This window comes from Hibiscus syriacus, unplaced genomic scaffold (assembly GCF_006381635.1).
Source record: "Hibiscus syriacus cultivar Baekdansim isolate YM2019G1 unplaced genomic scaffold, ASM638163v2 tig00003096_pilon, whole genome shotgun sequence".
Taxonomy (NCBI): Eukaryota; Viridiplantae; Streptophyta; class Magnoliopsida; order Malvales; family Malvaceae; genus Hibiscus; species Hibiscus syriacus.
In genome coordinates this window covers 484,898-556,986 of record NW_024061961.1, presented here as the reverse complement: position 1 = coordinate 556,986, position 72,089 = coordinate 484,898, and the positions used below count along the sequence as shown (strand labels likewise).

Genomic DNA, 72,089 nt, shown 5'->3' with positions numbered 1-72,089 from the left:
AACCATGCTTTGTGAAAACAATTTGCCAAAATATTTTTGGGCGAAAGCCACAAATACCGCTTGTTATATTGTAAATCGAGTAATGATTAGGCCAATCTTAAAGAAAACTCCATATGAAATTTTCAAAAATAAAAAGCCTAACATTAGCTATTTTCATCCTTTTGGATGTAAATGTTTTGTTTTAAATTTGGTAAAGAAAATCTGGGTTATTCCTTAAATTCTAAAGCTTATCGAGTATTTAATAAAAAAACTTTAGTTGTAGAAGAGTCTATACATGTTGTTTTCGATGATAATCCCCTTCCGAGAAAGGATTCTTGTTTGAATGATGATGTATGTACTATAAATATAAATGACGTTGAACATGATGTTGAAGAACCATCATCAAAGGAAGAAACGAAAGATGAGGAAAACTCAATATCCTCTCGAGAATCCAACCATTGAAGAAAGGGAAGTATCTTACCCAAGAGATTACAACTATGTCAAGGATGGTGAGATTATAGGTGATCCATCCAAAGGGGTAACAACTCGATCTTCTCTTAGAAATATTTGCAATTATGTTGTATTTATCTCATGCATAGAGCCTAAGAATATTAAAGAAGCATTAAAAGATGAACATTGGATTATGGCTATGCAAGAAGAGTTAAATCAATTTGAGAGAAGTAAAGTATGAACATTAGTTGAAAGGCCTAATAATAAATCTACTATAGGCACTAGATGGGTATTTAGGAATAAACTTGATGAGAGTGGTAATATAGTGAGAAACAAGGCTAGACTTGTTGCTCAAGGCTATATTCAAGAAGAAGGCATAGACTATGATGAAACATATGCTCCCGTAGCTAGGATGGAAGCAATTAGATTGTTATTAGCATTTGCATGTTTTCATGAATTTAAATTATATCAAATGGATGTTAAAAGTCCATTTTTAAATGGTTTTATAAAGGAAGAAGTGTATGTGGAACAACCTCCTGGTTTTGAAGATTTAAAATTTCCAAATCATGTTCTTAAGTTGACAAAAGCACTTATGGTTAAAAACAAGCTCCTAGAGCTTGGTATGAAAGATTGTCAAACTTTTTAATTGAGAAAGGTTTTTCGAAAGGGAAGGTTGACACTACATTGTTTTTAAAGCATAAAGGTAAAGATTTATTAGTAGTTAAAATTTATGTTGATGATATAAAATTTGGTTCTACTAATGATGTTCTTTGCCAAGAATTTTCTAAGCTAATGCAAAGTGAATTCGAGATGAGCATGATGGGAGAGCTCTCATTTTTCTTGGGACTCCAAATCAAGCAAAGAAAAGATGGCATCTTTATCAATCAAGCTAAGTACGCCAAAGATATGCTCAAGAAGTTTGGACTGGAAAATGGTAAGCCACATAACACTCCAATGAGCTCATCGACAAAGCTTGGCATAGATGAAGAGGTAAATGTGTGGATATTAAATTATATAGGTCAATGATTGGTTCTTTGCTTTACCTAACTGCAAGTAGACCGTACATTATGTTTAGTGTTTGCTTATGAGCTAGATTTCAATCATGTCCTAAGGAATCACATTTACTAGTTGTTAAGAGGATCTTTAGATACCTTAAGGACACTCCTAGTTTAGGACTTTGGTATCCTAGAGACTCTAGCTTTAGCTTGCATGCCTTTTCTGATGCGGATTATGGAGGATGCAAATTAGATAGGAAAAGCACCTCCGGTACTTGTCAATTCCTTGGAAATATACTGATTTCTTGGTTTTCAAAGAAACAAAATTATGTTGCATTATCTACCACGGAAGCGGAATACATTTCTGCCGGAGTTGTTGTGCACAAGTTTTATGGATGAAACAACAACTTTTTGATTATGGAATTGAAGTAGGTACCATTCCTATCAAGTGTGACAATACGAGTGCTATTTGTCTCACTAAAAATCCCATCCAACACTCTAGAACTAAGCATATTGAAATTAGACATCACTTCATTAGAGACCATGTCGCTAAGAAGATGTAGTTTAGAATTTGTTGATACTTTGCATCAATTAGCGGATATCTTTACAAAATCTTTAAACAAGGAAAAATTTGGACACTTAAGAGAGAATTAGGTTTAATTGACCTATCTTCACTTAGTGTTTAAAATAACTTTAGCACTTTTAAGAATAAATGAAAAATGCTTATAATAATAATTTTTGATTTCATTCTTTGCTATTAGTTAGGGGGAGTTTATGTTCTTTGGTGAAAATTAATTTTATGTTCAAATATAGTTTAAGGATTAATTTGATTGATTGAACATGATTAATTTTCAATACATGAGTTGCCAATACCACTAAAGCCAATTATTTTAGCATTTTGAGTATTTAAAACAGATTTTTGACATTTTTATGCTTAATGCATCGATACACCTAACAGTGCATCGATGCATCCTTGAATGTGCATCGATACACCATGAAGGTGCACCAATGGACGCCTTGAATGTGCATCGATGCACAAGGCCATGCATCGATGCATCCGTCGGGTTTTAGGTATTAAAACCCTATTTTCTTATTCTTTCAAATGTCTAAACCTCAAAACACCCCGCCGTTCATCCCTCTCTCACTCAAAAATCTCCTTTTGCTCAAAAACAACGAAATATTGTCGGAATCATCGAGCTTTTCAACTTCGTATCCTGCTCTTATCATCAATTCGTACAAAAACAACATCTCATTCTCATCAATCCAAAATTTTCAAGGTAATATTTCAAAACCCTCTATTTTATCATATTCTAATCTTTGGACTAGTTTTAATTAGTTCTAGGATGAACATTTTATCGGGCATTGATTGTTTGATGATTATAAACTAGATTTTACAACCAATTTCATCAAAAACACACAAATTTTCAAATAAATTTTTGAATTTTCGAAATAAAAAAAATCAAAATTTGAATTTAATTTTCAAATTTGATGTTTTTTGATTTAATTATGTTGTTTTCATAAAAACTATACATATTATGATTTTACAAAAATTGTTTTCAAATAGTTTTCAAAACTATGCCTATTAGGATTCAATTTAGAGAACCTTGAATTATTGTGGACTCAATTGAGTTTTGGGATTGATTAAATTGCATACATGTGTTTTAATTTGTAGGTTATATTCCTTTTTTCGACTCCTAAACCATGTATAATCCCAAACGCCCTAAAACTTTATCGAGTCGTTCTCGTTCAAACAACCTCCTAATCCCGTTCCTCCTCCACCTACATCTCTATTAGGATCTTGTTTTAACATGCTTGAGCATCGTAGAGACGAATTGTACTCTAGGTACAGAAATTATCTTCAATCTTATAGAATTCGAGAAGAGAGTATTCCTTCTCTTCAAGCTATGATAGATATTGAATTTGAATACCTTCCGATTCTTAAAGCTTGGAAGTTTGATAAAATGTTTCAGCTCAAACCTATCGTTTATCAACAGTTAGTCCGCATTTTCTATTCCAATGCGGTATGTATTTAAAACGAAACTCAATGTGGACTATAGCCATTAGATCCTATCTTTTAGGCCAATATATTAATATTGACCCCGAGACTATATCTTTCCATTTTGGGTTAGATGATGACGGGTTATTTAAGGAGAATGAAAATGTGGAATATCCCTATGTTCCAAATTCTAGTGTACTCTACGATCTCATCACAATCGTTTTCTTCATTTGATGATTTCTTGGTGGTTTAGACCATCCGAGGTAGGTACTTCACTCTACGTGCTAGGGATTTATGGTGGATGCAATGTATTAAGAATAAGATCAAAATAAATCTGCTCCACATTATATTTAGTCAACTAGTGGACATCATAAACATTGTTCCTTCAAAACATGTTGAAACATTGATTTATGGATGTCTTTGAGTAACCTCTTTATCAAACTCAGTCTATATGTCTCTCTCGACAATTTTATCCCACTCCAAAATCAAATCAACCTTACTTCCTTGAAGAAAGGTGATTGGAAACAAGACGAGGAAACCGGTCTTTGGGTCTTTCGACCCGGTAAGCAAACTCCGGAGCGAGTTCTTCACGAGCTGCTCCTAGATCTTCTCATGCTCCTCCTCCTCCTCCGGCACCGGCTGCTGACGATGATCCTGAGTTTCAACAACTTATGCAAGATATCGACGATCACGTTCCAGACGATGAGCCTGCACCAGAACCGGCACGGCAAGAAGATCAAATGCCACCATATTTTTATCCTTCATGGAGTCGTTTGATCTGTGGTTTGCCTCCATGGAGTCTCAGATTACTGAGTTTCTTTGGGAGATGCGTGAACGTATGGACGCACTCACTCTTGAAGTTGAGCTCATTATCCTCCTCCTCCCGATCCTCCGATGGAATAAATTTGTTTCCTTGTTATGATTTCTTGGATTTTCAAACTTGGATTGATTTTGATGTTTCTGGATGTTTAAACTTGATGGTTGTTTGATGTTTTGAACTTATTTGTTGTTTTTATGGATTTTTTAACTTAATATTTATATATATTTGGTTTGAATTTTCATTATGAGCTTAATTTTATTTTTGCATCATTTACATACTAGTACATTATGACCAATTATGCCATTTCACATTTGTTTATGAATATTGATTATGAAACTAATGGCTAATCTCTCTTTTGATTGTGATCTTAGCAGCTTAAGCTATATATATATTTATAATCAATTGGCTTTTTTTTTCAAAAACTTGTTTAAATCGGTTTTTGAGTCTTTTTGATTTAACAAAAAGGGGGAGAAATGTCAAAGTAATTAAGTTTTTTTTAAAGGGGGAAGCGTTAAAGTAAGGGGGAGTAATTTCAAACTTGGCTTTCAAAATTTATTTTCAAAGAAAATCTTAAAATTACTCAAGTGTTTTGTTATATCAAAAAGGGGGAGATTGTTGAAAACATTTTGATATTTCGATATAACAAACTAAGTTTAAATGAATTTTAAGATTTTACAAATGATTTTCTAAGTATATTCGATTCAATTAATCGAATATCAAATTATTACTCCAAGTCTTTTAAGATCAATTTTAAACCTTACTAAATGTGTAAAATTATGTTTTATACTTAAACTATTTTTTAAACAATTTTCACAAAGTATTTTGAACCGAAATCAAGCCTAAAATCAATTTTTAAAAGTGCTGCACCGATGCACCAATCCATGCATCGATGCACCAATTAATTTTTCAAACATCGAATGCATTTTATGCATCGATGCACATACCATGCATCGATGCACTCAGGCTTTTTCAAAACATCGAATGCTTTTTATGCATCGATGCACACTTGGTGCACCGATGCACTAAGTGTTCCAACGGTCAAAATATTTGAATTTTACACCGATGCACCGATGCACCATGGGTATGCATCAATGCACTGACGCTCCCAACTAAATTTAATTAATTGTTTTCACACTTAAATGGCTCTATTGACTCCACTAAGCATCCCCAATGTTCAAAATCATTTGAAGGTGTATTTAAACAAGCTTAGAAGCTATTGACCAATAACAAGAAACAACAATCAACAAAAATCAAGAGAGAATCAAAGAGAAAACATCAAACCTCAAGTTTGAGCATTTCAAGCCTATTTGTTTTATTCAATATTCATTTTGCTTTCAAGAACACTACTTGTACTAAATTGTATTCATTTTTTAGTGTTCTTTTCTTTGTTCTAGAATTGTGCAAACAATCTACCTTGTGAGGATTTCCTTGTAAGTTTGCAAATTTGTAATCTTCTCTTTGAGAAAGAAGTTCTCAAGAATTGGGGTATATTCTTGAGGGAGTTGTAAGGTTATCTCTTTGGCCTCAAAAGAAAAAAAATTAGTGAATTTGTTGGAAAATCCTTAGTGTGGATAGCTAAGGTAGTCGACGTAGACTTTGATTGAGAAAGTCGAACCACTCTAAATCGTTGTGCAATTACTTTCAATTTTCTGCAAAAGCTTCCACCAAAATTTTAATTGCCAATTCACCCCCTCTTAGCCGATTCCGTCGATTGATTAACTTAACAATATTGTTATCATAAAATATGACATAAATTAAGTGATCAATTATGTTATAAAGTCATATGGTATTAGAAGTGTCATGGAAATAAAAGTGTATATACTTTTAAAGTTGTATTTATAATTCGATGAGGGACAGAGTTATAAGTACATACAATAATTGATTTTTAATCATCTATATAAAGGGATTATGGTCCCCCAAGAAATAGACAATCTCGTATTTACTTTTATCTCCATCAGAGAGTTTATACTTAAGGGAACTCTATCTTCTTTGGAAGATCACAACCAAAGAAAGATTCAAGGATTCCAAGCTATCAATTAATTTAGGTATACTTCCATATTCTAGTATTTTATTATTGATGGTTTGACATTATTAGATCCTGATTGATTAACATATTTATTTATGTTTTGATTCTTACAAGTGGTATCATCTCCTGTCATGTTAAATTATTGAGAATTGAATTTTTCTTTTATTTTTTTGATTTGATTTATTCCTAAAGTTTGAAAGGTTGAATATTTGAATTAAGGTATATGATATTCAATTTATGGTTTAATAAAGGATTATTAATCATGGCTGTTACAATATTGATTTCTATCCATATTACAATTTATTTTTATTAATCGATTGCTTGCTCTAATAGTAAATCTCCAATTGCATTTTTTATTCCCTTTTTCCCTTGTTGTTCATGGATTGGAGTTAGCCTTTATATAAAATAATTCGCCGATTGCCCTCATATATATTTCACTTAGCAAATCTTCAATTACCTTTTGGTGTATATTAACCATGGTGTGCGTTAATTTTACTGCTAATTGTTGATGCGAACTTTTCATAATTTTAATCGATTGATTTTGAATTATGAATTTAGTTTGTTGTATGTTTGAGGATTATTGATTTATTCAAGGCAATAAAGTTTCTGATGTTTGATAGAACCCAAAATTAATGTACAATTGAACGTTCAAAGTTCAATAGTTTTCTATATATTCATGGATTTCAAATCGTGAGATTTTATATTGTCTTTTATGATATTTGTTTTGCAGTTGCATACGGTAATTCATATAATTTTTTATTGAGACTATTAGTTTGTATGTGGTTTCAAATTTGGTATTAAGGCTAATGATTAATGATTAAGAAATTCTTAAGAATAGTCAAATGTTTAGGTTTTCGGTTTCTAATAACGTCGTTTGGATAACTTTATTATGGGTTATTTCGAAAATCATGATGTGATTAGAAAGTTCAATTTTGATTTTTTACTATTATAGATCATAGAATATATATTTGGTATTGATATATTCGATTCAATTTGGTTAAAGATTTAATTCACTAGTATGTACTTTGACTTTGACTTTTGATTCAATATTGATTATTTTGAATTTGGTTTGTATATGGTAATTAATTTATTTATGAATTAAATTCATGTTTAAGGAATTCTTCAGAAACAATCAAAGACTTGAGTTTTAAATTTTTGAGAGCACCATTTATGTAACCTTATTTTGGGTTATTTCGGATACTGTAGTGCAATCAAAATTTTCAATTTTGAAATTTGATTGTTATAAAAATATTAAATTTAAATACTATTATTTTTAGACGACTTAATTAAAGCAATAAGTCGTTAAAGTGGTATCCATTAAGGAAAATATTTTTTAAAAAGGTTATGTACATGTACTTTAAGATATGTTAGTATTGACCGATCCAAATGAAGATTAATAGTTGACATAATTGTACATACAACTTTGGTAAAAAAGCATGTGATAATTATTCGGTTTGATGTGAGTAATAAATTTACCAAAAGGAAAATATTTGCTTGACATGTTCTTATTATCAATGTTTGGTTACTACATCAGATATCACTTAAGGTGAATATTTTTGTCTAAAGATCAAATATTAATGGGTATTTGATATCTTAAGATAAGTTTTAAGTGTATTCAAATTTATTAATATTTGGTCATCTTTTAATTTAATTAAAAGATAAATTAAGAGAAATTGATCGGTCGACAATATTTATATGATTTTATTTATATTGTTAATGCAATACATGTATATATTCAGATTAGTTTTTTCTTTCAGTTTTGATTGTTGGTTATTAGAATATATATATTTTGAAACAAACTAATTCAAATTATGGCTATGTGTGATATTTTGATAGATTAGTTGAAACATAATGTCGCCAAAGTGACCTCTTTTGTGTAGGATTATTTATTTAAAATATCAAGATGATTATGTGTTTCTTGTTATTCATGCATTATTAATGGACCCAAAGGAAAGTTAATATTTGCTCGAATTTAAAGGACACCTGTGGTAATAACATGTGACAATTATAAGGTATTTTTTTGTGTGAGCATTACATTAGTCCAAAGATTAATCTTTTGTTCGACATAACTTATTGTCATTGTTTGATTACTACAACAAGAGTATCGTTTACTATTAATATTATTGTCCAAAGACTTGATATTGATGTAGTTTTTGATATCTTGTGATGGGAATTAGCCATTTTTTTTGAATTTGTTTGTTTACTTAAGATGGGAGCTTCAATTTGGTTATGTTTTGTTTTGTATTCAATTAATTATTTATTTAGTACTATCACAATATTGTTATTCTAGATTTTCTGCTCATGCTGAAGAAATCGAATCTTAAGGAATGAGAAAATGTATTTACATAAGATTTTGGTTGTATGAACATAGACTTTTCACTAAGGAAATAACAATTTCCACCTCTCATGGGGATGTCATCCTTAATTGGTGTAAAGAATTTTGAGAGATGAAATTTGTTCAAATTGCATTAGACTAGTGATCATGAAACACAACATTTTAGAAGCCTTTTAGGGTACATAATCTGAAAAGATTACTAAGGGTAATGGTTTCTTTAATGAAATTGAGAAATGTTTTTCCCAAAAATAATAAGCTTTAAATGACATCACTTTTGTTTTCTTTTATGTCTATACATTATAAGGGTAAAGGAAATGTGAGGGAGTACATTATGGATATGTTTCATCTTGCTTCAAGAATTAAGGCACTTAAGATCGAGTTTTTCTAAAGAATTACTTGTTCTTGTAATTCCCCGTATCGCTTCCTATAGAGTTTAATCAACTCAAAGGCAGAATTGAACTCTAAATGAGCTCATTTTTATTGTGTGCAAGAGGAAGAAAGGTTGAAGCATATTAAGTTTGAAAGTACTCATTTAAAAAGTGCATATAAAGATAAGGGCAAAAATAAAACCAGATTGTAGTTGTTAAGGGTCCAACTCAAATAGATAATAATATATTATAAAGGGTTGTTCTCTTCTGTAATAAATTAGGACATATGAGGTGAAATTAAATTTTAAAACAGTAAGCAACTACTTTGGTTGTTATACATGATTTAGGGGTTTTAAATTTTATGATCTCATAATTAGTAATATTTTTAGGATGAGATCTATAATGTTATTTTTTAGGGGGAATTGAATTTAAACTCAATTCTTATTATCACTCAATTTTTGAGGATATTGAGTTTGGAATGAGAAATAAGGTTTTAGGAATTACTTTTGAGGGAGAATTGAATTATAAAACTTAATTCTTATTATCACTTTTGATGATTTTCATGTGTTCATACATGTCGATAATCAAGAAGTGAATCTAGAACCTTAACAAGATAATATGGAACAACTCCCCATTTAAGATGAGAAATTGTTACGGAAGAACAAACTTAACAACCTAAAGAATAAATGTCATTCAGAAGATCCACAAGTTAAGAGGAATATTATTTTGGATTATTATGTTTCTACAAGAAATAATGATGACATTAGAATGATGGAAGATGATCTGATCAATTGCCATGTCATAAAACTTTTGGCTCTCAAAAGTGGATTAATGCCATGTAAGAAGAGTATATGTTCTATACAATATAATAAAGTTCGAAGACTTATCTCATTACCTAATAGTACAAAGTTGATTGGTTATAAATGGATATTTATAATCAAGATGGATGCAAATGGTGATGTTGACAAGTATAAGTCATGTCTTGTATCTAAAGGATATACTCATAAAGAATGCATTGATTTTGTAGAGACTTTCTCTTTGCTTTCATTGAAAGACTCTTTCAGGATAATCAAGATATTATTGCTCATATTTAATCCTAAGTTGCATAAGTTTGATTTCAACATGGTAACATTGATGAGATGTTATATATAGTGCAATTAGAAAATTGTGTTTGATGATACAAAATTAATGATATGCAAATTAAGGAAATCCATTTATGAGTTTAAATATACTCCCGTTAATTGTATAACAAATTTCACCAAGTGATTATCTTATTTGGTATTGAGATAAATTTAGTTTATAATTTTATATACTATAAGTTCAGTTGGACTAAGCCAAATATTACCCCTTATCACTAAAGAAAATAAGTTTAGTCTTGATTAATGCCATAAGAATGATTTTTTGAAACTAAGGAAATATTAAAGGTTCCTTACCTTAAAAGTAAATGAGGAGTTTAATGAATACTCGTGTTTGTACGCATTCGGATATAGCGTATAATTTTAGAATATTAAGCATATATTTAAGCAATTTAAGTATGAATCATTGGATAGCAGCCAAATTGATTCATGAAATACATTTAAGAACAAAAATATTAGATGCTCATATATCATATAGTAAGTAAGAGATCATCAACTTTATGGATTTCAATTTATTGAAATATGGATACAAAATTTTGTCACATGAACTACAAATTATGGATTAATAAGAAAGACCACTTGAGTTATTTTGTGACAACTAAGTTACAGTCCTTTATTCAATATATAATATAAACACCTTTTGTCTAAGCATATAGACATTATGTTTCTGGTTGTTAAAGAAAATTCAAAATTGTTATGTGTTTATAGAGAATATTGGTACAACTCATAATTACCCGCTTACTAAGGAATTGTCACTCAAGGTCTTCCATGAGCACACTACTCATGTGGGTTTAATATCACTTAATGATATTCAATTTTAGTGGGAGTTTGTAACTTTAAAAATGCTTGTTTGTTTTAAACACGATTTCAATTATTTCAGTTTAAGGATATTTATTTTAAGGTTATTTTCTACAGAAATAAAGTTTATTTTGGTTTATCCACTCTGGTTTTGGTAAATTTTGATCTCACTAATGTTTGAAGAGGACTAGTTGGAAATAGACATGTGCAGTTCACCTTGCATGTAATTTCCATGCTATGCTCCATGATTGATATATGTCATTTGATTGTGTTTGTATACGTGGCTATTGTTGGGTCTAGTCATGATAAATATGGCAAAGGCCACTTTGATCCTATATGGATATATTTGATGGATGAGATTGTTATTGTATGATAACAAGTTTTGAGCTCATAAGATTATACATTTATCAGGAAATATATGTTGCCCAAGTGGGAGAGTGTTGGATTAAAATCCATAATTATGTGCATATATTTATAATGTATATTGTTATCATGAAATATGACATAAATTAAGTAACTAATTATGTTATAAAGTCCTAAGGTATTAGAAGTGTCATGGAAATAAAAGTGTATATACTATTAAAGTTGTATTTATAATTCGATGAGGACAGAATTATAAGTACAAACAATAATTGATTTTTAAGTCATCTACGTAAAGGGGTTATGGTCCCCAAGAAATAGATAATCTCGTATTTACTCTTATTTCCATCAGAGAGCTATACTTGAGGGAACTCTATCTTTTTAGAAGATCACAACCAAAGAAATATTCAATGATTTCAACATATCAATTAATTCAGGTACGCTTCCACATTCTAGTATTTTATTCTTAATAGTTTGACATTATTAGATCCTAATTGATTACATATTTATTTATGGTTTGATTCTTACACATTCATCATACATATTATATTATTATAATATATATATATATATATAAATATATATTATAATTATTTCAATTTTTTCTCAACTTTTGAAATGAATGCAATTGAATCTATTTTATAAATTTTCTTCACATTTTACAATTATTTTGATTTGATCTCTTTGTGTTGTTTAATTTATTTAAATTTTTAATTTCATATTTGTTAAATTTAGTCCTTAAAATTATATTTGTATATGAAATTGACTCATAGTTATTTATATTTTATAATTTACTTCATACCATATAAATCACATAATAAACTTCATTCCAAATTTTATAAATTATATTATAATCTTAAAACCCTATAAACTTTTGTTCACCAACTTTTTAAATGGATACAATTTAGTCCAATTTTATATTAATTTTAACTTCACATTTTAAAATTATTTCGGTTTGATCCCTCGTCAATGTGTGTTGTTTAATTTGTTTAAATTTTTGTTTGTAATTTCATATTTGTTCAATTTAGTCATTCAAATTATGTTTTTATCAAAATTGATCCATAATTATTTATATTTTTTGTAATTTACTATAAATGATATACAATTACAAATTGCAATTCAACGTTCATGAAAGGTGAAAAATAATTAATCGAAAAAACAAAAATGACCTGACCTGAAGTCAATCAGTATCTGGTAAGATCCGACCTGAATTTTGTATGTCAATGATGTAATCCGATCTGAACGAGATTTGACTGAAGTCCATCCGAACCTGAATTAACATGGTATTTAACTGCTTCGGGCCTGAACCTTTTTTACCTGAACTGACATCGATCCAAACTAAAATTAACTCGAACTGAATCTGATGTCAAATCAACCTGAAAATGACCTAAACTGATACCTATTGATTTGACATGGACCTGACTTGATCCGAGTTGAACCATCAAATTGAGTTGACATGATTTATATCTGATTTTACCTGACCTGACAGGATCCGATTGAAACCTGAACCATTACCTGATTTTACATACCAAGTACACATGAATCACTCATAACCTTTATTTATTGTTTTACGATATATCTTCTTTTTATGTAATAAGATTTTTAGTAAAATACGAGGGTAGCAAGTATGCATGCATAGGGGAGAAGCTTAAGAAATAACTTAAGATTCCATTTTCTATCTTAATTATTAAGGACCTTCTATTTTATCTCAATTTTATAAAAAATCACATTTTCTACCTTAATTATTAAGGAATCCTATTTTTTCAATTTTATAAAATTGTCGTCATTTTCTACCTTAACTATTTAGTGCTTCTATTTTTAATTTTAAAATAATCCTCACCTTTTACTTTTATAATGGAGGGTCCCTAATATTTTAATTTTATAAAATGACCCCATTTTCTACCTTTATAATTGAGGGCTCCTAAATTTTTTCAATTCTATAAAATACTAAATTTTTCATCCCTTTCTTTATCTCTCTTATTAATTCATTAAACTATGAATTAAATCCAAATCATATTTTTCTCTATTTTCCAAATCTCATTCATCAATTTATCAAATATCCTTTAGCTCTTAGTCTTCTTCAATCTTAATCTAATGATAAAATAGTATATTATTCTTCATTTTTTATTTATTGTTCAAAATCAAGCTTCATATCATACTCACATTCAATTTTTTATTCTCTCCTAATTGTATTTAAGGTGTTTTCTTAACAAAACAATGAAAATAATATGTTTGACAAAATTTAATCATTTTCTATGATTTATTATTATAATATTAAATTAATTATTAAAGTAATAGAATATATATTTATTTTATAGAGTTTAGTTTTGAATTTTCACTCAAGGCCCTAAAAATATACGAGACAATTATGTAGGTTTTTTGGCCCAATACGGCACTCGGCGTATTTATTTGGTCTAATAGGGCACCCTAGAAATTATTTTAGAATCTACGACATTTTCTATAGTCCAGGGCAAACTCATCACCTCGAGGTGACAAGTTTCATTAAAAATATTATTTTTCCAGGTTATTATGTGAATTTAATTTTTGGAAAAAAAATAAGCTGGAACTCGTTACCTCGAGGTAACGAGTTCCTTCGGTTTAAAATTTATAGTCGTTTAGATTTGAAAAATTACCGTTGGTAGTCGTTGGAACTCGTCACCTCGATGTGACAAGTTCCAACATTCATTTTCTCAAATTTTAACTATAAATAGAGTTGGGTTAGTTGATAGAGTAATAAGAGAACCAAAACATGCACTTGTGGGAAGAATATTTCAAGCAATTTTCGAAAGATCATCTTTGATCTAATTACTATGATATTGATGATTCAGATTCAAGCTCGTCTTCATATGAGGAGCTAGTGGGTGAAAGTATCAATAAAGTATATTCTTGATCAACATAAGGAGTTGAAAAGTAGGAGGAGAAGGAGGAGGAGAATAAGAAAAAGGATGAGAAGAAGAAGAATGAAGACTTAGCAAGCTGACGCAACAAACGACTAATTGAAAGGAATGAGAATAAGAAAAATAATATAAAAATAAAGAGGAAAAATGTTTATTTTATTGAAAACATATTTTAAATAAATGTATGAATTTGACTTTAGTTAAACGTTATAATTTGCAATTATATATGAAATAAAAAACTTAAAAATTATCATTGATATTTGTAAAATTGATACAATATGGGAATACAATTACAAAGGATTTATCAACCTACTCGATATCTTAGGAGATGAGGACAATGCTTCCTATTGTGGCCTTCACCTTTGCAGTGGCTACATAGCTTCAGCAAACCTTGCTCTATTTGAGGGTGATCCATATTAGTATGAATTCGATAGATTCAGGATGAACCTCAACTTTCTTCATAATTATTGATTGGACAACCATTCTTCAGAGACAGTAGGTGGTCAATATGCATCGTTCGGGATATACATAAACTCGTAATTGTATATGTTGTGCATAGTATGCAAGTTGTAACAATCATCAGTGTATACATTCACATGCATACATGCAACAAATGCATGAACGCATGGGCATCTAAAGACTTAAAATCGACCATAATCACCATCTTCTAATCAGATTACTAGTGTAGGTGGCAGAATTCCCACCCTCATGTGGTCGAATAAGTGCTTGGACAATATAATTAGATTACAGTCTAGCAAAATTATTGATGTTGCATGAGTTTGATTTTTTTCGTTGCTTTCTCCAGATCTGAACCTAATTTCTACCTTCATTGAGCATTGCCTCTACCTGGGCACCTTTGTCTACCTAAACTTTACCCAATCTGAAGTATGTCTCCCGAACTATACTTACCATGAGAAGATGTCTAATCCCTTTTAAAACTGAATTGATGCATTCGGCAAGATTGGTTGTCATATGACCATAATTCAAACTTGATCGTCATATGCATGTGTACATATTTCCCGAGGTATCTCAGATGTAAAGTTATACACTTCTTCTCCATATTTTCTCAAATTTTCCAATCTTGTACGGAAGGTCGATTTCAGTAATGTAAAGCCTGAAAAAACAGATAGAAGTAAGTATAATAATTATAAACGAAGACTAAAAAATGAAAGGTAAAACTGAATAAGGCACCCAGGTTGATAATCTATTTCTTTATATTCTTATTTTTGAACCTCGTCATAGCATTTAAAGCAATAAGATATGCAATATGTAGGAAATACATGCGGAGCTGACTATCTACTTCCTGGTCTATCAATCGTGGCCAACAACCCAGGTGAATGGTTGAGAATATACAAACCCCATTTTTAGTGACAACATGGTAACACAAGTTTAACATAAAGAAATTCCACCTTGGACTCATTTTTAACAGTGGAGAAGGCATTGGGGAAGATGTTTCTACAACCATCTTGTACAACAGCTACCATAAGGATATGTTTGTATACCATACAAAAAAGTGTCATCTATCTGAACCATTTGTTTACAGTAACGAAAGCCTTTGATTTTTGATTTGAAAGCCTAGAACAATCCTCCAAAAATATCTTTCCAGGGATAAAATCCATCAAATGTGGTTGCAGGATAAGTATTCGAGCGAACAATGGTTCCTGGGATGAAATATTTCATTGCGTGCAACAGATGTGGCAGCTCATTGTACGACTGATCCCAATCACCGTACAATAATGTCATAGCTTTCCGTTTGGCCATCCAGGACTTGTAATAAGACGGAATATAATCAAATGTATTACGTATAGATGCCACGATCATTGATACCATGATTCTTGGATTTTTCTCCACTAGTAACTTCATGTATGCACATATGACATCGGAGTCTAAGTGTTTGTGATCTTGTGACAAGGAGCTAAACGTGCAACTATGATGGTTGTGGAACCTTGTGACTTCCCACAACGTCTTTTGTTGTAGGTATAAGACACATATCCTCCACTTACAACCCACATTGTTGTTAATACATTTGACAAAACATGTCTTCTAGTTAGGCTCCACAATAGTAAATTCCATATAAGCTATGATACAAAACGTCTTCACAGCTAGTTGCGCATCCTTCTTACTCCCAAACTGTGATCCAACTCCAAACTCCATTGATCCTTCATCTGAGGTCCCCCAGTGGGTCGCGTATATATCCGACATATCAGGAATCTCAGGATTCCTTATGGCTTCATAGTTTATCTCATGCATTGAAATTGCATGATGATATTAAGGCAATTGGGGTTGCAAACTTTCTGGTTGCATGGATGTCGGTGGATGTGCCTAAATGTGCGTAGCATTCTACATTGTTTGGACACGAGAAATGACTAACTCTCAAACATCACCCTATATATGAAAAGCTTGTCCCTATGAAGTAGCCTCGGTGATATCAAATTCATCGATTATTGGTGTGGCATCCTCCATCATAAGTAGAACATAAGTTTCATCATCCTCGCTAAAGTCAGCAAGGCTTTCATCGAATTGCCCGACGAGGTTATTTATATCTTGTAATGGTCTTACTTCTGCGGGGGTGGGTGGCCACTGGTGCAACAATTGATGAAGTAGGAACATCTGGAGTTTCGTAATAATATTAATCATTTGATTATTGGAAGATTGATGAAGGCCAGTCATAACTTCTATATTATCACCATCATCGAATAAGATTGCACCATATTTGAGCGGAGCCTCTAAAATGATGTGTTGATATCTCAAACTTAAAACAAAGATCTAATTTTTTTCGATTTTCATCTTCATTTGCCCATGAGATACATCTACCGAGAACACCATGTTCACGGGCCTTTGTGACATGAACTGAACACCATCTTCAGTTTCAACAACTTCGTCATTTGGGTGGACGATTGTGAAAAACTTGTTTGCCATAGCTTCAGAGAGAGATTGGTTTCTTCTTGTTCGAAGCAATTGTAAAAATAACAAGTCTTGTGAAGATTCATCTGAAGTGAGCCAATTTAAAATAAATACGTCCCATCATTAATTGCCATTCAACAACTTTCTAGTGAAACATCATCTCAGTAGGCATTGTTTCAGTTACTTTCCAGTGCTCAATTAATTCATCGTTTCAACTACTTTTCAGAGGTTATTTTTTGTAGTGCAACAATCATCTTTTTTAGAGGTTATTTAATGCAGAATTCAAACAACTTTTCAGAAAATGGGTGAAATATTGATGCATTATCATCTTCTGCAAGTTTTCAATGATATATTTACTTAAATGAGAAAACGTGTTTCAGGTTCTCAGGCAAAATAATGCACCCTTCAAGCTATTTTTCAGTGAAATATAAACTAAAATTTGAAAAAATTTCAGTATTGAATTATCACTTCAAATAATAAAAAATGTATTTCCACTAGGCCAAATATTCACTGTTTCAGCTACTTTCCAGCACTCAATTAATTCAGAGCTTCAACTACTTTTCAGAGGTTTTTTTTGTAGCAATAATGCAATGATCGACTTTTCCAAAGGCCATTTAATGCAGAATTCAAGTAACTTTTCAAAAATATGAGTGAAATAGTGGTACATTATCATCTTCTGCAAGTTTTTGATGATATATCAACTTAAAGCCAAAAACGTGTTTCAGGCAAAATAATGCACCCTTCCAGCTATTTTTCAGTGAAATATGAACTGAAATTACAAAACTTTTCAGCGTTGAATTATCACTTCAAATCATAAAAAACGTGTATTTCAACCAGGCCAAATTATTCATTGTTTCAGATATTTTCCACTGCTCAATTAATGCACCATTTCAGCTACTTTCTAGAGGTTATTTATTGCAACAATAATGCAATGCTTGGCTTTTCCAGAGGTCATTTAATGCAGAATTCAAGAAATTTTTCAGAAAACATGTGAAATAGTGGTGCATTATCATCTTCTGTAAGTTTTCAGTGATATATCAACTCAAATCAGAAAACGAGTTTTAGCTACTCAGGCAAAATAATGCAACCTTCCAGTTATTTTCAGTGAAATATGAACTGAAATCGGAAAACTTTTCAGTATTGATTTATCACTTCAAATCATAAAAAACGTGTATTTTAACCAGGCCAAATTATTTACTAGCTACTTTCCAGTGCTCAATTAATGCGTCGTTTCAGCTACTTTTAAGATGTCATTTATTGCATCAATAATGCAACAGTTGGTTTTTTAGAGGTCATTTAATGTATAATTCAAGCTCATTTAATCACCTTCACCAACTATAAATATGTGTGAGTTGAAAGCCATCTAAGTATGATATTGAAGCAAAAAAAAAACTAAACAACTTCAATCTTTCACTTTCAAAGCTTGAGTTTTTTTTTCCGAACATGTCAACTATTTGTATAACTATTTTTTACGATTGCAAATCTACCACCATGTGCTTCGTAAGAAATATTCAATTTGACAAGTTGAAGTCCAATAAAGAAACAAGAGTTCTGCTCGGAAGCAATAGAAGAATATCTTCTTTATATTACAATTGCTAGTATCATGCACAAGGTTTCATCTAAGCGATGATGTAGACCTTGCTAGCATGATTAAGACATACTTCTATAATTCTTTGTCTAATGTCGATTTGTTTGTATAGTTCGATGATCTCGACTGGCTCGTACCATTAAGGATGTTGTTTACAGCTCGAATATCCCACCAACTCAGACAAATAACCAAGAAACAAACATAGATGATGGAGACTCAGAAGCATAGTTCGAATTCGTACGTGAACGACAATAACAAAAAGAATGGAGAATTGAAGAACTTAATATTACTTCTGACGAGTTTACTGATTACGAAGATTAAAACTTGTTAATCAATACTGCTAAGTTAATGATTTTATTTCATGTTTATGGTGTTCGTAATGTTAGTTCTACTTATGTCCTTATGTTAATGTATTAAGTTTGTAGTTTTTTTTCTTTTTAATGTGCATCTCTAATGGTCGAATCTAATGTTCATAGTTTGTTGTCCTTTTCAGCATAGTCTACCATATTTTTGGAGAGCATAATAATAATAATAATAATAATAATAATAATAATAATAAACTAAGTAACTTGTCATCGTGACGAGTTTCGAGCATTTTTTCCAAAATTAACAAGAAATATTAAATATTAGACATGAAATCTAAAAATAATATCTCATGATCTAAGTTTATCTTGGAGTGTAGAAAATGTCGTGGATCCCAAAATAATTTTTAAAATGCCTTATTGAGCCAAATAAATACCGCGGGTGTCGTATTGGAAAAAGAAACCAATTATGTATGTATGAGAAGGATTTACATTTTGGCAGTTGTTTGCTTTTCGATGTTATTTTTCTCCTCTTATTAACTTAATTTTCATTGTTTTTATTGCCTTTTCATCTTTCACTAGTTTTTCTTACATGCATTATATGTTGATTTATGTTTGGCCGCTAAAAATGGTAGGCATCCATGATTGGGATAAACCTACAAATAGGTAAAATTGGCCCCCAAAAAATTAACTCATTTAAGTCATTTCTAAAATTAATTTCAGATATGAGAAAAATATTACAGTAGAGTAAACTCGTCACGCCCACATAACAATTTTTCCAAATAATAATTTTTATTCAAACTCGTCATGTCGAGATGATGAGTTCTCATAAAATATAAAGTTTATTAGATTTTGTCGCGTCGGAGTGGCAGGTTCCAATAAAAAAAATATTTTATTAGAATTCGTCATCTCGACGTGACGAGTTTCAAATCAACTAATGGCATAATTTTCGAAATAAAATATTTGATGTCGTATTGGGCTAAATAATTAACCCACATACAATATTGGGCGAAAATTGCGGGTTGAGTATAATAGTTTGTTGGCTTAATTGATAAAATAACGACTTCAAGTTAAAAGAAAATTGCTATAGATGTAAACCGCATTTGTAAGTAAAATCTTGCGTGCACGAGAAAATTATTCCAGGAGAGGATTATCTTTTTAGTTTATAAATTTCTCAAAACTATCATATTATATTATAAATTAAGTACAAGTAATGTATTAGCAGGTCCTTGAGATGAAAATAGGGTATAATTTAGATGGAATATAAGTTTAGAGCAGTAAAAAATTAAAATATTTAACGTATTATTTATAAATTATTTATTTATTAAGTTAAAGAAATGATATAGATAAAGTTTATGTCTGTATAATTAAACGATCAAGTTTATGTGATTCTTTATTAATTCGTTTATAAGCTGATTTATTAATTGATTTATTAATGTTGATACCATTCCTATAAAATTATTGTTAATTTTTACTATCTAATACATAAAAAATATATTTATTTATTGTAAATTATTTAATATTCATGAATAAATGTTTAATTTTTAATAAAATTGTTTAGTTATATGTTTATAAATATATTCGTACATTTGACTTTGAAAATGGCTAGAACGGAAGTGTATACATTTGAAAATTATCTCACATGGAATTGGATGGTTTTCTTGGGGACTTTACATGCAGACTGTCTTTGTCATATAACAAGAGTTCTTTAAAATCCTTGGATTCAACATTCATCGTAAATGGCCACAAGAGAATAAATTGGAAAAGTATAAAGACGTACAGTCTAATTTAAGACTGAAAAACAACCGAACTAGACTAACAAAAGATCTGATAAAAAACATAACATTTAAGATTAGACGCAACCTAAAATATTAATTTTTCCTAATATTATCGGTTAAACTGAAAATGTTATTTCTTCGTAACATTTTTCGTAATATTTTCGGTAAAACCGAAAAATACTAAGAAAAAATTAACATTTTTAATTGTACCTAACCTAAAATGTTATGCTTTTAGCTCGAGTTACCATCTTTATAGTCCGTAGGTCCCAAATTTATTGTCCCAAATAATTTTAATGTACTTGATAACATTTTAAAATATTAATATATAAAACCGAATTGTCCTGATTTTTAACGTTAAAAAGGCAAACACAAAATATTGGGTTAGAATTGGTACGGTTTCTCTTTGTATTTTGTAATGACCTATGCCATAAAAAAAAGCTATAAAATTGTAGATTTCTAATACAATGTTATGCATGATAAAATCAAGATTTTTCCTTTAATATATTGTTATTGTTGTCGGAACCGTCTTTCGGTTGGGTCCCGGAATTGGCCTTCGACTTGAAATGAGTGGGTTGGAGTGGCCACCGACCACTTTAAAACGAATTTAGGTGGATCGGACACCATCTTACCTGATTTGCGTTTTACCATAAATGTGTCGGGTTCGGGAGTCGGCTACGGTCAAGGAAGGATTAGCACCCTTGGACCGCCCTTTCGGTACCAATTAATTTATCGGTTGTCTTATTTGCAAAAATTAAAATTTAAATCAAAATTTAAAATATTCGATTCAAATTACTCACATTTGATTAGTTAAAGTTGTCCCTAAAAAAGTCAAATAAATACTAAATGGTGTAATATGTAAATATAAAATAAAAAATAAAATAAAAATAAAAATAAATAAAATTAATAATATTAAAAAAAAACCTTAGGTTCCTAGGCACTCCTGTTGCCGCCTCTTGGATTTCACTTTTATATCAACTTGAATGTGATGTGCTCCCATGGAAATCAGGTCTTGAAAATCAACAATTCATGCATAGCTTTAGTGTGAACATGGCCCAGTGTGTATTCTATCGTTCTCTCCCTTTTAAAAAATCATTTCCTCCCCTATCTTATTCGTTTGTGTCCATCAAACACAGGATCCGAAGCTTAGCTCTTGGCCTTGCTTACAGAGGTGAAAAAATGATATAAAATCTCCTTTGTTCTTTAGTTTGCATGTACATGATGCTGATGGAACGAGAGAGGCTCGGTTGGCATTGAAGGAGCACGCTACTGATCTTGGGACCACTCGGAGTGTTGTGGTTGTTGATGTGGCGCATAGTTAGGGGACCACCGCTGGTTCGTGCGCTCACGTGGACCATTTGGTTGCTAGCGTAGAAGGTGAATGGCCATAGCTGGAGCGGCTGTCTTTCTATTTCTGTATTGAATGTGTAATAATAATTCGAGAGAGGGAGAGAGACAGTGTTCTTGAAACATTCTCAGGAGATGGGTGAAGGAATTGAAAGTGAAGGGTAAACAATATTTTTTTCTTTCTTTCAAGAGATTTGGGTCGGATTGTTAGCTGGTCCGTTTGTTTCCATCAGGACTTTAATGTTTCCACGAGCATCAAAGCCATCAAGCTGGTTCATCATCCCCCATAGTACCTGGAACCCCCCCATCCTTGAGAGAGAGCTTTTTAATCTAATTGAGAGCAGAGTGCAAGGAGAAATTATAGGGACGTGTGTTATGGGGATCCATCGTGGGGCCCTGGATATATGATTTTTTAATTCAACTTCTTCCTTTTTCTCCAAGTATTAGAGACCCATTAATCTGCGGCACTTCACCATTTATCGTGGGTCCCTCTAAGACCTACAAAATAATTATATATAAATTAATAATAATACTAATAATAATAAGTAATAAAAATAATAATAATATAATATATATTTTTTAAGTCCGATCAAAAACGGGTGTCTACAGCTGCCCCTCTTTGCACATTCTTGTGTTAGCAAGAATAAGGCAAAGACGAAAAAGACAACCAGTTTTTGTCCGGTGTTCTCAAATGTGATTGAGCTTCCTGGAATTGGGTCTTTTTCTTCTTCTCGGTTTAAAGATTTCGGCTTGAAAATTCTTCCAGAAAGCAATTCATCGCTGTCACCTTTGGTTGGCAGATAGCCCTTCTCAACTTAAGCTATGCTGCAAATGATGTGCCTCAGAGCTGAGCGTAGTCGAACTCGAAGGTTTGGTGTTTCAAGATAAACATTTTCAAAGGTTTTTTTTGTTTCAAGAGAAACCGTCTCAAGAGAGACAAAACTTAGTTCCAAAAGAAACTGTCTCAAGGGAGACGAAATTTGTTTCGAGGAAAATATATTCAAAGATTTTGTTTCAAGGGAAACTGTCTCAAGAGAGATGACCCCTTGTTTCGAGAGAAACAATCTCAAATGCGATCGATAATTTGCTTGTTCCTGAAGATGAATATTGCTGGTGAGCACGATTCCCTTCGTCATGAAATTAAAACCGTGGATGGCCCCTAAGTCGTGAAGCTGAGCCTGGGAATTGGATATCTTTCGTCGTGAAGTTGAAATCCAATGTAAGTTGCATTGTTTCAAGGCCAATATCCTTCGCTGTGAAGTTGAAATTGACTCCGAAATTGGAAAATTTATTTGGATATCCTTCGTCGTGAAGTTGAAATCCAATCTAGAGATGGATGTTGTTGTGTACGATTCCCTTCATCGTGAAGTTGAAAAATCGTGGATGGCCCCTCCGTCGTGGAGTTGAGCCTTGAATTGGATATCCTTCGTCGTGAAGTTAAAAACCAATGAAAGTTGTGTTGTCTCGAGTCCAATATCCTTCGCTGTAAAGTTAAAATTGGCTCCGAAATTGGGAAATTGTTTGTTGACAACCAGCCGTCCCTTCGTTGTGAAGTTGAACTTGTGTTGTCTCGAGTCCAATATTCTTCGTTGTGAAGTTGAAATTGGCTCTAAAATTGGGAAGTTGTTGTTGACAACCAGCGGTCCCTTCGTCGTGAAGTTGAACTTGAGTTGTCTGGAGTCCAATATCCTTCGCTGTGAAGTTGAAATTGGCTCTGAATTTGGGAAGTTGTTGTTGACAACCAGCGGTCCCTTCGTCGTGAAGTTGAACTTGCATTGTCTGGAGTCCAATATCCTTCGCTGTGAAGTTGAAATTGGCTCTGAAATTGAGAAGTTATTTGTTGACAACCAGCGGTCCCTTCGTCGTGAAGTTGAACATGCGTTGTCTGGAGTCCAATATCCTTCGCTGTGAAGTTGAAATTGGCTCTGAAATTGAGAAGTTATTTATTGACAACCAGCGTCCCTTCGTCGTGAAGTTGAACTTGCGTTGTCTGGAGTCCAATATCCTTCGTTGTGAAGTTGAAATTGGCTTTGAAATTGAGAAGTTTTTGTTGACAACCAGCGGTCCCTTCGTCGTGAAGTTGAACTTGCGTTGTCTAGAGTCCAATTTTCTTCGTTGCGAAGTTGAAATAGAATCTGAATGAAATTGGAAAGTTGTTTGTTGACAGACAACTTTTCTTGACTTAAGTTGTGCTGTAAATTTCCTTTAAATGAATGATGGCCCCTTTCGCCAAATTTTGTGAGCCGGATATCTTTCGTCGTGGAATTGAAATCTGGCTTGAAAGTGTTAACTGAAAACATGCTGCTCATGGTTGAGTTTGAGTTGAACTGGATTTGTTTTCAACTGGTTCTCGAACCTATCTGAAATTGGTTCTGAGATGTCAAGTCGGTTGAGGTATAGCTTCTTACTGCCGAGTTAAGCAACCACCATCCTTCTTTGAAGGCGTTTGAGAATCGAGTATCCTTCACCCTGAAGTCAAAACTTGACTCTAAAAGCTGTAAAAACGTGTATGCTAAAATGATGAATGTAATGCACCTAAGTATGTCTAAGATACATGCAATATGAATGAATTATGTGTTATCTCCTGGATGGAGTCTCGTGCTTTGTTTGTCAATCAGGTCCTTAGAATCGATCGTGCCCCACTATCTTCTCGAGCTTTAGCTTTATAGACCTTTCAAATCTGAGACTACTCGGTTTGAAAATGTTTTTCTCTTTTTCTTGTTTTAGGAGAAAAAATGTTGTAAAATATTGTTGGCAATTGACTCAAATTGTAAACGTGAGTTCAAAGAATATCAAAGGAATCAAGAGCTCTTTTAATGCTTTTAGAGTCACAGCTCTTTGATAAATGTTCAAATGGATGAGTTGGCCTTAGGTTGGCCTCCTTTCTAAGGTTTTGGTAACCCAAAATGTCATTTTTTTAAATATCGCAACATGCTTTGGTATTTCAATTGGGTGCGGACAAAATGACGCAACTAGCATGATCACTTACTAGACCTTTTACTTTGGTCCTCTGAAATCTTCCATTTGTTCAAGCTTTGTAGGCTCCTCTAACGAAGACAGTGTAAAAAATATCGGTCTAAAAATGAAATTCTTGAGTGCTCGTGTGAAATTGACTATAACAGGTGTTCCTTAACTCCCTTAGTCCATTTTACCAAAACTTCATGCTTAGATAAATTCGATTTAATTTGCCGTTATCTAGCTAGTTGAATCCATAAAGTCGGGGCGTTTAACCAATTGCTTTAAAGGGACAACTTATCATTATAATCATTTTTATCAAGTTAACTGAAGGGTTCATCTCATCACAAAGTCTTCGGCCTGACAAAAGCAGTGGAGCAAACACCGAATTGCCAAGTGTCCGAGCAATGTCATGGTTTAAATGACATCTATTCATAAAGCCAGGGCTTTCGAGTTTCCTCTATAACCAATTACCTTAGTGGAATAGCTCAGCTTTACGGATTTAATTTCTTAAGATTGTTAAGAAGAACTTGTTATAGTCTAGGTGTTATTGAAAGTCAAAAATTTCATCTTTAGAGTTCAATTTTCAAGCAACTGACCTAAACTAGATTCACTTACTCGACTATTCCGTCTGTGAAGATCATTATCATCACCGAACTGCTTAAATAAAAAACATAGTAATTGTCGTATGCAAATGATGCCCCATGTTGTCCGTACCTTATGAAAGGAAAAGGTTGTATTAGTTAATTGTAAGAGCAGGGTACGGTGTTTGAGGGTATATTCTGGGTAAGGTCAAGGTCCTTGTTTTAAAACATGTTAATTTGTCAGAGATCCGTAACTTTGAACCATTCACAGAGTTTCTTAATTCAAATGATATTCAATGCAAATGTGATCCATTGCTCGTCATCATTAAAATAACATAAATGTTCTTACAAAACTTGAAAAATTGAGAAAAAAACAAGTTCAAACAGAATGTCTCAAATGATGAAATGATCTTACTCACTTGGATGCCCCCAAGTTGTTGAAGTCGATCCAGTTCTGGTTACACATCTTCTGTACGACTCTCTTGAATGCGTAATAGTTCTCAATTGTGTGCCCTGGGACACCACTGTGATATTCACAATGTGCATTCTCATCATACCATTTGGGGTATGGGGGCTTCATGGGCTTCTCTGGATATGGTGACACCAAATGTGCGTCAAACAACTATTGGTAAAGCTCTTTATATGTCATAGGATCAAAATGTTCTCATTTTTGATGAGACATGTGAATGTAGTAAAAAAGAGAGGAAAATAATGAAAATATACATGAATGCATGATGCATGCAATGTTCGAGGCATTGATCCAAAAATGTGTCTGAAATTAGAAATAATCCTTATTGGGGACAAAAGCGTTTTATCTTTTAAGAGAAAAAAATATCATGACAACTTCTGACATGTTGACTAGTCTTCTACCTTCGTCTGTCACCGGTTGAATAACTTGTCAAACCGCTCTGGCTTCTCTGGATGAACCGTGCAAATATTGAGCTGCTTTTTGTACTGGCCCAAGAAGTCTCGAATGACTGCATCTCTGGCATTTATCTTTTGTTGAACCTATTCCCAACGAATACGTCATTGGAGCCCTCAGTTGAAAGGAACTATGTGAAGTTTATTTGTCTGTTTCTTGGATTCGTCAACAATGGTCTCCAATTTCAGCTATCGTTTTGCCATTGTTGTCTTTGAAGGGACTCCCAAGATCAGTAACCTTCATCTTGCCCCTGCAACCTCTGCCAGTCAGTTCTTCAAAGATGGACTTTCATTGTGCTTGATGTAGACCCGATTCATTCTGAGTCATTTGTAATGCAGCAGAGTGATATATTCTTCAATCATGGGCACCACGTCTTCTGGATTGAATATGACACATAGTCGCCTTGTAGATTGCCCTCTGTATTCTCATCTCTTATATTACAACCCCTTTGCCCATTATTGCAGATTATTCATGTTTAACAAATACATTTTTGGTGGATCAACACCTCGTTTTAAATGATGCGAATGATGAAAACAAAATAAAGGAAAAGAAAATAAAAAGAGTTAGTGAGGTAAATCAAAACAATAATAAAAATGAAAAATCCTACCCCACATGATATCTACCCGAACATGCTTAATATTCCTACCCAGACATGATTTCTATCCAGCATGCTAATTCCAAACAAATCCTAACCGCATATTTGTCTAGTTCGCATGCTTTGAACAGAAAATAAAGTCGGAAACAAAGTATCTTAGGGTTTGGAATGAGGTTTTGGGGTGGGCTCTAATTCTATGCACTCTCCCGGTTTAGGTTCTAAAAAAGGTACTCGAGTTCTCCTTGCCGGTGCCCCCTTGGGCTTACCAGACCCTTAGTCCAAAGCTCATTACAAGATTATGTGGACTAAGTTAAACTCGAGAGGAAATATTCCCTTATGCCCATACGGAGAATAAATTCACACGAAGACATAAGGTATATGAATCCCGAAGTTACTTGCTAGGCCCATACGGTGAATAAATTCACACGAAGGCGTCGCTTTCACCCCCACTTAAAAGGGTTCGGAGCTTGGGTATAAAGCCAGAGATGGAAACTGTTTCAAAAATCTGAAATCATTGAAAAACGTCAGTACAACTATTTACTTGAAAAAATAATCAAAGATAAATAATTGGAATCGAATAAATAAATTAAAATTTAAATTTGTAATTTTTCGCTAAAAGAAGACAACTGAAAATTAATTTCGGCCTGACTCACTTACCAGTCCCCAGCGGAGTCGCCAAGCTGTCAGAACCGTCTTTCGGTTGGGTCCTGGAATTGGGCTTCGACTTGAAATGAGTGGGTTGGAGTCGCCACCGACCACTTTAAAACAATTTAGGTGGATCAGACACCATCTTACCTGATTTGCGTTTTACATAAATGTGTCGGGTTCGGGAGTCGGTTACGGTCAAGGAAGGATTAGCACCCTTGGACCGCCCTTTCGGTACCAATTAATTTATCGGTTGTCTTATTTGAAAAATTAAAATTTAAATCAAAATTTAAAATATTCGATTCAAATTACTCACATTTGATTAGTTAAAGTTGTCCCTAAAAAAGTCAAGATAAATACTAAATGGTGTAATATGTAAATATAAAATAAAAAATAAAATAAAAAATAAAAATAAATAAAATTAAGAATATTAAAAAAAAACCTTAGGTTCCTAGGCACTCCTGTTGCCGCCTCTTGGATTTCACTTTTATATCAACTTGAATGTGATGTGCTCCCATGGAAATCAGATCTTGAAAATCAACAATTCATGCATAGCTTTAGTGTGAACATGGCCCAGTGTGTATTCTATCATTCTCTCCCTTTTAAAAAATCATTTCCTCCCCGATCTTATTCGTTTGTGTCCATCAAACGCAGGATCCGAAGCTTAGCTCTTGGCCTTGCTTGCAGAGGTGAAAAAAATGATATAAAATCTCCTTTGTTCTTTAGTTTGCATGTACATGATGTTGATGGAACGAGAGAGGCTCGGTTAGCATTGAAGGAGCACGCTACTGATCTTGGGACCACTCGGAGTGTTGTGGTTGTTGATGTGGCGCATAGTTAGGGGACCACCGCTGGTTCGTGCGCTCACGTGGACCATTTGGTTGCTAGCGTAGAAGGTGAATGGCCATAGCTGGAGCGGCTGTCTTTCTATTTCTGTATTGAATGTGTAATAATAATTCGAGAGAGGGAGAGAGACAGTGTTCTTGAAACATTCTCAGGAGATGGGTGAAGGAATTGAAAGCGAAGGGTAAACAATAATTTTTTTTCTTTCTTTCAAGAGATTTGGGTCGGATTGTTAGCTGGTCCGTTCCATCAGGACTTTAATGTTTCCACGAGCATCAAAGCCATCAAGCTGGTTCATCATCCCCCATAGTACCTGGAACCCCCCATCCTTGAGAGAGAGCTTTTTAATCTAATTGAGAGCAGAGTACAAGGAGAAATTATAGGGACGTGTGTTATGGGGATCCATCGTGGGGCCCTGGATATATGATTTTTTAATTCAACTTCTTCCTTTTTCTCCAAGTATTCAGAGACCCATTAATCTGCGGCACTTCACCATTTATCGTGGGTCCCTCTGAGACCTACAAAATAATTATATATAAATTAATAATAATAAGTAATTATAATAATAATAATATAATATATATTTTTTAAGTCCGGTCAAAAACGGGTGTCTACAATTATCATAAATCTATATTAGTTGTTTTATTATATATATATATTTAAAAGAGTAGTGTAAGCAGACTCATTAACAAAATTGATACTAGGTTCGACGCACGTTTCTTTTCGTCTATACAACTTGATTACAAACTGTTAGCAAATCCATCTATGTACATGCAAAACCTAGCAGAGGCCATATTTTCAAAAGCAAGATCCTCCACTTGAAAAAACATACGAGAAAACAGCAGCCTGTCATAAAAAGCTTCGATGCTTGTAAATTTCATTATGCAAGGTTTGAAGAAATTTACCTTTATAAATTATCCCAGCTGCATGCTTTGGCTTTTCATGTTATCATGAGCAGAATAATCAGTGTTTCTGTCGTAAGAAATTTGGAATCGTCAACGGGTTTTAACATAACCAGGAGCTTAAAATCAGTCTATAAGCGTTATCAAACCTGATTGAAAGAAGATTTTCAGGGCGGTAACGTCCATGAAAGCAAACTGCTTCAAGTCGGTGGTTAAGAAAAGGGAAGTAACTGGGTGCTTATGAAACGTCAGTACCTTGTGGGAAGCAATCTGTATTCTGGTGACTTGTCCAAAGGCAAGCCGCCACTGGTTCCTATGCTAATCGAGTTGCTTATCGTCTCGATGTCGGTACAGTGAACCATATGCCAGACCTTAACAGCCCCATCATGGTGACCTGTTACGTACCAGTTTGTGTCCAGCCAATCAGAGGTGGTAGAACTTGTCGAAGAGAGTATATAATCAGATGGGATCTGGGATGTGCTAATTACTGCTAGACAGCAGCCATTGATGCTCCAAATAGCAAGCATCGTTCCAGCAGCAGTCATGATTTCACCAGTTAAATTGTTTACATAGACTGCAGACACTGGAGCTGGGAATTCAGGAAGTTGCCTAAAATTCTAAGGAGCTAAGGTCCCATATGATAACTGTGCAGTCATCTGATCCTCTCACAATTAGCATATAAGACTTGACTGACGTGAAGACGTGATTTTGGATCTGTGTGCACAAAGCACTTTCTTCAACACCAAACGAGTTGAGGCACGCGGATTCTCTTCACTGATTCTCCAAACATACACTAAACCATCATCAACGCCCGTGACCAAAATGTGACCATCGTGACTGAAGCCAGAACACCAAGTCTGGTTTCCTAAATGAAGATTCTCATGAGTTGAAAGGAGTCGGTCTTGGTCAAAGCTCAAAAACCTAACACTGAGATCAGGAAAACTCCATGCCACGTATTTGGCATACATTCTAGGTTTAAGCTTAGTGTTTGCCTTGCCGATAAGAATTTTCTCTTGGAAACTGACAATCTGAGTAATGGAATAAGAGCTTTTCCGTATTCAGCAGATGACGAGGAAGCCTTCTCTCAGGCTGCCTTTTAACATGGGGTTTGAGGAACAGTTGCTTAGGTGTCTGTCCAAAATGATTGATCTGAGCTAGAATTGAAGCTTTCATTGAAGGATCTTTAACTGCGTCTATGTCTACACTCCCCTCGTATGTGTAGTGGTAGAATACATTAGCAGCTTTTTCAGCAGCCTGTCAGTTGTAACAACAATATACAGCATTACAAGAGGAACAATGAGAATCAAAATATAACCAAAAAAGTTACGAGTTTTCAAATGGAGGTGAAAATATACTTCGAGAGAATGCCAATAGTTACCTTTCCCCTATGTTTATATCCAAAAATGAGGTCTATCCAGTTGTGCAGATTTTCTGAAACAAAATCAGATTCCAAGGCCTCTCTGTGCATCCGGATGAACTCCCTAGCACTGCCTTTAGCCCAAGGAGGTAGGATAACGTCTCCAACCTAGGGAATATGAAACAACACAAAATGACAAGTTTATAAGTCTTACGGTACCACAAATTTGGCACATTACAAAGAAGAATTTATTATCACTATACAACTCAAAAGTTAAAAATTTTAACCCGGACAGACCTTTTCCCCTGACTGTTTCACACCCAAGTCAAGACTGAATTGGTTTTCCAAAAACTCAGGCATGTAGAAGAATTCTGGAATAAGTTCTTTCACATCTGATGTGTTACCCTTTCCAGAAGCACTCGACCAAGTGCCTCTTATGCTACTGAAAAGACGATCAGCATGATCAAACTGGCCACCCTGTAGTTTCTGATTTTCTGCACTGAATGGTGGCAAGCGAAGAAGATAAAAGAGAACAATGCCAGCGCTAGAATAATGAGAACCGTAATGAAATTTTGGGACCTCAGGGTCATCCCAGCTCTCATACCTGAAAGATTAAAGAGAACATGAATGGTAAGCATATACAACTTCATACATGGATCTTGGAGACCATGTTAAACCATCACATCTATGATCTTTCATAGAAAAGTGAACATGACAGTGTAATTACTAATTGCTAATCTGAATGTCACAAACTACATGTGTGACGAAAGATAGGCAAATATTTATTTGAATAAGTATTAGGATTGACCTTGACTTAAATTCCTCTTCCCCTTCTGGTGTCTGACATCCCATTGTTTTATCAAGGTTGCGGAAGGTTTTGGGATCTGACAAGTCCAGATTTTTACTCTCATATTAGCAAGAACCCATGGGAAGATCGTGTATTGGGTAATATCACCATATCCACGTCCTGCCAAGGTATTGAGATGCATGAGGTACTGGAAATTGCTGATTTCTCCATTTTTCCATCTCCTTGAGAAAATTTAACCATTATTTTAAAGAAATGACCACTCTCATAGATTTCCTGTTTTGTTGATCGGGAAATTATTGTGTCCAACCTGATGCAAGGGAAAAAATTACAAATTAAACAATCACTTTCAAGAACTGGCATTTAAATAATGAAGGGTAAGTAAGAATAAAACAACTCTGAACTGAACTGGAAGGCTGGTGGATACATACATGCTGTTTCTTGGTAGATTCACTGCAAGCAGGTTTTTGAAAACTTCCTCTCTTTCTCTTTTGTGAAACACCAGGAGATCATTATATCCATCCATGCTAAACAACTCAATAGCAACAGGACGTAGCTGGTAATCACGCTTCAAAATCTCATGAATTCTATCAAGCTTCCACATACGCCAAGGGTGAGGTAAATTACCAGTGGCAACCATTTCTCCTTTCCCCATGCACCGCCATTGTAGGCCCAGGCCCTTCCCCCTACCAATGTCTTGTATGTTGTGTCCCAGGATGAAGTTGATTTTGACTGACAATCCATACTGCCAGCAACATCCTTCTTAACACCCAATGCCTGATCAATAACAGAGAGCTCATCTTCAGATTCCTTCTCACATATGCAGCCAGAATCATCAATGTAAAAGTTCTCTATTACATATAAACAAAGTTCCCCTATCAGAAATATACCATCATGTTTGTCTAGAACAACTACTCGCTCACAGTTATATCTGAATCTTATTTTATCTGTAGGTTCTAGATAAGGTCTGATTAAATATTCACTATCATTTTGCAGCTCCTTGTCTAATTTATCCTCAGTAACTTTGAATCCATCGATCCTCACGGAGGTGACATCATTGGACATTCATCTTCAGATCTTCCTGGTATGCTTACCGATATAGGGGCAGAAACTGCACTAGATTTTGAACCAAACTCGAGGGCTGAGTGAACACTAGCTTCAGTTACACTGCTAGCTTTGTCATCATTCTAGCCACTTTTTTTTTTTGATAAAAATGGCAGGCCTCGTTAAAAACTCCCTCTTGATTAAAGGAGCTTGAAACAAAGCTCCTTAATCAACGGAAGGAGGAAAAGAGTGCCTTAGAACTTTTATTAAAGGAGAACATTTACATAAGATTTAACAATTACACTACAAAACTAACCATAAAACAAAGCCACTCCTCCTGGCAGAATCAAACTACTCACTGAAAACATAAAAACCACATTGTAAACCTTACAATCAACCTATCCCTTTCTTAGCTAGACTGTCCGCCTCCCCATTACACGACCTTGGAATCAACCTCACCGAATGAACCTTGCCAGTGATAAGAGTCGAAATCTGATAAACTAGAGGAGAGAAGAAAACAGGAGCCAAAACCGGGGACTGAATCCACTCCACTGCAGATGAGCAATCACTTTCAACGATCAACCTACAAATAGATTCCCAACTAGATGACAAAAATATTTCATACCTCTTTTAATAGCCTTTAATTCAGCAAGTGGAGGAGTTCCTACACTAACATTCTCTGAAAAAGTCAAAAGGGTACACCCATTGCAATCTCTTAAAATACCTCCAATTCCTCCACCCGAACCATCTATTCTGACAGCTCCATCAACATTCATTTTAAGGAAATCGACCGGAGGGGGAATCCATCTAAAAACATCACAAACTTTGTCTTTAGAAGGTGTAACTCCATCTGCCAGAGATGGATTACCAATCAGCACATCCTCATGAATGGAAATCTTAGGGAATTTGGCTAGGAACCATTTAGAAAGCCTGAATCTAACAATGAAAAACAAAGCCAATCTGTCAAGATGAGAACCTTCAAAAACCACAGCACTCCTAACTTTCCAAATAGACCAAAAGATGACTCCCGGAATAAATTTCCAAATAGTCGAGTTCACCCTCAACTCACCCCAGGAAATAAGAATAGAATGAGGGTCTTGTGGTAGAACCAGCGATACATCCCAAAAACTAGCTAATTTATTCCATAATTCCCAAACAACAACGCAAGAAATAAATAAATGATGCACTGATTCCTCCTTTTCCTTACATAAAGGACAAAGAATGTCATCTCCGAGTGGTAGACCTCTCTTAACCAGCTCAGCTTTGACTGCTACTTTCTGATGAGCAAGCTGCCAGAGGAAAGCTTCAACCCTAGGTGGAGAAAATCCCAGCCAAATCCCTTTTGACCATAAATTATTACTCCCCAACACAGGGCCAAGAGAACTTCTGCATGATTTTGTCGAAAACAGACCATCTCCACTTGCAGTCCACGACAGAAAATCATCCACCAACTCTGAAAGTTGAATGTCCTTTAGTTTAGACATCAGATCCATCCATTGAGCCAGCTCCCAATCACTTAAGCTCCTTCTAGTTTGAACATTCCACACCCAACCGCTCGGTTCAAAACTACCAAACTCTGCAATCTTCCCCTCTTTATAGGAGAGAGCACAAAAATTCTAGGAAAAAGAAATTTGAGAGGACTCTCATCGGCTCAAATATCATTCCAAAAAGAGATGGATTCTCCATTTCCCACTATTAGTTTCGAATTTGATCTCAAACTTGAAGATACTAATTTTTTTATATACATTTTTATTTATAAATAATAATATTATTATATTATTATTATTATTATTTTATTTTACTATTATATTATTATTATTATTATTATTTATTACTATTATTAATTAAGTTATTACAGACCCAAAACTGGACCGGCCCAGTTACAAGAGACCAACCCAGACCGGTCCAACAATAAATAAACCCTAAACCCATCTAGGATTTTCTATCATCTCTGTGCCCTAGCCGCCGCATCATCAACCGTTGGATCTGGCAAGATCCAACGGTCCCTAGATGCTCCAGCAAGAAACCCTAGGGTTATGATACCCTAGGGAACACGCGGTCGCCGCTGTTGCTTCCACAATATCCACGTCGCTCCGCCGCTGCCACGTCCCGTCGAAAGCTTCCAGAAGAGCTACTGCAGCCGCACACACGTCGCTCTACAGTGAGTCACCACTAGAAGTCTGGTGACTCACTAAACATCCACCTTATTACCTGGTCCGAGAGCCCACCGTCGATGGCTATAAAAGCCATCGACCACCTGCAAACAAGAAAAAACAGCCAGAGAAGAAAAAAAGAAATCCAGCAATCACAAATCACCAAAAACAGCAAGGAAAAGAGAGAAGGGAAACTTACCGAGGGAACAACAGTCATCAGAGCCTCCTTGCGCCGTCGGAAAGCCAAAGGTCGAAGGTAAAAAAATTTAGATCTACGCATTTTAGTAGTATTTTAGGCTAAAAAACCTCCGGATTTAGCTTTAGGGGAAAACAGGCTTTAATTTGGGGAGGGTTTTGTAATTTTCGGCCACCGGATGTGGTGGCTGGCGGTGGATTTGGCGGTGGCCGACCGGAGATCGTTTCCCTCCGGTGAGGGAAACTAAGAGAGAAGGGAGAGAGCTCTTCTTCTCTCATTTTTGAGAGAGAAGAAGAAGAGAAAAAATGAGAATACTGGCCCTTCGGGCCAGCCATTTGGGGAAATATATATCCCTTCCCAAACGACGTCGTTTTGGGAAGAGGTATATCTGTAATTTTGCGTTTGGCCAAATCCTTTCAGCAGCCGTCTTAGTTTTGTAACATTCCATTTTAGTCACTGAAATCATTTCCTATATGTTGTGATTTAGTCCTTTAATTTTATTTTCTTATAATTTAGTTCTGACCGAATATTTATATAAATAATTAAGGTAAAATATGTATTTAGTCCTTACTCTTTAAATAATATTTATTTTAATCATGACTAGTAATTTAGGTACATATTATAATTAATCCCTTAAACTTTATTAAACTTTATTTTAGTCCCATATTAAAATTTAGGGTTAAATTACATTTTTAATGTATGTACTACATAATATTTATAACTATGGCCATTAATTGTTTATATTCTAATTTAATAAGTAAATTTTATATAATTTTGACCATAAGTTTTATTTATCTTGTGATTTAATTATATAATTGTAATTTCTTTTATATTTTTGTTATTTATCATTTTTTTATTATTACTTAATCCTATATATATATATATATTATTTATTTTATCAAAATCTTATTTATAAATTTAATATAAAATATTTTTTAATTATTATAAGCATGTTTTAATATATTTATTAATATTAAAGAAAATGATTGTCTTAAAGCACCTAGAAGTCCGTTTTCTGATATTTTTATTCTATAAAATATATACTAATTTTTTATTAATATTTATTTAATCTCGAAGAAAAGAGTTGTCTTAAGGCACCTAGAAGTTCTTTTCTGATATTTCTAAATAAATAAATATCTTATTTAAACTAATATATTTTCATAAAATTATAAATTTGAAATAATAATATTATAAATTAAATATATATTTGAATTTTAAAATTTTCAATAATAGAGACAATTTATAATTAATAAAGTACCAATTTTGGGCGTTATGGGGTGCTAATCCTTCCCTAAACGTAATCGATCACGAATCCTATTTTAATAAAAAATTTTGGTTATACGCAGATCAATTTTATCTTTTAAATTATGTTTTATTAAAAACTATTTTAAAAGATTTTTTTTAGGTATTTGACCTACCTAACTCAAAAAGGTCAATGGAGACTCCCAAAATATATTTTAAATAAAAATCATTTATTTATTAGTTTTATTTTTCCCGCAAGTAAAAATTTCGTGTCCGGGCGAAAACTGGTTACGACAGCTTGGCGACTCCGTTGGGGAACAGTCAAGCTTTAAAATCAATTATAAATTGTCTCTATTAATTAGAAATTAAATTCATATATTTAATTTATAAATCTTTATTTTTAAAATTTTTATATATACTTATTATTTTCCTAATATTTATATATATTATTTTATTAATGTTTTATTTTATTTTTAATTTTTAAATTTCATTATTTATTTGTGTGTCAGAGGTTTGAATATTTCTCCTCACACACAACACATGCATTACATAACATAAGCTTTTTAATCAAGCTTGTCCCTTTTAAGTGGGAGTGAAAGCGAAGTCTTCGTGAGAATTTATTCTCCGTGTCAGACCTAGCAAGTAACTTTCGAGGTTCATATGCTCTATGTCTTCGTGGGAATTTATTCTCCGTGTCAGGCATAGAGAAGTGTATCCCCTCGAATTGAACTCGATCCATTTTAGTCTGTGATGGACTAAGGATTAAGGGTTAACAGCCCAAGGGGCACTAACAAGGACAATTCGGGTACCTTTTATTCTTAGATCTGAAACCCTGCATATAATAAAACCCTAGAAACTCTTCCGATCTGAAGCATACCGAAATTTTGTCCAAAATAGGTGTACACACAGAGAAATGAATTCTAATTTTTCCTTTTAATTTATTTATTTTCTTACTGAATAAATTGCATGTGAATTTAAATTATTTAAAGTATGAAGAAAGCATGTTTAAATAAATATATTTAGGTAAACATTATTATTAAATTAGTTTTTTTCTTTATTATGTGAACTAATTCATTTTTCTTTTTGTGTGTTCTTTATTTCTTCTGTTTGCATAGCATCATACAGGATAAAAGGCATTGATCCTCGTGTTAATCGTCTCATTGGAAAACCTTCATCTATGGATAAAAAGTGTTCAAATCAAATAGTTCCAACTCAGAAGTAAGATAGTGGGCTGAGGACTTACAAAGACAACGGGGAGACAGTTTGCAAGATGACTATGTATCTGAGTTAGTCAGTTATGCTCCAGTTTCGCTAAAAAGAATGATATACAAGATTTGCGAGGCATTTGGGAGAGTTGGGACTCAAACAAAAAGTTGCAGTTTTATCAGACTTACGGGGACATCCCATATTTGCTCTATGTCGAAGTTGATGATGACTTACTTAGATCCCTAATTCAATTCTGGAATCCAGGGTACAATTGCTTCACTCTCAATAAGGAGGACTTGGTTCCTACTATTGAAGAGTACACAACTTTGCTACATATAGAAGGGGCTTTGGAGAATCGAATTTATTCAAGGTCAATTGAAACTCAACCTTTTCGAGTTAAATTAGCAAAGATTGCCGGAGTACGAGAGGAATGGGTGGTATCCGTACAAAACAAAAGGCGAAAGCGAAGGCATTGCTTGGACCAACATTAAAGAACTTATTCAGAGTCATCCAGATGATAAAGTACGATTCGATCTCTTTGCTTTGGGAATGAATGGTATGGTCATCTTCCCAAAGTATTGGGATATATTGAAGCTGCAGTAGTATATTTGTTTGAGCAGCTACCAAAAAGGGTTAATCCTGCTTCTGCAATTCTAGCAGAGACTTTCAGATCGTTAAACGCATGTAGGAAGCTAGGAGGTGGACAATTCTCAGGATGTGCCCAATTATTATATGTCTGGATCCGTAGCCAGTTTTGGAGGACAGAAAAGGTTTCATACTGGCGCTTTATTACGGACTACTCACCATTGAAAGAATTTCTGGAGCAAGAATGGCCGAAAGAAATTACGAAAGATATGTGGATTAATGCCTTTCGAAATCTGCAAAGCGATGACATTGTTTGGCGAGCCCCGTGGCAAATCCAAAGGGAATTCTTTTACAAATGTGGTGATTACAACTGGTGATGCCTGCTCGGATTGTGGGGAAAAATCGGATATGCACCACTTCTGGTCATAAGACAGTATGAAGGTCGTCAATTTGTTCCTGTCACTACTGGATTACATTCGTCTGAGTTTGCATTCCACAGCAAAAATTATAAAAGAAATATCATGGAGGCCTTTACAGCTTGGAAAACAACTTTTTGTATCCGAGCTAAAGCAGCAAAAGAAATGTTAACTCCTGATTATGAGGAATGAAGATCTGTCAGGAAAAATGAAAATATTCCTCTACCTAACCAAAATAAGGATATCTCTATGGAAGATCGCATTAAGGTGGTTCCATTAGAGATTGAAATCCTAAGAGTTGAGTTTGAAGAAGAAAGAGAAGGTTGGTCGAAAGAATTAGAGCAAATAAGACGAGATAAAGCTATGTTGGGTGTTGACGTTGACTTTCATTCAGCACAATGCGCAATACTGAGAGAAAACAAAGAAAAAGTTGATGGTGAGTTCAGAACGTTAAAGAAAAATTACCATGTGCTATACAAATCCCGGAGAGCATTAGGATCAAGCAAAGCAACATCACAGATGACCAAAGAATTGAATATTGACAAAGGCAGAGTTGAAAATTTGAAAGAAAAGAATAGCCGTTTGCTCAAAAGCCTTGAGAAAGGAAAGCAGAAAATGGAAGATTTTGAGGTTGACAGAAGGGAGAGAATTACAAAGCATAAAGATGAACGCCGCGAGATCATGAATGAAATGCAGAGAGAAAGGGATCGAGCCAAAGAATTAGAAGAGATAAAGAACGACATGTTTGAGAAATTTGAAGGTGAGAAAAATACCATGTTCAAGGGATTTGAATCTGAAATGAACAATCTAATTGTCGAACTTAAAGTCAGGGGCCAAAGGATTGAAGAGTTCGATGTTGAAAAAGAAAAATGGGAGCTGGAAAGGAAGAATTTCAACACAGACTTGAGGTAGAGCAAGAAGTGGCTAGCAATTGGATGCAAAGATGCAGAAACAAGAATGTTCAAATCCAGAAGCTTAATCAAAGGACACAAGAAACACGAACAAAACTTGAAGAGGATCTGGATCAGTCTATAAACAAAAAATCAGAGTTTAATGCTTATTTTGTAACTTGAAGAGTCATTATTTCAAGAAAAGGTTAGTCTAGGACCTAGTGATCTTAAAGAAAGTAATGAGGAGAATGCTTCACTACGAAGACGCATTAGATCTTGAAAAAACTCTGCACATTTGTCAAGTCAGAATCACTGAGTTAGAGCAGACTCTCGAAGGAACTAATGAACGATGGCAAAAATTGACTGATTTTTATGTAGAAAGAAGTGAAGAAAGAAGCAATATGTATTTGAGGCCATGGTACAAATGAGCGAAGTTTCCAGATATGTTGGGGAGCTAGTTGTTGAAGCAAAAATAATTGAGCATCACGTTGATCCAGTTTCCAAATATGGAAAGAAGATGACCTGGTTGATGAAAGAAATTATAGAGCTTAATAGGAAAGCTACGCCGTATCTGTAGTATGAACTATTATAAAGAAACTTTTGTATGCTGATGGAAGTTGTTCTATGACAGTTAACTTTTTGGGATAAATACCTTTTGCATACATGCATTTTGCATACATTTATTATTCATTGCATTATTTTCTTTATGTATAATTTTTATTAAGATAACATTCATTAATTAAAATTTGAAAATATGGAACAATGTTATATTTCCCCAGCTCCCAATAAACTCTCTTGGAATTCTCTTGGATGTACTTTCTTATCATGAGACTTCATCATCCGTTTCTGATACATCAGTCCATGGCAAATAGCTTTCAATCTTTTCTCCTCAATAAGATTCAATTGATCAAATTGATATTGGATCCATTCAGACTCATCCAATTTTACCTCTCTCAAGATTCATAATGATGGAATCTCAACTTCAATTGGTAAGACTGCTTCCATCCCATAGACTAAAGAGAAAGGCGTTGCCCAGTAGATGTTCGCACAGTAGTTTGGTATGCATATAAGGCAAAGGGTAACTTCTCATGCCAATCTTTGTAAGTTTTAGTAGTCTTTGTAATGATCCTCTTGATGTTCTTGTTTGCCGCTTCAACTTCCCCATTCATCTTTGGACGATATGCCACTGAATTTGCATGTTTGATCTTAAACTGTGCACAAAGTTCAGTCATCATTTTATTGTTCAGATTCAGAGCATTATCTGTAATGATCCTTTCTGGTATGCCATACCGGCAAATTATTTCTTTCTTTATGAATTTGCAGACTGTGGACCTCTTAATATTGGCATATGAAGCAACTTCAACCCACTTGGTAAAATAGTCAATTGCCACAAGGACGAAACAATGTCCATTCGATGTTTTTGGTGTGATTTCCCCAATGACGTTTGTTCCCCACATAGAAAATGGCCAGGGTGCTATCATTACATGTAAAGGAGATGGGGGTACATGAATCTTATCTACATATACCTGGCATTTATGACATTTCCTGGCATAATTAATGCAATATGTATGCATGGTAGCCCAATAATACCCATATCTCATTATTTTCCTAGCCATGGAAAGACCATTTGCATGTGTTCCACATATTCCACTGTGTACTTCCTCAATGATGCTTCTGGCTTCGCTATTATTTACACATCTCAATAGCATTTGATCATTGCTTCTTCTGTACAAAATCTCACCATCAAGAAAGTATCCAGCAGCCATTCTTGTCAATGTTCTTTTATCAATCTCAGATGCATTTTGTGGATAACTTTGATACTTGATATATTGCAAGATATCATAATACCATGGTTTGTCATCTGCCTCTTCTTCCATACTGTAGCAATGTGCAGGAATTTCATATACTTGCATTTCGATTGGCATCATATCAACTTTCTTAGTTGCCTGAAACATAGCAGCTAATGTAGCCAAAGCATCTGCCATTTGATTTTCCTCTCGAGGGAGATAATTGAAGGTGACTCTCAAATTCTTTCACTAATTCGAGGGTAAAATTTCGGTATTCCAACAATTTGGGATCTTTTGTTTCCCATTCACCTCGTAATTGATACACCACTAACGATGAATCTCCATATATCTTGAGACATTTAATTTTTCTTTCTATGGTTGCTTTCAATTCCAGTCTACTTGTAAAGGGATAATAAATATTTTCTGGAGAAATTATCACTGCCCCGATTCCTCATTCCAAGGCGTTGGATGCTCCATCAAAGTAAAGCTTCCAAGATTCATCATTTGTTCTGACTTCTTCATTCATGGCTATGCACAACAACTCTTCATCTGGAAAATTAAAACTCAAAGGCTGATAATCATCTGATACACGACTGGCCAGAAAATCAGCTATGACACTTATTTTTATCGCTTTTTGGTTGACATATACAATATCAAACTCGGATAATAACATCTGCCATCTAGCCATTCTGCCTGTCAAAGCTGGTGATTCCATTAAGAATTTCAAAGGATTAAGTTTTGATATCAACCAAGTAGTATGATATAACATGTATTGTCTGAGTCTTCGAGTAGCCCACACCAAGGCACAACATAATTTTTGTATTGGTGGGTATCGAATTTCACAATCAGTAAATTTCTTGCTCATATAATAAATGGCTTTTTCTTTTCTTCCAGATTCATCATGCTGTCCCAGTACACATCCCATCGAATTTTCAAAGACTGTCAAGTAGAGAATTAACTGTCTATCAGGCATTGGTGATACTAAAATGGGGGCATTGGATAAATATTTCTTAATAATATCCAAAGTTTCTTGACATTCATCATTCCAGACTTCAGATTGTTCTTTCGAAGTAATTTGAACACTGGATCACATTTGTCAGTTAATTGAGAAATGAACCGAGATATATAATTTAATCTTCCCAAAAAGCCTCGAACTTCTTTTTTTGTATTGGGTGGTGGAAGATCTTGAATTGTTTTTACTTTATCTAGATCAATCTTGATTCTTTTTTTGCTGACCACAAATCCCAAAAGCTTTCCGGAAGTTACCCGAAAAGTGCATTTAGCGAGGTTGAGCTTTAATTGATACTTCCTCAATCTCTGGAAAAGCTTTCTCAAATTTTGAATATGTTCTTCTTCGGTTCGGGATTTGGTAATCATGTCATCCACATATACTTCAATCTCTTTGTGCATCATGTCATGAAACAAGTTACCATGGCTCTTTGATATGTTGCCCCTGTATTTTTCAATCCAAATGGCATTACTTTATAGCAGAATGTGCCCCACATGGTTACAAATATTATTTTTTCCATGTCTTCAGGGTTCATTTTTATCTGATTATATCCTAAAAAGCCATCCATAAATGAAAATCATGCATGTCCTGCAGTATTGTCCACCAAGGTGTCTATGTGGGGTAATGGAAAGCTATCTTTCGGACTAGCTTTGTTGAGATCTCTGTAATCCACACACATTCAAACTTTCCCATTTTTCTTTGGTACTGAAACAATGTTGGCTACCCATTCTGGGTATTTGGCTACCTGTAGGAAACCTGCATTAATCTGCTTCATCGCTTCCTCTTTGATCTGCAACAACATTTCTGGCCTCATTCGCCTGAGCTTTTGTTGAACCGGTTTATATTTTGTACTGATTGGAAGGTTGTGCATCACTATATCTGTACTCAAACTAGGCATATCTTGATAAGACCAGGCGATGATATCTTTGAACTCTTAAATGAGATTTATCAATTCTTGTTTTATCTGGATTGTCAGAGTAGTACCAATTTTCACCTCTTTCATTTCTTCATCTGTTCCCACATACAGTCTCAATCTCTTCTTTGTGAGGTAAAATTTGTTTATCTTCTTTTTCTACCAGTCTTAATAATTCAGTAGGAACATCACATTTTAGTTCATCCTCACACTCATTGATTTCCTCCATACATATGGGTTGCTCTAAATTTATCTCTCGATTAAATTTAGGAATAAGCATGCTATTAACATTGTGACACCTGCAAATTTAAGTCGGACATATTTCCGAAAGGATATAGTAAATTTATGAAATAAATGAAAAATAATGAATGTAAAAAATGTAAAGAATGATTGCCATTTGAGAATTTTAAAGAAAATTTATTATATTTGTATTAGGTGAACTTAACATAATTTCCATTACAAGATAACAAAAAGTTTTCATATTTTGGGCTAAACATAAAATTAGTTCTGAATATTACTCTGTTAATATTAAAAACTACAGGAGGTCTTCAGCAGTCCAATGTTGAGTGTTTCTCTAGGAAAACAAGGGCGAATCTTAGCCAAGTATTTTCCAGTCTTGTTTTCATTCATGATCATGTTGATAAATAATCCTTCCATAGCTTCTTCAACTATGCTTTGATCTTTTGTCAACTTTTCTTCTTTAAAGGCATCAACAAGCTGTTGTTCTACATTAATCATTCCTCCTGATCTGAATGTGGTCTTTAACTGCGGGAAAAACATGTGTTCCCAAGGGATTTCTTCTCCTTTCAACCTTGCCTTTCTATCTTCGCATCTTCTTTTCATCTCTTTGTTCTTTTGCTGAAAATTGGGCTTAAATCCAAGCCCAAAACGATCTTTCTTCATCTTCATACTTACAGGAACTGAACTCCCTTGAAGATTCTTTCCCAAACCTTTCCCAGTTTTAGCTCCAATGGCTAAAGTCTGTCGTACAGTCATCTTGGTGCAATCAGAAATCTGGGATGTGGAATTTTGCTTCCCTCTGCAATAAAGTTGCATTGACAAATTCAAAAGCTCAGAAAGAGCATTCGAGAGCATTATCATTGGTTTTAATATACGGAATATCACTTGTTATAGACACAATGACTTCTTCCTCAGCTCCCACGCATATTAGTTGTCCATCAACAACGAATTTCAATTTCTGATGTAATGAAGAAGGAACAGCTCCTGCAGAATGAATCCATGGCCTCCCTAATAAACAATTATATGTAGGGTGGATATCCATCACCACAAATTCAATATTGTACACAACTGGTCCGATCAACAACGGTATTTCCATTTTCCCAAGCACCTCTTTTTGAGTGCCATCAAAAGCTTACACTACATTCTGGTAACTTTTCATGTGCGATTTATCCACCGGCATTCTTTAAAGTGTGACCAGAGGCATCAAGTTAAGAGCGGATCCATTGTCAATCAATACTCCTGGCAAAACATGACCATGACAATGTGTGGTAATATTCAAAGCTTTTACTGACACCATTCTGCCTTCAGGTATTTCATCATCCGTGAACGTTATGTAATTGTCAGCGGCTATATGTCCCATAATTCTATCAATCTTGTTGAGGGATATATCTTCAGGGATAAAGGTTTGATTAAGCATTTTCATCAAGTGATTTCTGTGTGCTTCTGAATTCATCAATAGATCAAGAATAGAAATCCGCGCTTGTTGTTTATGTAGCTGTTCAACCACACTATATTCACTATGTTTTAGGAATTTCAAAAATTCTTGCGCTTGTTTTTCTGTTACAGGCTCATTGAATGTTGGAGGGGATTTATCATCAAATACCTTTTGGGGTATTACCATGGCTTTTCCTTTTGCTTTCACCTGTTCTGATGCATTTGATGTTTCGGGAGAGTAACATGACTTCACTCACTGCTTCAGACGTAGAATCCACACTTGTATTTTCTCTTCTGATTTTTCCAGAGAAACAGATCCTCCTACCATTAAAACATTGGTAGTATAATTCCAAGGTACCATGCGGGTGTCCTTATATGGAAATGGTAAAGGAGTTGTGATAACCACTTTCGGCTTTGTTGGTGCGAAATTCACTGTATATGATTTCACATTAATAATCACGGGATCACTTGTTCTCTGATTAGGTTTAGAATCTTCTGATGAGCAAACATCATCTTCTCTTTTCCCTGGTTCTTCTTCAAAAAATTATATCTCTTTGTTATTCATCAATTTTTGCACTAAATCCCTAAATTCAGGACATAGTTGAATTTCATGTCCCTTCTCTTGATGTATTCACAATAATTCTTGCCTTCATTATGCTTTGGCCTGAATTCTTATGGAATCATACCTGATAAGGAGAGTTGTTGAAATATCCAAACAAAAGGAGATTTAATCTCAGAAATGTCAGTTTTTGCTTTCTTTCTGTTCTCTTCCTGGATTGCATTTATGTTTTTATCTCCATGATTTGGCAGCGGATGATTTGATGTAGTTGGTGAATTGAATTCTAACTTTCCAGTGTTGATCAAATTTTGGACCACCCTTTTGAATGCCAAACAGTTTTCGATAGAATGACCCGTAATTCCTTCATGTAAACACAGTGTGCTTTTATATCATACCATGGAGAATTAAGAAATCATTGCGTCTATACCTTTTCCGGAGGAGCGTTGATCTTGGCATAAATGATGGAAAAGTTCTGAGAAACTCAATAAACTCAGATTCTGTCAATAAATATTATGCTTGAAGAAGATTTGAAAAAAAATGAATGAAGAAAGAAAAATGGAAAAAGAGAGAAAAAAATGTTGAAAAAAGAAAAAATAAAAAAGGAGGGTCAAGATGAAAACCCGCAAAGGGCGTCTTGCAACAAAGGAATAATTTGAGCTGAAAACCTGGAAGGGCGGCTCAAATGCATGTTGATATTAGGCATCTGGCAATTGAACCCTCTTAAAAGTTTGATGTTTTGGGAGGAACTTTACATCTACAAGCATTTTGGCAACGTTTGAAATCTTACAGGCATTAGCATACATCAGTGCTCTAAATTGTATCAATTTAATTAATTTAGAAATACTTATGTTAATAATTTGTTGAGTCATTTGAATTTTTATCATTCCTATGCTTGCCATAACTTTGAATACAATTCTATCTATTTATTAATAAATTCTAATTTTATTTTCTTTAAATTCAATTTATATTTTTGAGATTTAATTTATTTTTGAAATTCAATTTATTCTTTTATTTTGTAAATGGATTAACATAATTTTGAAATAAGCTAAGATTTCTGAATATCACTTTATGTTAATACTTTTAAGTGCATGGAATCCAAAGTAAGTCTTATCAACGTTTGCAATCATTGTTGAAAAGCAAACAAATTATTACCATCATAGAGTTATTTGGAAGTGGAACAAGAGGAAATATGTTCTCAATTGGCAGATTATGAATATAGCACCTTTTCCGTGAATCAGTACAAAAAGGCTTCGAATTTACAAATTCTGGCTCTACATCGTATAAGTACCATGACATTTCAGACCAAATATAATGGAGCAAATACTATGTTATCATAGTAAAAATAAGGAGGCCCAATAGCATCTTCTAGAAATGTTCTTTGAGCTATCTGATCTGGTTCAGTAGGAACTCCAAAACCAATCATTGGATTAGGAAGATGAACTGTATGATCATCTTCATTAAGAAGTTTCTTTTCAAGCTACTTCTGCTTCTTCTTTTTCTAAATCATAGCCCGAGTTTCGCCTTTTCTTGTAATTGGAATCATTGTATAATGGCTTTCTATCTTCTACCGAAGAAGTGCGTCAGCAGCCTTAGCCATTTGAGAAGCACATATAAAATCTGTCAACTCTGTAATTGATGAATCAGGACCAGATCTCTATGACTATTAAAGACTTAGCATTTGAGTATCCCATTTTTCGTCAAATATAACAGTTTACTCCCCTCATCAGAATCAGAATTTAGGATTTCCTCGGTATCAGAAGAACTATCAATATCTGTGAAATCATCTTGAGATATCACTTCATAATCAGATGAATAGTTATCAGAATGAACATGTCACATGAGTACAAACTTTTCAAGGGCCTGTACCATTGAGTTTAAGCATATCTACATCTACTATCTTCAAAGATGATAGATTCTTCGTTCAAAGAGGAAAGATTTATTGGATTTCTACACAATTGAAGAAAGACCCAGTTCACCACTTTGAGATGAACTTAACATTCATGCATCATATTTAGACATTTGCAAAATAGGTGCATTTTCATTCATTTTATCCATGTTGAATTTTGACAGGAATTTCAAAGATTTTAGCAAAGATTCAAATCCATCACTTGATGGATCAGCATTTCCAGAGAAAGTTCATAATGAGAAGAACTCATCTGAAGAGGAAGAAGAAATTCATAATGAGAAGAATTTGTTCAACCTTTTGCTTCAATTCATCACTCGATGGATCAGCATTGCCAGAGAAAGTTCATAATGAGAAGAACTCATCTGAAGAGGAATAAGAAGTTCATAATGAGAAGAGCTTGTTCAACCTTTTGCATGACTCTACCATAAAGGAGATAATCAATATCAACTTTTCCAGAGAAAGTTCATAATGAGAAGAACTCATCTGAAGAGGAAGAAGAAGTTTATAATGAGAAGAGCTTGTTCAACCTTTTGCATGACTATATCACAGAAGGAGATAGATCAACATTAACTTTTCCAGAGAAAGTTCATAATGAGAAGAACTCATCTGAAGAGGAAGAAGAAGTTCATAATGAGAAGCTTGTTCAACCTTTGCATGACTCTATCATAAAAAGAGATAGATTAGCATCAATTTTTTCAGAGAAAGTTCATAATGAGAAGAACTTATCTGAAGAGGAAGAAGAAGTTCATCATGAGAAGAGCTTGTTCAACCTTTTGATTGATTCTACCACAGAAAGATATAGATGAAGGAGGTAGATCAACATCAACATTTCCAGAGATGTTCATAATGAGAAGAATTCATCTGAAAAAGGAGAAGAACTTATTCAATCTTTTGCTGAATTACATCACAGAATGAGATAAATCGTCATCCCCAGTGGAAGAGTTCATAATGAGAATAACTAATCACAGAGAAGAACTTGTTCAACATTGCTATCATAATCAAGTGAAGTCAAATGTATAAAAAAAATTATTATCTTTTCGTCTTTGCTTATTCTTGTTAACATAAGAATGAACAAATAGGGGCAGCTGAAGATACTAATTTTTTTATATACATTTTTTATTTATAAATAATAATATTATTATATTATTATTAATATTATTTTATTTTACTATTATTATTATTATTATTATTATTATTATTTATTACTATTATTAATTAAGTTATTACAGACCCAAAACTAGACCGGCCCAGTTACAAGAGACCAACCCAGACCGGTCCAACAACAAATAAACCCTAAACCCATTTAGGGTTTTCTATCATCTCTGTGCCCTAGCCACCGCATCATCAACCGTTGGATCTGGTAAGATCCAACGGTCCCTAGACGCTCCAGCAAGAAACCCTAGGGTTATGATACCCTAGGGAACACGCGGCCGCCGCTGTTGCTTCCACAATATCCACGTCGCTCCGCCGTTGCCACGTCCCGTCGAAAGCTTCCAGAAGAGCTACTCCAGCCGCACACACGTCGCTCTACAGTGAGTCACCACTGGAAGTCTGGTGACTCACTAAACATCCACCTTATTAACTGGTCCGAGAGCCACACCGTCGATGGCTATAAAAGCCATCGACCACCTGCAAACAAAAAAACAACCACAGAGAAGAAAAAAAAGAAATCCAGCAATCACAAATCACCAAAAACAACAAGGAAAAGAGAGAAGGGAAACTTACCGAGGGAACTGCGGTCATCAGAGTCTCCTTGCGCCGTCGAAAGCCAAAGGTCGAAGGTAAAAAAAATTTAGATCTACGCATTTTAGTAGTATTTTAGGCTAAAAAACCTCCGGATTTAGCTTTAGGGGAAAACATGCTTTAATTTGGGGAGGGTTTTCTAATTTCCGGCCACCGGATGTGGTGGCCGGCGGCGGATTTGGCGGTGGCCGACCGGAGATCGTTTCCCTCCGATGAGGGAAACTAAGAGAGAAGGGAGAGAGCTCTTCTTCTCTCATTTTTGAGAGAGAAGAAGAAGAGAAAAATGAGAATGCTGGCCCTTCGGGCCAGCCATTTGGGGAAATATATATCCCTTCCCAAACACGTCATTTTGGGAAGGGGCATATTTGTAATTTTGCGTTTTGGCCAAATCCTTTCCGCAACCATCTTAGTTTTGTAACATTCCATTTTAGTCACTGAAATTATTTCCTATATGTTGTGATTTAGTCCTTTAATTTTATTTTCTTATAATTTAGTTCTGACCGAATATTTATATAAATAATTAAGGTAAAATATGTATTTAGTCCTTACTCTTTAAATAATATTTATTTTAATCCTGACTAGTAATTTAGGTACATATTATAATTAATCCCTTAAACTTTATTAAAATTTATTTTAGTCCCATATTAAATTTTAGGGTTAAATTACATTTTTAATGTATGTACTATATAATATTTATAACTATGGCCATTAATTGTTTATATTCTAATTTAATAAGTACATTTTATATAATTTTGACCATAAGTTTTATTTATCTTGTGATTTAATTATATAATTGTAATTTCTTTTATATTTTAGTTATTTATCATTTTTTTATTATTACTTAATCCTATATATATATATATATTATTTATTTTATCAAAATCTTATTTATAAATTTAATATAAAATATTTTTTAATTATTATAAGCATGTTTTAATATATTTATTAATATTAAAGAAAATGACTGTCTTAAAGCACCTAGAAGTCCGTTTTCTTATATTTTTATTCTATAAAATATATACTAATTTTTTTATTAATATTTATTTAATCTCGAAGAAAAGAGTTGTCTTAAGGCACCTAGAAGTCATTTTCTGATATTTCTAAATAAATAAATATCTTATTTAAATTAATATATTTTTATAAAATTATAAATTTGAAATAATAATATTATAAATATAATATATCTTTGAATTTTAAAATTGTCAATAATAGAGACAATTTATAATTAATAAATTATCAATTTTGGGCGTTATGGGGGTGCTAATCCTTCCCTAAACGTAATCGACCACGAATCTGTTTTAATAAAATTTTTGGTTATACGCATATCAATTTTATCTTTTAAATTATGTTTTATTAAAAACTATTTTAAAAGATTGTTTTTAGGTATTTGACCTACCTAACTCAAAAAGATCAATGGCGACTCCCAAAATATATTTTAAATAAAAATCATTTATTTATTAGTTTTATTTTTCCCGCCAAGTAACAATTTTGTGTCCTGGCGAAAATTGGCTTACGACAAGACTAATTCCTTCCGAATCATTCTTCAAGTAATTGTTAGCAATACCTCTCAAAATCCAAGAAGATTGTGGATCAGAAACCTCCCTAATAGACATTAACTTACAACTAACCTTGTGTTTGCTGCTCAACACACATTTCCATAGGGAACTTTTATCATTGGCAAATTTCCACACCCACTTTCCCAGAAGTGCCCGATTGGTGAGATTCAAATCTAGAACACCAAGACCACCACAATTAAGAGGCTTGCAAACTGTGCTCCAGTTTACCCAATGAATTCTCCTCTTTCCCTCTTTATCACCCCATAAGAAATTGGCCATTAACGAATTTAACTTCTTACTGATTTTGTTAGGCATTTTGAACAATGATAAGAAAAAAATTGGTAAAGAAGTTAACACCGATTTCAGTAAGACTGTCCTACCAGCCAATGACAAACATGTAGCTTTCCACCCAGCAAGCTTGGCATTCAGATTTCGAAAAATGGATCCCATAAAGTCTCCGAGTTTTTCTTAGCTCCCAATGGAAGTCCAAATATTCTATTGGAAAAGAACCTACTGAACAGCCAATTTGTGATGCCCAATCTGTTAAAACTTCCTCTTCCATATTAATTCCAAGTAGCTTGCTCTTCGCCAAATTAAGATGCAGACCCGCCATCATACTAAAAATTCTCAACACTCTTTTAACATTCTTGATCTGAGAAAGAGAGGATTGGCAAAATATGATTAAATCATCCGCAAACTAAAGATGAGAAGGTCTAGTAGAATTTTCAGGTTTCCCAATAACAAAGCCTTGAAATAAACCCTTATCAACTGCTTTAAAGAGCATTAAATGTAGCAACTCTCCAACAATGTTAAACAGTAGCGGGGAAAGACTGCAACCTTGTCTTAGCCCCTTTCCATAGGGAACTCTTCCGAAGGAGACCCATTAACAAGAATCGATATCGAGGCTGTTGAAAGGCACTGAGAAATCCACGAGCACCATCTACTTCCAAAACCCATCTCTAACATTTCTCTAAATAATATTGCCATTCCACAAAGTCATATGCTCTACAAAAATCAACTTTAAAAATAACCCCTTGCAGCCCTTTCTTTCTCCAATAGTCAATACCTTCATTCGCTATGAAGGCGCAGTCCAACAACTGTCTCCCCGGATAAAAGAAAACTGTGACTGACTAATAATATCTCCAACACAACAAATCAACCACTTAGATAGAACTTTAGAGAGAATCTTATAGAGGCTGCCTACTAGATTAATAGGTCTAAAGTCCTCCACATTATCCGACTGTATCTTCTTCGGAATAAGCGTAATAAACGCATGATTAATCCCATGATCCCATTTCTTGCCTAAGAAAAAATCCAGAAAAAATTTCACAACATGTTCATTCAGGTTAGGCCAAAACTTCTTGAAAAATCCCATGGTGAAGCCATCCGGTCCTGGTGCTTTAGAACTGTCCGAGGTAGCTACCGCTTGCCATATTTCCTATTCTAAGAACTGCTTCTCTAACTTTGAGGATTGAACCCCTGTCATCTTTGCGAAATCCAATGATAAATCATCAACTTCCATAGTGAACTTAGAATTATAAGCTTTCTTAAAAAAATCCACAATAGGAGACTTGATCGATTGCGGGTCTGAAACAATTGAGTCATTAATCTTCAAGCTTGTGATTTCATTCCTTTTGATTCTATTGAGCACTAACAGATGGAAAAATTTTGTATTTATGTCCGCATCTTTAATCCATTTTGCCCTTGATTTCTGAAACCAAATACTTTCTTCAGTCCGATACAGCCTCCAAAGAACCGTTCTGGACTGCATCAACTGATTCCACTCCTGTTGGGAGATAACACCACCTTGTGCTATAACTTCAAGATCATTAATCTTCAATTCCAAATCAGTAATAGACCCAGAAATCCTATGGAATTTTCTTCCAGACCAAATTCTAATTGAATTTTTAGTTCATTGTAAAAAGCTGAAAATACCCCTTCTCTTCCTGCTCACCCTCCAATTGTTCAAGGACGATTTGACCAAGCCGTCAAAACCTTCCTCTTCTAACAGGTAATTAAAAAATCTGAACAGTTTAGGACCCCAATCCACATATTTTTCCTCCAAAGAAATAGGATTATGGTTAGAAAGCGATCTAGGTAGTAGGCTTTGGACGATATTCGAAAAACAAACCAGAAAACTCCCAAAATTAGGAACCTATCTAGTCTGACCCAAGTAGAAGCTCTCTATTGTTACACCATGTAAACCTTCCCCCAGCCAAAGGAAGATCAATTAAGTTAGATTGGTTCAAGAAATTCCTAAGAATATCAATGGAGAGCCAGTTTTGGGACTTTCCCAATTTCTCTGCCGGATCAAGGTACACATTAAGATTACCCCCAATGCAGACTGACACGTTTGAGCAGAAACAAAAACCAGCAACTCCCTGAAGAATTTAGCCTCCTCAGAATCAATGGAAGGACCATACACATTAATAATCACACACTCTTCTCTAGAATTCTTAAATTTCCCATAAACAGCAATGAATCTACCATTTAAATGGCTATTGGAAACTTCAAATTCCTTATCATTCCATAAAACCATAAGACCACCTGCGGATCCCACTGCTGGGGCGAAAGATCCTCCATTTAGAGTATTTTCACCTATCCTTCTCCTTAGAGACTGGGAACAAAATTCTAACTTTGTTTCTTGAATGACAAGTAAGCACGGTTTGAGTCTCTTAACCATATTAGCAATAGCTCTTGATTTTTCCTTTTTACAATACCTCTGACATTCCATGAAATAATCTTAGTCTTTATCATAAATATAGATATAAAACCAAAGCCTCGATGTAGAAAATCAACCAAAAATTTGCTCTCTCGGATTCAACCCTCCCTTACTAACATCCAAACCCTCCTCATAATTTATAATTTTCTCCAGGAATGCCTTCTTACCCTCTTTGAATGAAATCCCAAAAATTTTACTAACTTCTATGTAGCCAAAGCCTCCTCTAAAAATACCGAGAAATTTGTAGAAGATACAGTAAGTCGACTGACCACATCCAGAGCTTCCCTTGTCAAAAGCCTTCTCTCTCTTCTATTCTCATTCCTAGCCACTGAACCAGATTGACAAATAGTTGCAGCACCTTTTACATTCCTAGAAGACTGTAAATGATCACCTGCAGAAATGTGACTAGAGCCTCCTTCCTCCTCGACCCCCATGGATCTTCCCTCCAAAATAGCAGGAAGGGAATGATTACACATCATAGAATCGGAAATAGTCTGTTATGATCAGTAGGTTTCAATGATTGTATTGCTCCTTCTTCTCTACTCGGATTAAACCATACCTTTCTTTCTCTAGATCTTCGATAAACTCTAGAAAACAAGCCAAAATTCCATCTTCTAATCGACGTATTTATTATATGCAAACTATTAGACAAAAGGCCTAGAGGACACCAACTCCTTAAGCCATGTGCAGAAGACTTTTTGGTGATTTCAATCTCCTAGTTACTACCCATATGAATTGTCCTTGCTTCCTTTGCCACTTCTGAACCTTCTACACTACTAACTTCCTTGTCCTGAGCTATTACTTCCTCTAACCCTTCCACTTTTGAGCTTTTTGAAGTCTATTGTCCTTAGCCTCACCATGAATGGGAAGTGAAATTAATTCTGGCGTAACAGAAACCTCATTCTGCATAAAATGTTCAATTGAACCAGATTGATGATGTTCTCCCAAAATTTCCACCCGGACTCCTTATGGTTACCATAACCCAAATTAGTTAAATTTATAACTGGCCCAGAAGGATAAAATCTAGAGTTGTTTGAGTTGGGCTCACTCAAATCCTCTAACTGGGCTTTATCACAATCATTTAAAGGAGTATTCCTTAAACCAAGGCCCCGATAATCCCCTTTAAAATTCAAATCTTCTTTTGAAAAATCTGACATCTTTAAACCCCTAGTTTGACCTTCTCCATCCTCCAACATTAAATGCTGACTTCCTTTACTGCCTGCCATTGTTGTGCAGTTTTCCCCTACCAACCACCTGTCTACTGTGTCCCTATAGTCCTCAGCACACAATTTTTTACTACCTACCCCATCATAAAAACTTTCTTCTTTCTCCTCCGATGAAGCTTTATCTCTGGATTCACCATCTCCGGCCACCGTAAAGTTTACTACTGACGAGCTTTCCAGTTTTGTATAGACTGAACCCACATTAATTTTTACCTTAAAGAATCTCCCATATGAACCCAATGTAACAGTTTCCTGGAGTCAAAAGGACTGGCCACTCTCAGCAAAACCCGAGCCACCGCCAAATCTTCTCTTCTGGCCGTCGACTCGTGAATACACACCAGCTTCCCCCATCTTGATACCATCTTTTCCATAAAAGAAGCGTTCCAGCATAGCAAGGGCATTCCAATCAGTTCCACCGAACAAAATGCCATTGGGACACCTTCTCCACTCATAAGTGGATCCAACCAATCAAACCAGAAGGCCACTTCCTCTCGTCTGCTTGACCACACCTCCTCGAACTCTTCCATCGAACCAAAAGTTAAGATACATGAATTCCATGCATAACCCCATTTAGCTCTCTTGACCTTGATCCCGTCGCTAGCCAGCCCCTTCACTACTATTTCCAAATCTAAATGGGATTTGATAATCCCAGTTAATTATATTTTCACCGAGTCATATTCATCTGTTGGAATATGCATCTCCCACATATTCCTCAACCCTGCGTTCTTGTCTGTAGGACCCTCCCGAATATCTTTACACGCCAGACCTTCATTCTGCCCATCAAAAGATACTACCGCATCCTTATACAATCTCTCGTCTCTTAACCGACTGAAATACTCAGATCCAACTCTTCTACTCCGATACCCTCCCTTAATCAAACTGTCTTCATCCCTTCTGACATTGCTCCTAACAGCTTGCCTAAGTTTCTGCTTCTGATACTTAGCTACTCCTACCGAGATTTTCTTACCATCTAACCATATACCATTAACATTTGCTATTGCCTTCTTCAACCCTTCCTCCTTTACAAACTGAACGAAAGCAAAAGTATGGTTTCTATAGTTCGGCTTGTTAGAACTGCTCGGAATAAAGACACGAAAAACACTTCCTTGCTGTTGAAATATTTCCTTTATTGTTCTCTTATGTTACCCTTTTACTCAGATTGTCCACAAAAACCGTCCAATCCTCACCGGAGGACTAACCAGCAATGACCCTCTCTCTCTCACCCACTCTCTCTCTGACACTCTCTCCAATGACTCTTTGGATTTAGAAATATGTTTGATAGCTTCTTTCACTTAAGTCTCATGAACTCAAGGATGAAAGACGGAGCTTATGAGCAATCACCTCCATTCCAGCAACTTTTAACAGAAGTTACATCCTTCAATTCATCTGGTCCTATATACAATGGTTCATCATATAGTTGAATATCATTTAAAAGATTGAAAATGGATTTGGAATCAGAAACATCTGGACCATCCCCATGTTTGACCTTGGAAAGCTCCATCTCACCTAATTCCAGCTCCCCATCAAGAACATTTTGGATACTGTTAATTCTTACTTTACAACACTCAAGCTTTCTGCGATTCCTGTATGGACCCTCAACGGGCAAAGTTTCCATTCGGGATCATTAGAAGAAGAAGAGCGTTTAAGGATTGGGAATATTCCACGTTCATGTACAAGTTATTGAAGATGATTTTGCCATTCGCTCTCAGCATGGAGAACCCACCCATACTTGTTCTGACGGACAATTCTCAACTCAGTATTATTGCAGCTCATTTCTCCAATACTTTTTTTATCATCTCTTCAGATGTTCAAAGCCAGTCAAAGAAAGCAGATAAGTTTCCTGTCAACAGTTTGTCAAAACCACCATGCAGTACATTTATGCGCTTTCCTTTGTTCAGCTTAGAGACAAGCAAGTCTTCAAGAGCAACTTTTCGATGAACCAGTAAATACTTGACAACATCAATTGTCAGGTTCTGTACATTTCACCTTTGGTCACGAATAAGACAGATTAAATTTACACAAAGACAGCAATTTAGATCAATATCAAGATTGGTTGGACAGAATATTATTCGTCGGTGAGAAAATAACAACTGCAAAACATTGCTGATATCAATTCCTTGATCTTTTTGTGAAGAGTTTGATGGTGACCTTTTCTTAGGTTCAGTTAATAGTACCAAAGAGTAAAGAAGATCTTCTTCCCCTATGGTAACGAGGAATGACGGTAGGAAGTAGTACAATATCATCCTATTTGTATTCTTAAGAATTGAATGCACGTATGCCTCGAGTTGTTTGGTTCCTCTTGTAATAGACAAAAGACTCTTTCCAATAGGAGGTGCTTCTTCAATTCGACCATCTTTGTTTGCTAATTGCAACATTGACAACAAAAATTCTAGAGTTCTCAGTACACCAGAAGGTTGGGGGAAAGCTCCCATGTAACACGATCAACAATCATCCAACATAGTGCATCTAAGTTTGAAGACCATTTGATCTTATCTAACTTTTTCTCGTCTTCTTCATCATCATGCAAAAGATGCATTTCGTTGAAATTCATTAGCCTGCTAAGAAACAAACCTTGAAAAACCAACGTAGATTCAGTTCCGACATGTAGTGGAACCATTTCCAAGATGTTTTCCACAAATTGTGCTGCTTTTATTTGCTCTGTTGAAAGGTCAGCCAGTACTTCAGCTATAAAATCCAACATTAAAGCTGCCCCAGCAGAACAAGGGCCACCACCGTAGCCAGAATCATCCATTTCCAGAAGAAGCTTTGGAATAACTGAAAAGGTAGTATTTGTAGAGTTTGGCACTAGAGAACCAGACTTCGAGTCATAGGATTGATCAATATAAACACTGGACATAGAAGACTCCATGAGATTTTTGAATTCATGATGGTTTGGAGCTGAACATACCACGGAGTCAAAGCAATAAGGGGATATGGAGAAGGCATAAAGGGGATTTTGGAATCGAGTTTTTCTGAGAAATTACAAGAATCTGGACTGGAAACAGGTACGGAAAACTGTTGATCTAGTGGATGAATTGCCAGATTGTCTTTGATACTATGGTGGATAACCACATTTGTGCTTGAGGTGGAAGGAACCTGACTAACTCTATCTCCATCTATTCTCTAATTAAATTGGATATCTTCATGCAATGAATTGTTCAATTCCTCTTGGGATTTAGCAGGCTTCATCTCTTCTTTATCTTCAGCACTGAAATTTGAGGGGAGCATTCTGTCATAAGTTGAACTGAGCTGCCCTTGAGAGAAGCTTCCATCACTAATAGAAGTCGTGGCAGACTGTTCCTCTTCTACAAGGAATATAGAGGGTGTACTTAGCGAACTAGGATCATCACAATCAGTTAAATTCTTCTCTTCTTTCTCTTTTGAACGCTCTCTTGCATCTTCACTGTTTGACCAGACCTGCAAGACAAATAACCAAGCAAGATTATTGGTGAGTCAGATTAGAATCATATACATATATTACAATATATGTGTGCATTTAATGTGAAAATATCTCAAGACAAACCTAACACAAGAAAAATAGGTCAACACAACATTCTAGAAACTCAGCTCGCCTGCAAACAATAGAGAAAGTAGGGCACATCTTTGCCAAATCAACCATGAATCTCAGAATTGAAGTTGTAGTAGCAGGAGAAAATGCATCCCCACCCATTAGTCGTGCACCATATGTCTTGTGCATGAGAGCTTCACCCTGAAGCTCGTCAATCATGTCTGCATTTTCCTCAACCAGTTCTGCCGCAATTTGGAATTTTTTCCAGTGTGGCAGGCAACTATTGACTGCATGCTCAGCCTATCGAAGGTGGATTTTGCCAAAGAAATTATAGATTCCAATAGTTCTACAAATTTCAACCCCACACGACCTCCATCGCTTGGCATGAGTGCATGAAAATCCAGCATACGGACTACTGGCAATCTCGGATAAACTGGCTTCCCAAAGATGAGGCAGAACAATATATAATATATATCAGGAGAATCATAGAAACTAGGAAGAACACGCATAAGGACATGATAACCTCCACTTGTACGAAATTTAAGAGCAAAAATGGGAGAGGAAGCTAGACGTACACCAAGAAGAGTAATGATCCATCTCATACTAGTAGGATGAACAGCTTCATCAAGAAAATAAGTTTGTTTAGAAGATACCATTTTATACTACTGTTCAAGCATATCTTCTGATTTGATGGTAACTTGAAGATCCATAAGCTTCTCCAAAAGCAAATTCCTAACAATAACATGTTTTCCCATTGGCTCACGAATTATTTGTGTGGTTTCACCTCAGGTGGATCAAACGACATAATAACAAACTTAACCACATATTCAAGCTCAGATGCTAGGAATCCTTCTTTCAATATGACCCCAAGGATTGCAACTAATTTTTCCAAAACAGGAACTTCAACATCACCACGCTGCAAAGTCACCAATAAATGTCTGACAAGGTTGATTTTTCGAAGAACTGTAAGGTTGTGATTCCTATACCTATGCGACGCAAGTTGCTCTAGAAAATTTAACAGTGCAATTTGAATGGACACTGGGGCAGTGACCCACAGTGTCCAGTCCAGCAAAACTTGTTCTACCATATCTACACTTGACAAGACAATACAGTTTGAAGTTTCAACTGGCATATCAGCATTTTCTGGATCTGAAGTATGACTGAACGAATCCTTCAAAGAAGAAAAATCATCCATGTCAAACTGAGTTCCACCTGGAGTTTTATCATGGAACTTTGGGAAATTAAGATCCTCAAAGCTAGTTTCACGAATTGTTTCAATAGGTGATGCAAAAGTTTGAATACATTCCAATTTTCTCGGTTCAGAAAATGAAGCTTCACATGCAGCGATCTGTAACAATATCTCAAGACACTGCATATCAAAGGATGGCATCCTTTGACGCAGAAATAGAGCTAGCAAATGGTATCCTCTGTATGTTTGCATGTCTTTGATGTTTTGAGGATTGTGATGAAGTGCACAAGAAAGGAAGGACAGCGCCATATGGAGCATATCACTAGTCTCTACAGCCTCAACAAGGGCCAAAATGACAGACATCCCACCAACAGAGCGGATGGTGTCACCAATAACACATTGCCTACAAATATTGATATCCCCACGAAGACGCCCAAACCGAGGTATACCTGGATAGACAGCAAAAGACAGTAATTAAGATAAGACCAATTTTCGCAATGATTACATGTAAAGGGAGAATATGATTATTCACTCCAATGGGAGAAGCAGCAGCTGACAGAGGATCAACCAGATTGAGCATGTAAGGTGTCCCAGATGCTCGAACAGCCTCCGTACAAGTTCTGTCAAATGCAAATATGAGCTTTTTAGCTGAGGGATGGAATGAAAGGTCAGCATCTAATGAGCCTAAGATAGCCAAGCTACCACCCCCGCAAGCCTGGTTGGGGACAAAACGGAGAATATCTGCATCTTGGAAAATCCCTCTATATCCCCTACCTAGGATGTACATGAAACATATACAACCTGGCGTGAGCACTTCCTCAAAAAGATAGCAAGAGCGGAGTATCCACTTCCACTCACTAACCTTTCCAGTAGTAACTGGAGTCCCAATAGTTACCTGCAAAGGTTTTCCGATGGGAGAGGGTGAATATCCTAATCTTCCTGTTTGCATTAGCTTCCCATCAAAATAAAGATAAGCAATACTGGGTTGGAATAGTCCAGCAAGAGCATTTAGTTTGCTATGAACAATAGCAAGGTGATGCCACTGGCCTTCCTCCAGCTCCAATCCAGAAAATGACAAAGAGCTAGAGTTTCGGGTTCCATGGGTTAGAACACCATCCTCTTAGAGATAAATTTCAGCACAGAAAGTATTGTCACTTTTTACTGCACCAACAGAAAATATCCGGAGAACTTACTGATCATGATGCTGCCCATTTAAGCCTGTTTTCATCTTGGAAAAACCAGATATGGTAGGCTCAGTTTCTTTCGCTGGTGTTTTCAAAAAGTTTTTCATCTGAAACCAACAGACAAATGAATAACCAGCAGCAGGAGGCCAAGATCTTTCTCCCAGGGACACCTGAAAAGAACCATGTCCAACCTTGCTCATCTCCATTTCAACAAATGGAGCTAAAGAAACATTTTTGAAGCTCATATCTCTCATCAGAATTAATCTATCCATCATATTAACAATTGTATGATAGGGTTTTGTCAGCCTCGTTTGCAAAACATATCTTGCAAGTGTTCGAGTTCAGATGCTGACAACTTATCAACAGAAATACAAGAAATTTCAAAATAATAGAAGAAAGAAAAATCAAATAAACTGAGTAAATATGATGATTCCTAGACATGACCACAAGGTTTACTATATGCCCCTAGAACCTCAATTATCTTCAACGAATGAGACAGTAAGAGTGATGAGCTTGAAAGGAAGGGGTGAATTGTCTCCAGTACAAGTTCCACACAACCTAAATACATTGTAAAAGGAAGGAAATATTAAGAAGCTAATGTCTAATATCAAAGACTATAAAGGCAATACAAGACTCTTATCTCACCTGCAGAGGTTAGATTTTCCAGATTGAAGGGCCCATAACGAGCAAGCTTCTCGATAAGATTCAGCACTTCTAGATGCACTTTAGGAGTAAAAAGCAGCAATGAACGGATCAAAACTCTAATAGAACCAACATTGTATACTCGTTCCTTATCAGGATTAACCAAACCAGATGGGATGCTCAAAGGAAAACTAGTGAAATTATTTTCAGTCATATCTGCTGAAGTGGAACTCTTCAGTGTTATGAAAGGTGGAAGGTTAATTTCAAGAGCAAGTTCCAACAACAGCTGAATCACTTGCAGTCAACAAATTTGAACCGATACTGATGTCATCCTGCAGATAAGCAATCATGAGACAATTCCAAAAGAGAAACCTAAAAAATAATATGGACAATATATATTGAGATATAAAGCACTTGGATCCCAAAGCCAAACCTGGGTGACTTCAGAGAAAAATTGTATAGCTTTTGATACATCCAAAGATCCTTTTTTGCTGCTAAGTTTTAACTTTTCAATATCCGTTACAAATGCTCTTCCCACAACAAATGAGAATATATGTGTTTCTACTAACCTGTAATGAATTAAACCTCTAAGGGTTAGTCAACATGCTCACGGATACACGGGAGCTTAAAATGGAGAGAGAGAGTTAGAGAGAGAGAGAGAGAGTGAGTCTTTCAAAAGCAAGTTTTCTGTCGCTAATTTTAGTGAGGTTCATGGAGGAATTACTTGGTCAGCTTTCGTTGATAATCTTAGTAGGAGTGTGCGTCGTAGTGATTTATGGGCTCGTTTTAGTCATCTTGGTAAAGTTATTAAGGTGTTCATTCCGTTCATCAATAACAGACCGAAGTATAAGGTCAATACATTCGCGTTCGTCTATTTCGCAAGCAAGGAGGATCTGTATAATGCTGTGGAAAAGATGAACAACGTCTTGATTGATGGAGGATTTCAGTGGCTGTAGCCAAATATCAGGAACTATCTGGGTCAAAGAGGCAGATAGATGGGAGGGTTGATGGGGTAAAGAGTAGTGGATTCAGTGGGGAAAAGACTGGAAGATTGCCTTCTCCAGATGGAAGGGTGAGGAAGATGGAGATGCTGGATAAGTTTCATGATGGTAGGTCTTATAAGGAAGTGGTTGTTGGGAGGCTTAAAGAGTCAGAGGGTGTGCAAGAAGGAAGTCATTTTAATTCGAAGGAGTTGAAAAACACTAAGGATGTTTTTATCCCAGTGGAGGATAGGGTCTGGCTGAGATAGTCACTTACTGGTATTTGTAAAGATATTTTTGAATTTCATGTTGTGCAGAAAGCTTTAAGGAATGACGGTATCAACGTAAAGGTTGTGAGGTGGGGTTTTGCAAAGAATGCGTGTCTGGTTGTATTCCAATCGGTGGAGGAGAAGAATTTAGCGATGGAAGGAAAATGGGAAGCTTTGTCTTTTTGGTTTGAAAGGCTGGAGCCTGTGTTGGATGAGGAAAGTATACCCCGAGCTTTTTGTATGATTTCCATGATAGGAGTTCCTCTAAATTGTTGGTATGTTCCGTTCTTCACTACGGTGGTATCCAGGTGGGGTAAGTTAGTGAAAATAAAAGATGAAATTGCTCAGAGAGTTGATTGTAGAGTTGCACAGATGCTTCTCAAGGTTGTTAGTCCATTTGACTTCCCTGATCATACTACCATTACTACGAATAGAAGGAAATTTTTGATAAAAATTAAGGTTGATGGTGGGGATGATTTCTTTCCAGAATTTTCAGAAATGGTTGAAGAGGATGCTCCAAAAGATCCTTGGGTGGAGAGATCCTCTGTTTGAAGTCTATAGAATGTTCAGGCGTAGCAGGGTGGTCACGTGGGTTGTCAGGAAATGTCATAAACCCATAATAGGGTGCAGGAATGGGTCCTAGGTACACAACTTGGTAATATCACAGAATTCGAGAGAGTTGTCTCCTCTCAGCAGGAAAAGTCAAAAGGCCTTTTTGAAAGTGAGAGAAGCGGGAAAAGTTCGGGGGGGATCTCTATAAGCAGGACAAAATTGACCAGGAGATTCGGCTTCATATAGGTCTTGGAGAACATCGGTTGAGTGGCCTGGATCAAGAAAAGGGCCAATTATCTATGGGCCGTCTATCTATTTCACCAGTTACAGTTAAGGAGTCAGTCAGGAATGAAGATAGAGGGGTAGCAGAGGTTGGTTGGTTTGAAGTTGATAAGTTCAAGAGCTGGTTCACAAACAAGTTATGCTAGTTCTCTATCCATGAAGACTGCTCCGATTAGAAGGAAATTAATCAAAAGTCACAAAAATATTTATTGTGGGTCAAAGGATAGAAAGATTTGGAATCAGGTTGTGCAGGTTTGTAATAATGTACAGGATTGCAAGGAGAATTCACGAGGGGCATTCAAAGGTGAATTGGGCAGAGCTTTAGTTGCTAGAGGTTGTCTTTCCAAAATTTCAGAGGTTGTTGGTTGTTCTGTTAAGGATATGGAAAGGTCTAGGGCGAACAGACCTTAAAGAAGACTTAAAAGGTATCTCATTAGGGAAGTAGTAGATCATACTAGTGTTGATACAGTATCCTCTTTAGCTTTTCCTTTGCTATTGGAGGAAGCAATTGCTACATGGGAAATTAGCAAGATATTGGGAATATCTTTCAAAGAGGGGAAGGAAGCTTTTCTAAATAAGATTGTTGAATTGGAGAAAGGGTTAAGTGGGGCTACTTGACCTCGAGTTATGTCTTTCGGCTATTTTGGGTTATATTCATTTTGAGTATTATGACTAAGCTAAGTATCTTGTCTTGGAATGTGATGGGGTTGGGTAAAAAAGAGAAACATAGGTCTGTGCAAAAACTTGTTTCTGAGAAAAAAACCATTGGTTCTTTTTCTTCAAGAAACAAAACTAGAAAAGTTTCCAACATCTTTTTTCAGGAGAAGTGGTTTGAATAGGCTGCAGGGGTTCGTTGAGTCAGCTATTGGCTCATCTGGTGGTATCTTAAGTTGTTGGGATGCTTGTACTTTTGAGGTAGAAGATCAGCATATTCATAGGAGGTTTTTATTGTCTTTGGTAAGTTCAAGTCCAACCATTTTAGGTGTGGCTTCATAAACGTATATGGTCCGTCTGTGGATCATCAGATTGAAATGAGGATGCAACAAAATATGTCTAACAATGATGTTATCAATTCGACAGAGTTGAGGCTCTTGCGAAATGAACTTTGAAGACTACTCAGAATTGAGGAGCAAATTTGGGTTCAAAATTCGAGAGAGAAGTGGGTTAATTGTGGAGACCATAATTCTAAGTATTTTCACACTTGCGCATCCATTAGGAGGAGGCAGAATTCTCTGCTTGCTCTCAATGTTGATGGTGTCACTACCAAAGATCCAGGTATTATCAAGTCTAGTATGAGGGAACACTTCTTCAAAGCTTTTAATTGTTGTTCAACATTGGAAGTGGAGGATATTAAGTTGGATTTTTCGAGAATTTCTATGCAGTAGAATCTTTTGTTAGAGAGGGAGTTTACAGAAAATGAGATTTGGGAAACTATCATTTCTTGCGACAGTGATAAAGCCCTTGGGCCTGATGGGCTGAACATGGGTGTTTTTAAGAAATTATGGTCTATTTTGAAAGGTTATATATTGAAGTTTTTCCATAATTTCTATTTAGGAAAGGAGTGGGAGTATGGCATTAACCATTCTTTTTTAACCCTCATCCTGAAAGGCTCAAATATTGGAAGCTTAGATAGTTTCAGACCTATTTCCCGTGTAGGTGGGATGTATAAGATCCTTTCTAACTATCTTTCGAGAATGATGAGATGTTGCATTAATGATATTATCAGTGAGACTCAATTTGCTTTTATTCCTGGGAGACAAATTTTGGATTGTTCTTTTATTGCTAATGAAAGAGTTGATTTATGGAGGAAGAAAGGTTTGAAGGGTTATGTATTTAAGGTAGACTTCAAGAAGGCTTATGACTCGGTAGATTGGGATATTCTATTTAAAGTCATGGCTAAGATGGGGTTCGGTTCAAAATGGTGTAGCTGGATTCAGATGTGTGTTTCTACTGCTTCGATATCAGTTTTGGTAAATGGGGTTCCAACTGCTGAATTTCCTATGGCTAGAGGCCTTAGACAGGGTTGTTCCTTGTCCTCTTTGCTATTTAATCTTGTTGGCGAACTGCTTCATCTGCTGCTCCGTAAAACAGTATCTTCGGGTTTGTTTAGTGGTCTGGTGGTTGGTAAAGATGAGGCCTCAGTCAATTTATCTCATCTACAATTTGCAGATGATCTCATCATTTTCTGCAATGCTTCGAAGACTCATATTCTTAATGTTAAGAGGATTTTACGTATGTTTGAGGTCATGTCTGGCCTGAAGCTTAATCTGTCTAAGAGCAGATTATTTGATATTAATATTAATGAGGAAGTGGTTCGTCAATGGGCTAATGCTATTGGGTATTCAGTAGGACATTTTCCTGTGGAGTACTTGGGGTTGCCTCTTGGTGGTAAGAGAAATTATATGTTGTTGTGGGATCCGATAGTTCAAAAGTTTCATTCGAAGCTAGCCACATGGAAGGCGAAGACTTTATCAATGGCAGGGAGGTTGGTTTTACTGAAGGCAGTTTTGGGTTCCCTTCCTATTTATTTCATGTCCATGTTCAAGATTCCTTCATCGGTGATTGTTAAGCTAAATTCCATTATGGCCAGATTTTTATGGGGAGGAGGAGTTGAGGCCAAAAAATCCATTGGGTTAATTGGACAAAAGTGTGCTCTGGAAAAAGTGTGGGTTGTCTTGGTGCTTTGGACATTAGTTATATGAATAGAGCTCTATTAGGGAGGTGGTCTTGGAAGTTTTCTAATGATAAAGAGTCAGTGTGGAAGAAGGTTATTTGCTGTAAACACAATATGGATCCCAGTTTTCTGATGTTTAACGAGAAACTTCCTGCACATACTTCTTGGATTTGGAAATCGGTGGTCCATAACCACTTCAAGAAAGATCAGTTTGGAGATAAGTTTAAAGTCAGAGTGGGGGATGGTGGGAGCATCAGATTTTGGCTTGATAGTTGGGCACTTGATTCCCCTCTTAAATTGGTTTTTCCCAGAATGTTTGTGTTGTCTATAAACAAGAAAGGGAAGCTTATTGAGTTTGGGGAGTTTCGGTCAACAGTGTGGTCTTGGAATGTTAATATGAGAAGGCATTTGAGTGATTGGGAATTGTCTCAGTATGCTGATTTAATGGCTTTGATCCATAATGTCACTCTTTCTCAGGATTTATCGGATGGGTTGGTTTGGTGTGGAAATGGGGAAGGAGTCTATACTGTTAGTTCGTGTGTTAAGTCTTGTCGTCCTGCTGGTACAGAAGATCCTTTTTGGAAGAATTACGTTTGGAGGGGATTAGTGCCTCCTAGAGTGGAGGTATTTTTGTGGCAAGTGGTGCTGCAGAGACTGCCAGTAAAACTTGAGTTACAGAGGAGAGGAATCGCAGCTATTGTTGATTTTTTTGCCCTTTGTGTGAAAAGGCGGATGAAACCTCTTCACACTTATTATTTTCTTGCTTGGTGTTGTGGTCTTTATGGAACAAATTTATGAGTCTTTGGGGACTTTCTTCAGTTTTTCAAGTCAATGCTCAAAGTTTTATGGTTGCTTGGGATGAATTGGTTCCTAATTCTAAAATTTGGACCTTCATTCCGAGGGTGGTTCTATGGACAATTTGGAAATGTAGGAATGTTGTTGTGTTCGAGGGGGGAAGGGTAGATCAGATTGATCTTTTCTTTATGGCAAGATGTAGGTTGGTTGCTTGGTTCCTAGCTTACTACAAGGTTGTATCTATTTCTAAGGACTCCCTAATCTGTGACCCTATACTTGGGGACTATTGCTCTTTCTCAAGATCTCCTATTATCCAAGTTGTGTCTTGGTCTCACCTTCCAAAGGGCTTTATTAAGTTGAATGTTGATGCGGCCGTGACTGTATATTGGAGGAAGAGTGGTGTTGGGGGCATCCTACGGGCTCACGATGATTCGGTGTTGGGTTCCTTTCAAGAGGCTGCTGGTCCAGGTCCTCCTATTTTGATAGAACTTAAGGCTATTAAGAAAGGGTTATCCTTCTTTGCTTCGATTCAGCAGAGTTTTAAGGATAGGTTATTAGTTAAATCAGACAGTAAATTAGCAGTAGAATGGGTCAAGAATATCGACCGTTGTCCCTATGTGTACTCAGACATTGTGACAGCTATTGTCGATATGATTAGAGGTTTGAATGGGAGTATTAAATGGGTTTCTAGGTCAGCCAATGTTGAGGCTGATAGATTAGCTAAGGCTGGTATTGGATAGATACGATGTTTTCGTTAGGTTGGTTGGGTTATCTGTTAGGCTTTGGGTAGGTTATTTATAAGAGAGATTGTATGGTTGTTTTTAAGTTTTGTAATTTGTGGTTATCAATGAATTATTTAGGGACTCTTTTCCCCCCTTCTACTGATTAAGGAGCACATTGTGATCCTCAATCATGAAGGGGGTTTTTAACGAGGCCTACCATTCTTATAAAAAAAACATGCTCACGGTTGGAGATAGTAAAAAAAATAACAATATTATTTGAATAAAGAATAATGACAATTGACAATTTCTTTATGATATCTGAAGTCGAAGCAGGTGAAAAACTAAACTTCAAATCTTACAAAGAACTAACTCTAATATCAGCAATCTTGAAGAGAAGTTTGTTTCTGGAAAGATAAATTTGTCTCAACAAAAACCACTATTTATATAGTTTGAATAATCAAATACTGTACCATATTTTGTGGAGTGAATCCTAGCTAATAATTAAATCCATCATAAATCAAATAAGATAATAAAAAGAATGAAACTCTTCTAATTGCAACCAGAGCAAGTCACAACAAAAATGAACTAAAAAGTATAACCAAATATCAGGAGATGTGGTTAAACATAAATATCAAGAGCATGAATTTAGATGCCCAAACTTTGTAGAGTACAACTAACTCTATATAAATACCGGCACAAAAGTAGAGTTTCTCAACAATTCAAACAAGTTGATGAGTAGTGGACAGAACAGAGCAACCACAGAAGCAATGCTTAACAACATGAGCTTGCACGGAAAAGTTTTGCACAATGATCAGATAATAGTAAAGTCGTTGACAAATACTTTATACAAAGTAAACCATGTGATATAAGAAAATAGACAGGAGGATGGACATTCATACTGGGTGACTAATTGAGATACGTTAGCATGCAGCTTGATTAATCTACAAAAGGCATCTACAGTCAAACTCAAGGCAATTTCTTTCTCCTGCAAAGGCAATACAAACATAATGGAATTTGCTATGGTACATAAAAAGACTGCTAGGAATTAGAATATCGATGAGAACGAACCTTTTCAGAATTGGATGAGCAGAACTCTTCCCAAAATCTATTAAAGTCCGATTGCAGTTCATGTTTGTCTCTGTTGTAACAAGAAAAAAAGAAGAGAAAGTCAGTTTAGAAAGAACTGTCACATCCATAGAGCACAAGAATTGGTACCGAAAGGGCGGTTCAATGGTGCTAATCCTTCCTTGACCGTAACCGACTCCCGAACCCGACACGTTTCTGGTACAACGCAGATCATGTAAGATGGTGTCCGACCCACCTAAATTTGTTTTAAAGTGGTCGGTGGCGACTCTAACCCAATTCATTCACGTAGAAGCCTAATTCCTGGGCCAACCGAAAGACGATCGCGACAGCTTGGCGACTCTGCTGGGGACAGGTAAGTGAGTCAGGCCAGAGTTAATTTTTTATTGTCTTTTTATGCGAAAATAGTGAATTTAAATTTTAATTTATTTATTCGATTCAAATTATTTACCTTTGATTATTTTTCAAGTAAATAGTTGTACTGATATTTTTTTTCAACGATTTCCGATTTTTTTTTAAAATAAAAAGTTTCATCTCAGGCTCTATACCCGAGCTCCAAACCCTATTTAAGTGGGTTGAAAGCGATGCCTTCGTGTGAATTTATTCACCGTGCAGGCCTAGCAAGTAACCTTCGGGATTCATATACCTTATGTCTTCGTGTGAATTTATTCACCGTGCGGACATAAGGGAATGTTTCCTCTCGAGTTTAACTTAGTCCACACAAGATTGTAATGAGCTTAGGACTAAGGGTCTGGCAAGCCCAAGGGGGCACCAGCAAGGAGAACTCGAGTACCTTTTTAGAACCTAAACCGGGATAGTACAGGGAATTAGAGCCCACCCCAAAGCCTCATTCCAAACCCTTGGATGCCTGAATTATTTTTTGCTTTACTTTCTGTTCAAAGCATGCGAACTAGACAAATATGCGGTTTAGGATTTGTTTGAAATTAGCATTCAGAATAGAGATCATGTCCGGGTAGGAATTAAAACATGTGGAGTAGATATCATATGGGGTAGGATTTTTCATTTTTATTATTATTTTTTTATTTACCTCACTAACTCTTTTTATTTTTTGTTATCTTTCATTTTGTTTTCATCATTCATATCATTTAAAAGAGGTATTGATCCACTAAAAACATGTTTTTTAAACAAGAATAATCTACATTAATGGACAAATGGGTTGTAATACAATAGATGAAAATACAGAGGACAGTCAAGGCGACTATGTGTCACATTCAATCCAGAAGACGTGGTTCCAACAATTGAAGAGTATATCACTCTGTTGCATTATTAATGACTTAGAATGAACCGGGTCTACATCAAGCACAATGAAAGTCTATCTTTGAAGAATTGACTGGTAAAGGTTGCAGAGAAAAACGAGGAAAAGGTTACAGACCCGGACGCTCCTTTCGAAAACTACGAGAACAAGATGGCGAAACCCTAGCTGAGCTAAATGTCATTGCTGACGAATTCAAGAAGCAAACTTCGGATAGTTTCTATCGATGGAGGGCTCCAATGATGTTGCTGTTAGGGAACAGACTCAGTAGAGAGTGGAAGCCAGAGGTGCAGTCTTTCGAGACTTTTTTTTGGGGCAAACAATTTGTCATTTGCATGGTTCATCCAGAGAAGCCAGAGCGGTTCGACATGTTATTCAACCGGTGAAAGACAAAGGCAGAAGACTAGTTAAGATATCAGAAGCTGTTAGGATATTTTTGTCTCTTAAAAGATAAAACATTTTTGTCCCCAATAAGGATTATTCCTAAGAACATACACATTTTTTGGATCAATGCCTCGAACATTGCATGCATCATGCATTTCTGCATATTTCGTATTACTTTTCTCTTTTTTATTACATTCACATGTCTAATAAAAAATGAGAACATTTCGATCCTATGACATATAAGGAGCTTTACCAACAGTTGTTGATGCACATGTGGTGTCACCATATCCAGAGAAATCCATGAAGCCCCATACCCCAGGTAGTATGATGAGAACGCTCATTGCGAATATCATAGTGGTATCCTAGGGCGCACTATTGAGAACCACTCCACATTCAAGAGAATCGTACAGAAAATACATAACAAGAACTGGATCGACTTCAACAACTCGGGGGCATCCAAGTGAGGCAGATCATTTCATCATTTGAGGCATTCTGTTTGAGTTTTTCTTTTCATTTTTTATCAAGTTTTTGTAAGAACATTTGAATAAATTTGTGTTACTTTAATGATGACGAGCAATGAATCACATTTGAAAACTTGCAATTCTTTAAATATCAACTGAATTAAGAAGCTCTGTAAATGGTTCAAAGTTTTGAATCCCTGACAAAGTAACATGATTTAAAACAAGGACTTTGACATTACCCATAATATACACTCAAACACCGTACCCTACTCTTGCAATTAACCAATGTGACCTTTTCCTTTCATAAGGTGCGGACAACATGGGGCATCCTTTTACATATGACATTACTATACATTTTATTTAAGGCGTTCAATGATGATAATAATCTTCACAGATGGAATAGTCGAGTAAGCAAATCTAGTTTAGGCCAGTTGCTTGGAAATTGAACTCTAAAGATGAGATTCCTTGACTTTTAACAACACTTAGGCTATAACAGGTTCTTCTTGACAATCTTAAGAAATTAAATCCGTAAAAACTGAGTTATTCCGCTAAGGCAATTGGTTATAGAGGAAACTCGAAAGCCCTGGCTTTATGAATAGATTGCGTTCAAATCATGACATTGCTCAGACACTTGGCAACTCGGTGTTTGCTCCACTGCTATTGTCAGGCTGAAGACTTTGTGATGAGATAAACCCTTCAATTAACCTGATAAAAGTGATTATAATATTAAGCTTTCCCTCTAAAGCAATTGGTTAAACGCCCTGGATTTATGGATTTGGCTAGCCAGATAATGGCAAATTAAATCAAATTTATCTAAACAAGAAATTTTCGGTAATGATGGACTAAGGGAGTTAAGGAACACCTGTTATAGTCAAATACACACGAGCACTCAAGAATTTCATTTTTAGACCGATATTTTTGCACTACCTTTGTTAGGGAAGCTTACAAAACTTGAACAAATGGAAGATTTCAGAGGACTGAAATAAAAGGTCTAGTAATTGATCATGCTAGTTGTGTCATTTTGTCTGCACCCAATTAAAATGTCAAACCAAAGAAAAAGCATGTTGCGATATTTCAAAAAATGACATTTTGGGTTACCGAAACCTTAGAAATGAAGTCAACCTGAAGTCAATTTGAACATTTGTCAAAGAGCTATAACTCTGAAAGCATTAAAAAGAGCTATTGATTCTTTTGATATACTTTGAACTCATGTTTACAATTTGATTCAATTGCGAACAATATTTTACATAATTTTTATCCTTTCCCCCCTAAAACAAGAAAAAGGAGAAAAACATTTTCAAACAGGACATTCTCAAATATGAAAGTTCGGTAAAGCCAAAGCTTGAGAAGCAAATGGGGCACGATTGATTCCATGGAACAGATTGGCAGAAAAAACACGGGACTCCAATCCAAGATAACTCATTCATGTTGCATGCATCTTAGATATACTTAGGAGCATCACATTTATCATTTTTAGCACACATATTTTTTTACACCTTTTAGAGTTAATTTCAACTTCGCAGCGAAAGAAATTGGACTCGAAACAACACAATTTGTTTGAGAGTAGATTTCAACTTCACGAC

At 35.2% G+C, this 72,089-nt stretch overlaps 1 pseudogene; it reads right to left on the bottom strand.

Annotated features, from left to right (window-relative positions):
* Positions 1–29,648: 29,648 nt before the first annotated feature.
* Positions 29,649–61,505, bottom strand: LOC120174413 (annotated as a pseudogene).
* Between the last annotated feature and the right edge of the window lie 10,584 nt (positions 61,506–72,089).